This window comes from Anomaloglossus baeobatrachus, chromosome 1 (genome assembly GCF_048569485.1).
Source record: "Anomaloglossus baeobatrachus isolate aAnoBae1 chromosome 1, aAnoBae1.hap1, whole genome shotgun sequence".
In the NCBI taxonomy this organism is placed as follows: Eukaryota; Metazoa; Chordata; class Amphibia; order Anura; family Aromobatidae; genus Anomaloglossus; species Anomaloglossus baeobatrachus.
This window is the reverse complement of record NC_134353.1, coordinates 829,180,305-829,252,393: the sequence shown is the minus strand read 5'-3', so window position 1 is coordinate 829,252,393 and position 72,089 is coordinate 829,180,305.

Sequence of the window (72,089 nt, the reverse complement as noted above, 5' to 3'; positions counted from 1 at the left end):
TTGGGCTTCCATAACACCTCAGCAGTGCCACAGGCTGATCGCCTCCATGCCACGCCGCATTGATGCAGTAATTCATGCAAAAGAAGCCCCGACCAAGTACTGAGGGCATTTACTGTACAGACTTTTCAGTAGGCACCAACACTTTTGAGTTTGAAATGATTTTTTCAGTTGGTCTTATATAATATTCTAATTTTCTGGGATAATGACTTTTGGGTTTTCATTGGCTGTAAGCCATAATCATCAACATTAACAGAAATAAACACTTGAAATAGATCCCTCTGTGTGTAATGACTCTATAATATATGCGTTTCCCTTTTTGTATTGAATTACTGAAATAAATTAACTTTTTTCATATTCCAATTTATTGACTTGCACCTGTAGGTTAAGGTTACTTGAATATAAAAATGGCTATGCTGAATTAAAGAACTCCAAGGGGAAATAAGAGTGCTATTCAAAAATTTTCCAAACATATACAGTAGTTATATTATTTGCAGATAATTTATTTGAAGCAAATTAAAGTTTCTGAGAAAAACAATCTGCTCATATTTACCATACACTATTGACTATTGTCAAGTTTGTTGTGAAATTATACTAATTTAATGCTAAGTTATCCCAGTCTTGTGTTATCTAAAGGGTACTTTACCCACAACGATATCGCTAACGATATATCGTCGGGGTCACGGTGCTCGTGACGTACATCCGGCGCCGTTAGCGATATCGTTGTGTGTGACTAAAAGGAGCGACGATCAACGATCGCAAAAACGTCAAAAATCGTTGATTGTTGACACGTCGCTCCTTTTCATAATTTCGTTGGTGGTGCATGCCGCTTGTTGTTCGTCGTTCCTGCGGCACCACACATCGCTGTGTGTGACACCGCAGGAACGACGAACATCATCCTGCCTGCGTCCACTGGAAAAGAGGAAGGAAGGCTGTTGGGCGGCTGTTTTGTGACACTGCTGTGACGTTGCTGTGATGCCGAACGCACCTCCCCCTTGAAGGAGGGATTGTTCGGCAGCAACATAGACGTCGCTGATGTGCGTGTTACGCTGCAGTAGCGATATTGTTCGGCATGGCAGCGATCACCACATATCGCACGAATGACGGGGATGGGTGCTATCGCTCACGACATCGCTAGCAATCGCTAGCGATGTCGCAGCATGTAAAGCACCTTTAAGTCAAGGTAATCTTTGGCATCACGTCAATGATGGGAATCCTCTTTTTATAATATTATTATTAACATGATGCTTTGGAAAAATAGAAACCATCAATTAGTAGCTATATGACTTATTATAAGTACTGATTATTATTATTTTTTTGTCTGTATTGTCTGTATTAGCAAATAAAGAATGCCAATATCTAATTTCTATAATGGTTGGATTGAGCTCATAGTTATTTCTTAGTTTTATATATAACGAAAGGAACAAAACTTTGTAGCGAACCAGTAAAAGATGTAAACAAAATATGTTTTACTTGTTGAGATCCAGGTTTCTTTTAATGCCTTTGGCACCAATTTCTAGATAAACAAGACAAGTCACTGCTCCTGTCTTAACCCTGGTTCAATGCAAACAGAATTTGCTGCAAGCTTTTGAAAGCTCTAAAAGTATTAAGCACCACTGGGAGAAATGGTAGATAACCCCAATGGTAATACTCTCATCTTTTACTTTAAACTTTGGAAACATCTCAGCGGATCAGTTAAATGGGTTGAACTAAATGTAGAGTTGCAAAGCAAAATATATTTTTGAGCTATTTTATTGGATAAATTATTATAATGTAGTAATCGTTTAACAAATGCTGCAAAAATTGATGAAATTATACTTTACTGTTGAGATAGAAAATGACCAAAAATGCTATGAAACCAACCCAATAGATTCACAAGGAAATAAATGAAATATTCTTTGCATCTATGTACTACAGATAATGCGTATATTTAAAATTTTTCTAAAGATATTTGAATAGTACAACACACTGCAATTTGCGTAGCAGAATGAACTTCTGCACTGACAGAATAGTAAAGGCTGCAGCCTATCAGTGGCCACCGATTAGCTACAGTGGTCAGATCACATTGCTTAACCCTAGAACTAAGTCATGTAACTGCCAGGAGATGCAGTATAGGAATTATTGGAACCGGGTCAGTCCGGGAGGTAAGTACACTTTTTATTTATTTTATGCTACGGAACCAAGCTAATAAAAAGAGGTTATCCAATAGTGGACAACCCCCTTTCAATGTGTAATAATGAATTTATGCCAAATTAAATAGAAAATGTTGTATTTAAAAAGTTGCAAACTTTCCTTATTTTACTTCAGTGCACATACAAAAATATGGCATTTTTCTAGAAGACAAAAAAAAAAGCATTCACAGTTCTAATTATCAAATTAAACAACAAAATATCTTTTGAAATAGGTGAATCAAAGCTTATTTATCAGTATATCAGACCATTACAAATGAGCGGATTTCTTCATGCAACAATGGGTCAGTGTTCTCTGTCCGTAGAGGCAATCCCTTACCCTCTGTGATAGCAAGCTTGGCTTCTAATTTGCTGATGAGATGTCATTAGTGCATTGCACGGCGCATAGCTGACGTTTTTCCAGGTTGGAGTGTCGATGATCGTGGCCAGGGGTTTTGCACACAACATTGGGCATGTTTGACTTATAATCCTTTTTATTCATTATGGTTTTCCAATTTAATGGTAAAAAATGTTGACTGTCACGGATTTTTGGAAAGGTTGTAAAAAGAACATAAAAAATTGATAATTCTGTGCTTGCCACTTTAATTTTTTATTTATTACACAGACACATATAGTATATATTGGCACCCTTTTCTTCATCAATGTAATGCTATTATTAAATAATTGTTGCTATTTTATAAACTTTTTTCTTTTATTGGAGTCTTTATTGAATTAGCTTTACACAAACGTTAATCTATAAAACCCTTAATAAGGTTTTGGAGATTCTGTCTCTCTCATTTTGCCAACTTACATTTTAGAATTTTCTCACACAGGTATTTTCTACATCTTTTTCTCAGTCTCTATTCATCTCTTCAAAAGGTTGGCCATACGTCTTCTTATCTTTTATTTGTACTGATTGTTATATATTAAATAACAATGTGTGATTTCGGGCCTGCCACATATTTTTCAATTTAATTAACCTTCTGTTCTCACTTACAAGGAATCTGCCAGGTCGGATAAGGCTATTATCAGTTAATCTACAGGTTACCAGCGTTGTATAAGTGCCTTACCACTGTAATGAAAGTGGGGAACCCGGGAAAAAATGAATTTTATTCCCACCGGGAGCCACCAGCTTTCAGTCATGTGAGTCATACAGGCGTGCCACTGTGGCATCAATCATTTCTCACTATACTGGGAAATGCGACTGTTAACATGCCCCGGTACTTTGACTAACCTCTCACTCAGCAGTGCCTCAGTGCAGAGGCGGATGATAGTAAAAACCTCTAAATATGCAGGTTAATAGTGTTATTGTCACGTGTACAGGGTTCAGGTTCAGTAAAAGGTCTCACTTTACCATCTGGACCACGCACTTTAAACAGATTTTTTTCTTTTGGCACTGGTTAGGTTAATGCACTTTCTTTTGCAGCAGACTGGTTTAGCTGGTGGCAGTTAAGCAATTGCCGACCGGGATATAAGTCCCCTGCTTCCTGGACTTGTAGCTGGTTATTCAATCAGTTGGAGCTAGCCAGGGAGCAGAGTGGATGTGTCTTACTGCTGCTGCGATTATTGTAGTGGTTTTTTCTACCTCCTTTTTAATTGTACTCTTACTCCTTAGTCATCTCCTGGTGCAGGTTATTGGTGTGTATAGGTTTTTGTTTACACCCATCTGTTTCTGTGTTGGAGGATTGTTGAGCCTTATCTAGGCCAATCTCCTGGGTGGTGGGGACTTAGATGTTAGGGTCTGGACAGGAGACGGCTCTGTTGGAGGCTCGTACCTAACTACGTCTAAGTCTACCATTGGGATAAGGGACAGTGCAGGGTCCCCAGTCTTAGAGTCAGTCCAGAAGCCCCAGTTCCATCTACTGTATACTATCCCATTAGAGTTATCTGACTCACAGGTTCCCTTGAAGGAAAATGTATCATCATAAAATTAGCTATTGATTAAATTTTTTTGTTTTCATTATTTTTTTTTTGCATGCAATATTTTTTATTACATGTCACAATCTTTATTTAAAATAAAAAATAGATATCCTGCAATTTTCACATTGCCCACTAGGGCATTTTAGAATCTAACTTCCTCTAACTTTCGGGAAATTCACATGTACATTAGCAGCAGTGAACAAGTATTGTAGTTTCTAATATATGTGTGCAAACTCATTGTGAAGAGAGGGGTAGAAAGGAGTAGCTGTCACATCACCTGTTGTGATGGGTAGATCCTTGGTTATATCAGCTGTGCATAAAGTTGTTACCTGTCATTTTATTCCTGCCAATGTTGATAACAAACCTTCTGAAAACTCTTCCTGAAAAGACAGGAAGGAGAAAAAAAACTCCGCTGGCCAGTGTGAAAATTGCAAGATTATTAATTTAGCTCTTAATAATAGAGTCATGTGAAAAAATAAACAGAACCAAAAAATGTGGGGAAAAAATTATATGAAAGACAAAAACCTGATTGAAACAGTTGGTCCTTTTCTGATAACTCATTCTCTTAAGTTGATTGACTGTAAATGGAAGCAATGATGTTTTTGTGAACTGAGGCATAAGTAAATTAAATAACATATTGCTTTTAAATATATTTAAATAATTTGAATTAAACATATTTAGATTAGACTCTAAAAAATATACAGTACCTAAGTGTAATAGAAGATAAAATAATAGAAAAAAAGGTAAAAATATCTGTTATAGGTAAAATCTATTTTCATTAATTGAGACACTTTTCCAAAGCCCGCTTTACACGCTTCAATATATTTCACAATCCGTCGTCGGGGTCAAGTTGTAAGTGACGCACATCCAGCATCGTTCGTGACGTATTTGCGTGTGACACCTATGTGCGATCAAGATTGAACGCAAATACGGTGATCGCATACACGTCGTTTATTCCTCATACATTGGACGTTTTGTTGTACGAACATAGTCAATTGAAACGTGTGACATCCCTCATACGATTTTGATGTCTGAGGCTATGTGCGCAGGTGTGCGCTCTGCACCGCAGCTTAAAAAAGGTCCGCTTCAGAGCGCAGCTGAAAAGCTGCGTTCTGAAGCGCCTCAGAATGTCTGTCATTCACTAATCTCTGTCAGTTGGTCACTATCTCTGTCCCTCTCTCTCTGTCCATGTCAGTCTATCCCTCTTACCCCCTCTCTCATACTCACCGATCCCCGGTCTCCGGCGCGGCGCTTCACGGCGTTCACACTGCTCCGGCGGCTTTTACTATTTTGAAAAAGCCGGCCGCTCATTAAACAATCTCGTATTCCCTGCTCTCCCCGCCCACCGGCGCCTATGATTGGTTGCAGTGAGACACGCCCCCACGCTGAGTGACAGGTGTCTCATTGCACCCAATCACAGCAGCCGGTGGCGTGTCTATACTGTGCAGTGAAAAAAATAATTAAATAATTAAAAAAAACAGCATACGGTCCCCCCAATTTGAAAATCAGCCAGATAAAGCCATACGGCTGAAGGCTGGTATTTTCAGGATGGGGAGCCTAACAATATCAGCCAGCAGCCGCCCAGAATTGCCGCATACATTAGATGCGACAGTTCTGGGACTGTACCCGGCTCTTCCCGATTTGCCCTGGTACGTTGGCAATTGGGGTAATAAGGAGTTATTGGCAGCCCATAGCTGCAAATAACTCCTAGATTAATCATGTCAGGCGTCTCCCCGAGATACCTTCCATGATTAATCTGTAAGTGACAGTAAATAAACACACACCCCCGAAAAAATCCTTTATTAGAAATAAAAAACACTAACAAATACCCTCATTCACCACTTTAATAAGCCCGAAAAAGCCCTCCATGTCCGGCGTAATCCAGGATGGTCCAGCGTCGCTTCCAGCTCTGCTGCATGGAGGTGACCGGAGCTGCAGAATACACCGCCGCTCCTGTCAGCTCCACGCAGCTAATGAAGGGAATAGCGCGATCAGCTGAGCTGTCACTGAGGTTACCCGCTGTCACTGGATACAGCGGTGGCCGCGGGTAACCTCATTGACAGCTCAGCTGATCGCGCGGCTGTCTTCAGTTGCTGCGTGGAGTTGACAGGAGCGGCGGTGTCTTCTGCAGCTCTGGTCACCTCCATACAGAAGAGCTGGAAGCAAAGATATGGCTTTATCTGGCTGGTTTTAAAATTGGGGGGGACCGCACTCCGTTTTTTTTAATTATTTAATTATTTATTTCACTGCACTGTATAGACACGCCCACCGGCTGCTGTGATTGGGTGCAGTGAGACACCTGTCACTCAGCGTGGGGGCGTGTCTCACTGCAACCATGCATAGGCGCCGGTGGGTGGGGAAAGCAGGGAATACGAGATTGTTTAATGAGCGGCCGGCTTTTTCAAAATAGTAAAAGCTGCCGGAGCAGTGTGAATGCCGTGCAGCGCCGCGCCGGAGATCGGGGATCGGTGAGTATATGAGAGAGGGTTGCTCAATTCAGTTACTCAGGAGTTTAGCGGTCACCGGTGAGTCCTTCACTGGTGACCGCTAATCAGGACACGACACAGACAGAGCCGCAGGATGACAATGAAGTCGGGTGAAGTTAACCCGAGTTCATTCTGATCGTGCGGCTCTTTCTGTGTCTGCTGTCATCTGCCATTCAGCTCTGCTACATGGCTGTCTGTGTCTGCTGTTAGCGGCCATGTAGCAGAGCTGAATGTCAGATGACATAGTAAAAATGCATCCCTATACATTACACACGCTTGGCAAGTCAATAAATAATAAAAAAAGGGTGCCCAATGCATACACCACAGAACACATGATCTAAAGGATCGCACACAAAATTGATCAATTTAACATAGACTACTAACGCACGTGTGACAGCAAATGAACGACCTACGTGCGATCTCATTAGATCACATATGCTATCTGGGCGTGTCACATCGCAAACGTGATTGCACAACAAATTGCAACGTGTAAAGCAGGCTTTAATGCCACAGAATACATAAATTATTTTTAAAAAATAATTAACTTTTTTTAGCATTTTATTTGTATAATATTGTTTGAATTTTGAAATGAAACTGGAATGCAATAAATAATAGTCTTTAATAAAGCCTTTTAATACATCAGATGCCCTGACTACTGCTGAGGTTATCTCAAAATCACCTTTATGGTTGGCTAATCAGGCACAAATGTTAATGTTTCTATAATAATATCTGTTGTGCCGTGGTCAAAAGACTTGTTCTGTTAGCAGATAAGAAATAGCAGGGGATTTCCTTTGCAATGTACATCTTGTTTTAGCCTTTGTGACGGAAATATTGCAATAAAGTGATGGATTGAGATATTCAGACATTTTATACCTATTCTGTCCTTTGAATTAAAAGGAAATTTAGAATACAGTAGAAATTCTTTAAATAGTGATCACAGAAGCAGATGATCTAATGCACTAGTGTCTATCAAAGTTAGTCCAAAACTGAATTCTAATTTAGGTTTTTTAATACAGTATTTTCATGCAAAAGACTTCCAAAGTAGGAAGTAAGAGTGGTTCCTTGGGCTCCTCTGGGAATGCTGGAGATATCCAACAATTTTATACATTTTGAAGACATGAGAGTTAAAACCATCCCACCTTCATAACACAAGTACTGAACAGACAAGTAGACACTGTATCAATGAAGAATCACAGTAACTCTTTGGAGGGTAGAAAAGATGGACTTGTACTATATGCCACTGTATTAAAATTGTGCCCTTTTCTACATTTCAGTCTGTTGTTTTATATGAAAGCAGCAAATAAAGACATTTTCTGGTAACAGTCCTACCTTCAGATTAGTGCATGAGCACTGGTAAGCCTACCTGACCCATGTTGACTTACACCAGAATCAGAGAAATTACAAAATGAGGAGCGTGTTACTTAGAGTGCACTCACACGAGCGTTGAAAGCGGACGAGTGCAATGCAAGAAAATCTCGTATTGCACTCTGACCAATGCTTGTCAGTTAGGGCGAGCAGTTGGTCAGGTTTTCTCGCATACAGTTTCTGGATGTGAGAAAAGTAGCAGCATGCTGCGATTTTCTGCGAGAGCCGTATCTCTCGCACCCATTCAAGTGAATGGGTGCGAGAGATACATCGGACTGCCCTCGGAGGTTATCCCAGTGCAGTGTACAGGCTGATACTGGAGGAGATGGGGGGGATTAACCCCTCTCTCTCCTCCGCAGTGCTCACCCTCAGCTTCACAGCTGTGACCCGATCGCAAGACACTCGGCTCACGCTCGCAGAAGAGCCACAGCCGGGAATCATTAGCATATCACATCCGATGCTCTCGCATTGGATGCCGTACACTCGTATGAGTCCAGCCTTATACTGTTCTCCTTCAACCCATATGCGTCAAATTTATTCTTATAATATCTATTCAATTTGTATAGCTTCATAGTTTTAAGGTTGAAACAATTCCATTGAGTTCAATCCATAACCTGATTTTGTTAAACCATAAGGCGGATGGAAATTCCCAAATATTTGTTGGAAAAGTTTAAATTCAGCAGACTAGTTCTCTGGATCAATGTCCCATCATAGAAATATAACCTTTAATATTATATTTTTAAGGAACAACATTCTGGAATTTATTTTATGACAAGACCACTACAGCTAAGGATGAGTGAACCTGAGGAAGATCAGATTCACCAGGTTAGGCCGACTTAAGTTAATAGTTCTGTTCAGCCCTAAAACTTGCCCCTGAATGCCATAGAATTCAAAGAGGACCCAAACTTTGGTGCTGTGAAATGGCTGGAAAGTGGTTGTAGTAAGGGTTCCAAAGGGGGCTCCAAAAAGAAGGAAAATGGGGATAAGAGAAGGATAATTTCCAATTGACAATAGATAGAGAATAAATAAATTAAAAGAAGTCTTGGGATCCCCCCTCTTTTTTATAACTACTGCAGGTAAGACAGCTGCGGGCTGGTTTTATTGGTCTATGAAGCCAATGTTTATTTGGTCCTTTCCAGCGAAAAAATAGCAGCCCACTGTCTCCCCAGAAGTGGCACATCCATTAGAATGTTCTCAGAACAAATCTCCATAGGAATTGATTGGCATTGTGGGACATTACACCATTGGATTACATTGGAACTTCAAAGATTTATTTTTAATTAATAAATTGGTATATGAGGGAGTGTTCAAGATTCTTTTTTCAAATAAACTTTTTTTTTTACTGTGTGTTTTTTTAATTATACACTTACTGAGTTAATAATAGGGATGTCTTGTAGATGCCTCTCCATTACAAACCATTGGGCTTGATGCCAGCTTTTCAATGGCTCCTGTGGGCTGCTATTTTTAGGTTGGGAAGGGCTAAATAAACATGGTCCAGAATACTTCTCCCGGCTTAGACTGAAAAAGAAATTCTCACATACAATATTATGACATTTGTTATTAATTTGTCAGGTGGCATTGCCATGCCCCATCCCTTGTTGGCTGTCCTTTAGATCCTACCGTTTTGGGAAAGGTGGTTCAAATGCCAAAACTTGCTAATGTTTTGTATTGCGCAAAAAATTTGATAAATTGGCCACTATATTTTTAAAGGATATTTTAGAATGCTAAATGGGATAAATTATGCAATAGTGGCTGTAGAGCTGAATAAAAAGTTTATTTTTTATTGTTCAGTGTTTCACCTCTGTTGCTGAAAGATATTATCAAAAAGTATAATCTAAACTTTACAAGCTAAAGGCCACGTCACACTAAGCAACATCGCTAGCAACATCGCTGCTGAGGCACGACTTTTGTGACGTAGCAACGATGTTGCTAGTGATGTCGCTGTGTGTGACATCCAGCAACAACCTTGCACCTGCTGTGAGGTCGTTGGTTGTTGCTGAATGTACTGGACTATTTTTTAGTTGTTGCTCTCCCACTGTGAAGCACACATCGCTGTGTGTGACAGCGAGAGAGCAACAACTGAATGTGCAGGCAGCAGGAGCCGGTTTCTGCGGACGCTGGTAACCACAGTAAACATCGGGTAACCAAGAAGCCCTTACCTTGGTTACCCGATATTTACCTTCGCTACCAGCGTCTGCCGCTCTCACGCTGTCAGTGCCGACTCCCTGCTCTCTGCACACGTAGCCGAAGTACACATCGAGTAATTAACCCGATGTGTACTGTGGCTAGGAGTGCAGGGAACAGGGAGCCGGCATTGGCAGCGTGAGAGCGGCGGACGCTGGTAACAAAGGTAAATATCGGGTAACCAAGGTAAGGGCTTCTTGGTTACCCGATGTTTACAGTGGTTATCAGCATCCGCAAAGCTGGCTTCCTGCTGCTTGCACACATAGCAGAGTATACATCGGGTAATTAACCCGATGTGTACTGTGGCTAGGTGTGCAGGAAGCCAGCGCTAAGCGGTGTGTGCTGGTAACCAAGGTAAATATCGAGTTGGTTACCCGATATTTACCTTAGTTACCAAGCGCAGCATGCTTCCACGCGTTGCTGCTGGCTGGGGGCTGGTCACTGGTTGCCTGTGTGATAGCTCACCAGCGACCCGTGTAGCGACGCTCCAGCAATCCCTGCCAGGTCAGCTTGCCGGTGGATTCGCTGGAGCATCTCTTAGTGTGACGGTACCTTTAGTCTAAAGGGGAGCAGAGATTGGGGACTGGGGGCATTGACCTTGACACACTGCCTTTCACTTCTCACTAATCTCACTGCCACTACTGTAGCACGGCACCCTAAGGCATGCACCACAGAGGAGATGTGACAAATTCATTAAGTGATGTGTACAGCTTCATGAATTCAGCGCTTAATACCATGAGTCTTAAAGTAAAGTTGTAACTTTTTTATATTTTTGTATTAATAATAGTGATTGTGGAATCAATTATTTTTAATACAAAATTATATTTTTAATACAGAATTAAATTAATTCTTTATTAAGTTTTTATTTGATTCTATTTTTACTGAAACACTAGAGGCTGCCATATTGGAGTAACGACTGTTACTCACCTCAAATACCGCAACTTTCTGTGCATTGGTTCTGATAGTCGGTGTCCGACCCTATACTTAAAACTGAGAGCTCCCTGCTGTGAGCTGAACACGCCCTCTGGGCTATCCAGATCACAGCAAAGGGAGAATATAGCCGCCATCATTGTGGAGATCACAGTGTATGTTGTGTGCTGCACTTTCCCCCTGTCACCCACTCGGGATGGGCTGAGTACCGGAGCACAGCAGCAGTGATTGCACCCTCACTGTTGCTGGTGTGCTGCTCCCCTTCCCCCCACCAATGCTACCCCACCCCTCCTCGCAGCATGTCACTTTGGACCTCCGATCTTGGCCGGCAGCTACTCTTGCCAAACTGGTGTCTCAACAGTTCCTCCTCTCAGCGTACAAAGCACAGTATATCAGGGCAGAGTATATGGGCACACAGGAATATGGGGGCAGAACATATGAGGCACAGTATACAGTGGAGCACAGGAATATGGGGGCATTGAAATATCGGGGTACAGTATATGAGGGCACAGGAATATGGGGGCAGAGTATAAGGGGAACGTTATACAGTGGGGCATAGGAATATGGGGGCAGAGTACATCGGGACGGTAAACAGTGGGTCACAATATACAGTGGCGCACTATGCCAGCGATCCTCGGTGATACTTTAGACATTAGGAACACTTTGCGGTCACTAATAATATGGCTCCACACTGTGATCCTAAACTTCATCTTCCCTTATCCTTTTGGAAACACCCAAAACAGGAGGGAGAGTTGTGACATCACACACAGGAGAGCAGATTCCACCCACTTTTACTGCAGTTGTAATGTGAGCGAGTTGTACAGTAGGATTTCAGCAGCTGCTCCCTCTAGTGTTTAAAGGCCCTGTTACACACAACGACGTATCTAACGATATATCGCCAGGGTCATGGATTCCACGATGCACATCCGGCATCGTTAGCGACGTCGTTGCGTGTGACACGCACGAACGACCGTTAACGATGGAAAATACTGACCAAATCGTCCATCGTTGATACGTCATTCATCTTCATAAAATCGTTGATTCTTGAGGACGCAGGTTGTTTGTCGTTCCCGAGTAGAGTTGAGCGCGGTTCGTGGTTCGTGGTTCTCCAGTTCGCGGCTCGAGTGATTTTGGGGCATGTTCTAGATCGAACTAGAACTCGAGCTTTTTGCAAAAGCTCGGTAGTTCTAGAAACGTTCGAGAACGGTTCTAGCAGCCAAAAAACAGCTAAATCATAGCTTGGTTTCTGCTGTAATAGTGTAAGTCACTCTGTGAATCAAACTATTATCACATTTCAGTGTATAGTGTGCGTGAACAGCGCCTTCAGATCACTGCTGTTTCTATAATGGCGATCGCCATTTTTTTTTTTTTTTTTTCTTGTCTTCCTTCCCTAAGCGCGCGCGTCTTGTGGGGCGGGCCAGCATGTCAGCCAATCCCAGACACACACACAGCTAAGTGGACTTTGAGCCAGAGAAGCAACGGCATGTGTGATAGGATCTGCATGTCACATGTCCCTGCATTATAAAACCGGACATTTTCTTCACGGACGCCATTATCTGCCTTCTGCGTCTTTGGTGTCAGACATCACTGTCGCAGCTCCGTCTTCCTGAGTCCTATAGCCGATACAGCTGTATGCGCTGCATACACAGCGTTAGACAGCTTAGGGAGAGCACTTTATAGCAGTCCTTTTAAGGGCTCCAACCGGCAGGGTCAGAGAGCCATAGGTGACAGGTCCTGCAAACAGCAACAGCGTCTGTGTAGCCCAGGTCAGGGATTTCCTACCTGCATTTCACCATTAGGAGGGAATAGAAAGGCAGTCTTCCATTCCTCTACCCAGAGCACCACAATCCTGCCACTGTACCCTCTTGTCCTCTGCACACTCCAACTGATAACTAAGCCATTATACTAGCAAACACTCAGTGTACCTAGTGGCATCCTATACGTGGCTATTGGACTTTGCTATAGTCCCACTAGTGCAAAGACATTTGCAGAGCGCGTCTGCCTGCGTTGCACACTACAACTCATTCTAACCAAGCCATTATACTAGCAAACACTCAGTGTACCTAGTGGCATCCTATACGTGGCTATTGGACTTTGCTATAGTCCCACTAGTGCAAAGACATTTGCAGAGCGCGTCTGCCTGCGTTGCACACTACAACTCATTCTAACCAAGCCATTATACTAGCAAACACTCAGTGTACCTAGTGGCATCCTATACGTGGCTATTGGACTTTGCTATAGTCCCACTAGTGCAAAGACATTTGCAGAGCGCGTCTGCCTGCGTTGCACACTACAACTCATTCTAACCAAGCCATTATACTAGCAAACACTCAGTGTACCTAGTGGCATCCTATACGTGGCTATTGGACTTTGCTATAGTCCCACTAGTGCAAAGACATTTGCAGAGCGCGTCTGCCTGCGTTGCACACTACAACTCATTCTAACCAAGCCATTATACTAGCAAACACTCAGTGTACCTAGTGGCATCCTATACGTGGCTATTGGACTTTGCTATAGTCCCACTAGTGCAAAGACATTTGCAGAGCGCGTCTGCCTGCGTTGCACACTACAACTCATTCTAACCAAGCCATTATACTAGCAAACACTCAGTGTACCTAGTGGCATCCTATACGTGGCTATTGGACTTTGCTATAGTCCCACTAGTGCAAAGACATTTGCAGAGCGCGTCTGCCTGCGTTGCACACTACAACTCATTCTAACCAAGCCATTATACTAGCAAACACTCAGTGTACCTAGTGGCATCCTATACGTGGCTATTGGACTTTGCTATAGTCCCACTAGTGCAAAGACATTTGCAGAGCGCGTCTGCCTGCGTTGCACACTACAACTCATTCTAACCAAGCCATTATACTAGCAAACACTCAGTGTACCTAGTGGCATCCTATACGTGGCTATTGGACTTTGCTATAGTCCCACTAGTGCAAAGACATTTGCAGAGCGCGTCTGCCTGCGTTGCACACTACAACTCATTCTAACCAAGCCATTATACTAGCAAACACTCAGTGTACCTAGTGGCATCCTATACGTGGCTATTGGACTTTGCTATAGTCCCACTAGTGCAAAGACATTTGCAGAGCGCGTCTGCCTGCGTTGCACACTACAACTCATTCTAACCAAGCCATTATACTAGCAAACACTCAGTGTACCTAGTGGCATCCTATACGTGGCTATTGGACTTTGCTATAGTCCCACTAGTGCAAAGACATTTGCAGAGCGCGTCTGCCTGCGTTGCACACTACAACTCATTCTAACCAAGCCATTATACTAGCAAACACTCAGTGTACCTAGTGGCATCCTATACGTGGCTATTGGACTTTGCTATAGTCCCACTAGTGCAAAGACATTTGCAGAGCGCGTCTGCCTGCGTTGCACACTACAACTCATTCTAACCAAGCCATTATACTAGCAAACACTCAGTGTACCTAGTGGCATCCTATACGTGGCTATTGGACTTTGCTATAGTCCCACTAGTGCAAAGACATTTGCAGAGCGCGTCTGCCTGCGTTGCACACTACAACTCATTCTAACCAAGCCATTATACTAGCAAACACTCAGTGTACCTAGTGGCATCCTATACGTGGCTATTGGACTTTGCTATAGTCCCACTAGTGCAAAGACATTTGCAGAGCGCGTCTGCCTGCGTTGCACACTACAACTCATTCTAACCAAGCCATTATACTAGCAAACACTCAGTGTACCTAGTGGCATCCTATACGTGGCTATTGGACTTTGCTATAGTCCCACTAGTGCAAAGACATTTGCAGAGCGCGTCTGCCTGCGTTGCACACTACAACTCATTCTAACCAAGCCATTATACTAGCAAACACTCAGTGTACCTAGTGGCATCCTATACGTGGCTATTGGACTTTGCTATAGTCCCACTAGTGCAAAGACATTTGCAGAGCGCGTCTGCCTGCGTTGCACACTACAACTCATTCTAACCAAGCCATTATACTAGCAAACACTCAGTGTACCTAGTGGCATCCTATACGTGGCTATTGGACTTTGCTATAGTCCCACTAGTGCAAAGACATTTGCAGAGCGCGTCTGCCTGCGTTGCACACTACAACTCATTCTAACCAAGCCATTATACTAGCAAACACTCAGTGTACCTAGTGGCATCCTATACGTGGCTATTGGACTTTGCTATAGTCCCACTAGTGCAAAGACATTTGCAGAGCGCGTCTGCCTGCGTTGCACACTACAACTCATTCTAACCAAGCCATTATACTAGCAAACACTCAGTGTACCTAGTGGCATCCTATACGTGGCTATTGGACTTTGCTATAGTCCCACTAGTGCAAAGACATTTGCAGAGCGCGTCTGCCTGCGTTGCACACTACAACTCATTCTAACCAAGCCATTATACTAGCAAACACTCAGTGTACCTAGTGGCATCCTATACGTGGCTATTGGACTTTGCTATAGTCCCACTAGTGCAAAGACATTTGCAGAGCGCGTCTGCCTGCGTTGCACACTACAACTCATTCTAACCAAGCCATTATACTAGCAAACACTCAGTGTACCTAGTGGCATCCTATACGTGGCTATTGGACTTTGCTATAGTCCCACTAGTGCAAAGACATTTGCAGAGCGCGTCTGCCTGCGTTGCACACTACAACTCATTCTAACCAAGCCATTATACTAGCAAACACTCAGTGTACCTAGTGGCATCCTATACGTGGCTATTGGACTTTGCTATAGTCCCACTAGTGCAAAGACATTTGCAGCACGTCTGCCTGCGTTGCACACTCCAACTAATTATAACTAAGTTGCATTGTCAGGGATATTTATTCTTTATTATTCTGCTGTTAATAAAGCTAGACCACCACTGCAATCTTCACCACCTCTCAATTTTTACTACCACATTTTCAGTCCACAATCTTGTCGCAATCAACATGAGTGGCAAAATGACAGATGCTGGTGGAAAGGGGAAGAGGCGTGGTGGAAAAGGCAAAAAAGGTTTTGTCCGTGGGGAAGGTGGCAAAGCTCCATTATCATCTGCTGAAGATAGACCATCTACCAGCAAAAGTAAGATGTCTACTACTTACCGTGGACAATCCGATGTGCTCCCTTTTTTACGGACACGAACAACAGGAAGAAAGGTAGATGATGGGCAAAAAAGGAAAATGCTTGAATGGATCTCAAGTGGTCCAACAAGTGCCCTCTCAGCCACTTCAAGTACCGCATCCAAAAAACACCAGTCCTCTGAGTTGTCATCCCAATCACACTTGATTTCTCCCAGCTCTGAAGTCTCCATCAGCCCTGCACAGTATGGTGGAACTGAGATGGCTGAGTCTGCAGAGCTGTTCAGTCACACTATAGCCTGGGAATCAGAGGTCTGCTCCCAAGCTACAGTGAGTACAGAACAGGAAATGGTCTGCAGTGATGCCCAGAACCTTTGTGACTCAGATTCAGGCCGTGAGGACCAAGTTTCTGAGCATAATGTTGACCCTTTGTCACAAACTGTAACACCTGTGGTTATAGACAATGAGGAACATACTGATGAAGATGAGACGCAGATACCCGATTGGGATGACAACTTAAATATTCCGTCAGGGCAAGAAGAGGCTCGGTCTGAGGGGGAGGGGAGTGCAAACACAACAATTGATGATGACGTTCTAGATCCCACCTACTGTCAACCCCCAGTCAGGCACTCGAGGAGGTCAACAGAGGCGGTGGAGGAGGATGCAACCGACGACGAAGTTACCTTGCGCCTTCCTGGACAGAGTCGGAGCACTGGTAGCACGTCTACAACTGCATCCTCAGCCACCACTCTGCCTATGAGCATTATTCGGGGTGGATCCACAGGTCGCATGGCCTCTAAGCCTTGCCTAGCCTGGTCCTTTTTTCACATCGAAAAAGATCGCCCAACTCATGTGATATGTAACATTTGTCATGATTCTCTTAGTAGAGGTCAAAAGCTCAGCAGTTTGACAACTTCTTCCATGAATCGTCACATGAATAAATATCATAAGTCCCGGTGGGAAGCTCACCGTGCTGCAATGCGGCCTAGCGGAGCGAACCATCCACCGCCCGCCCCTTCCACTGCATCCGCGCGCTCTTCATCTTCTAGGACTGTGGGGACAGCTGCCACACCTGTTTTTCCACGCAAAACTTCCACCACTGTAACCGCAACAGGCAGTTTGCTTGTAAGGTCGTCAGTTGGTTTGGAAGGGGAAACAAGTGAGTGTGTACAGCTCTCTCAGACATCGATAGCACCAACGTTGGATGAAGGCAACATCATGTCTCCGCCTGCACTTTCCTCACAAACCTGCATTTTTCCAGGGACACCCTACTCAACACCGTCTACACACAGCAGCCAGATCTCTGTCCCTCAGATGTGGTCAAATAAAAGGCCACTTCCTCCGACCCATGACAAAGCTAAGAGGTTGACTCTATCCCTCTGTAAGCTGTTGGCTACCGAAATGCTGCCTTTCCGCCTAGTGGACACACAGGATTTTAGAGACCTTATGTCTGTCGCTGTGCCCCAGTACCAGATGCCTAGTCGCCACTACTTCTCTAAGAAAGGTGTGCCCGCGCTACACCAGCATGTCGCACACAACATCACCGCTTCCTTGAGAAACTCTGTGTGTGAACGGGTGCATTTCACCACCGATACTTGGACCAGTAAGCATGGACAGGGACGTTACATGTCGCTGACTGGGCACTGGGTAACTATGGTGATAGATGGTGAAGGGTCTGCTGCACAAGTCTTGCCGTCCCCACGACTTGTGTGTCAATCCTCTGTCTGTCCAAGTTCCGCCACTGCTTCTGCATCCTCCACCTCATCTGGGTCCTCCACCTCCGCCCCAAGCCTGCCTGGTCAGGCCACCAGCGTTCTCACTGCGCAGAAGGAATCACGCACCCCTCATTACTATGCTGGCAGCAGAGCGCAACGGCATCAGGCGGTCTTTAGCTTGACATGTCTTGGTAATAAGAGTCACACAGCTGAGGAGTTGTGGTCAGCTTTGCGGTCCGAGTTTAATAAATGGTTGTCTCCACTCAAACTGCAGCCTGGTAAGGCCGTGTGCGACAATGCTGCAAACCTGGGTGCGGCACTTCGCCTGGGCAAGGTGACACACGTACCTTGTATGGCTCACGTGTTGAACCTTGTCGTGCAGCAATTTTTAACACACTATCCCGGCCTAGATGGCCTTCTGAACAGGGCACGAAAACTGTCAGCTCACTTCCGCCGTTCAAGCGCCGCAGCAGAGCGACTTGCATCGCTCCAGAAGTCTTTCGGCCTGCCGGTTCATCGCCTGAAATGCGATGTGGCGACACGCTGGAATTCAACTCTCCACATGTTACAGCGACTGTGGCAGCACCGCAGAGCCCTGGTGCAATACGTCATGACGTATAGCCTGGGCCAACGAGATGCAGAGGTGGGGCAGATCACCCTGATGGAGTGGTCTCAGATCAAGGACCTATGCTATGCACCCTTCTGCACAGTTTCGACATGGCGACGAATATGTTTAGCTCTGACAATGCCATTATCAGCATGACGATTCCAGTCATTTACATGCTGGAGCACACGCTAAACACTATTCGGAGTCAGGGGGTGGGACAACATGAAGGGGAGGAACTACAGGAGGATTCATATGCGCAAGGGACAACAACATCACGAAGGTCCAGACGTTCATCATCACCAACGCAGCAGGCATGGGACCATGGGGGACAGGGATCGACAAGGGCGCATAGTAGCAGGCGAAATGTTGAGCAAGGTGCAGGAGAACATGAAGAAATGGAGGACGAACTGTCCATGGACATGGAAGACTCAGCGGATGAGGGAGACCTTGGTCAAATTTCAGTTGAAAGAGGTTGGGGTCAGATGTCAGAGGAAGAAAGAACGGGTAGCACCTCTATGCCACAAACACAGCATGGACTTGGTCCGCATGGCTGCGCAAGACACATGAGTGCCTTTTTGTTGCACTACCTCCAACATGACAGTCGTATTGTCAAAATTAGAAGTGATGATGACTACTGGATTGCCACACTATTAGATCCCCGGTACAAGTCCAAATTTTGTGACATAATTCCAGCCATAGAAAGGGACGCACGTATGCAGGAGTATCAGCAGAAGCTGTTACTAGATCTTAGCTCGGCTTTTCCACCAAACAACCGTGCAGGTGCAGGGAGTGAATCTCCCAGTTGTAACTTGACAAACATGGGACGGTCTCGTCATCTTCAACAGTCTACCCGTACCAGTAGGACCTTTTCTGGTGCCGGTAACAGCAATTTTATGGAATCTTTTCATAATTTTTTTAGACCCTCTTTTGCAAGGCCACCAGAGACAACAAGTCTGACACATAGTCAACGGCTGGAGAGGATGATACAGGAGTATCTCCAAATGAACATCGATGCCATGACTGTGCAACTGGAGCCTTGCTCCTTTTGGGCTTCAAACCTACAAAAATGGCCAGAGCTCGCAACTTACGCCTTGGAGATTTTGTCGTGTCCAGCTGCCAGCGTTGTCTCTGAACGTGTATTCAGTGCTGCTGGGTGTGTGCTGACAGATAAGCGCACGCGTCTGTCCAGTGACAATGTGGACAGACTGACGTTCATCAAAATGAACAAGTCATGGATCCAGAAGGAATTTACTACCCCTGTGTCATCCTGGGGAGAGTAAATGCTTGTGGATTTGGAATGTGCTTGATGCAAATCAAAACATCCTGTTTGCAACTAGGGCCCAAGTGCTGCCACTGATGGGGTGGGTGTCTGTGTGGCCCAATTTTTGGAAAAAAGGGAGACTCCGCTTGGAGTAACCCTTGCTTGCTGTGTTTTTAAAAGAAGCCAAGATGAACAGAGCTGGGATCAGGAAAGACTTTGCTACCTACCCCGGTGTCATCCTGGGGACGGCTAAGAATAGCGTATTTTTGAATGTGCTTGATGCAAATCAAAACATCCTGTTTGCAACTAGGGCCCAAGTGCTGCCACTGATGTGGTGGGTGTCTGTGTGGCCCAATTTTTGGAAAAAAGGGAGACTCCGCTTGGAGTAACCCTTGCTTGCTGTGTTTTTAAAAGAAGCCAAGATGAACAGAGCTGGGATCAGGAAAGACTTTGCTACCTACCCCGGTGTCATCCTGTGGACGGCTAAGAATAGCGTATTTTTGAATGTGCTTGATGCAAATCAAAACATCCTGTTTGCAACTAGGGCCCAAGTGCTGCCACTGATGGGGTGGGTGTCTGTGTGGCCCAATTTTTGGAAAAAAGGGAGACTCCGCTTGGAGTAACCCTTGCTTGCTGTGTTTTTAAAAGAAGCCAAGATGAACAGAGCTGGGATCAGGAAAGACTTTGCTACCTACCCCGGTGTCATCCTGGGGACGGTTAAGAATAGCGTATTTTTGAATGTGCTTGATGCAAATCTAGCTGTGAAGTGTACAACTGGGGCACAACTGCTGCCACTGAAGGGGTGGGTGTGTGTGGGGCCCAATTTTTGGAAAAAAGGGAGACTCCGCTTGGAGTAACCCTTGCTTGCTGTGTTTTTAAAAGAAGCCAAGATGAACAGAGCTGGGATCAGGAAAGACTTTGCTACCTACCCCGGTGTCATCCTGGGGACGGATAAGAATGGCGTATTTTTGAATGTGCTTGATGCAAATCTAGCTGTGAAGTGTACAACTGGGGCACAACTGCTGCCACTGAAGGGGTGGGTGTGTGGGGCCCAATTTTTGGAAAAAAGGGAGACTCCGCTTGGAGTCACCTTGCGGTGTTTTACATGACTTTAGAAGGGCGTGCCATGCCTATATCTGTGTGTCCTCCTCTTTTTCCTTGTCCAGCTGTTTTGTTTTCGCATGAGTACATGTCCTTGTCACTTTCCCATGTGTTTGTGTTGTGTTGTGAGTTGTTTGTCACCTTTTGGACACCTTTGAGGGTGTTTTCTAGGTGTTTTACTGTGTTTGTGATTGCCTGCCATTGTTTCCTATGGGCTCGAGTTCGGTTCGTCGAACGTTCGACGAGCCGAACTCGAGCCAGACCCCCCGTTCGGCGAACCGCCTCGAGCCGAACCGGGACCGGTTCGCTCATCTCTATTCCCGAGGCAGCACACATCGCTGTGTGTGACACCTCGGGAATGATGAACTACAGCTTACCTGCAGCTACTGGCAACGAGGAAGGAAGGAGGTGGGTGGGGTGTTATATCTGCTCATCTCCTCCCCTCCGCTCTATTGGGCGGCCGCTTAGTGACGCCGCTGTGATGCCGCACAAACCCCCCTTAGAAAGGAGGCGGGTCGCTGGACACAGCTACGTCGCTAGGCAAGTAAGTACATGTGACGACTCTTAACAATGTTGTGCGCCACGGGCAGTGATTTGCCCGTGACGGACAAATGACGGGGGCGGGTACACTCGCTAGCGATATCGCAAGCGATATCTCTGCGTGTAACACCCCCTTAAGAGTGGAAAATATCAAATTTTTTTAATTTTTTTTTATATTTTGCTCACTTAAAAACAAATAATAATATTTAAACAAAACATTAAAACATTGATAATATTAATAGTTTACATTTTTTCAGTTATTTAATTGTTTTGTTTTTTTATGACACCTTCCTATAATGAATCAGCTCCATATTTTTGTTTGAAAGCTTCAAGCAAGATGCCTGAATTGTGTAACCATGAAGCACTTGTGCCTGTATTGTAAACATCAAACATTGAAACCCTTGCATCAGTATAAAGGCTGAGTTTGCATTTCATTTTTGTCTCCTGCCTTCTTTTTACCGCACTATTCCTTTGCATGTGGGTCATCACCAAAAGATAGAAAGATATGAAAGAGATGAAGAGAGACAGAGACAGAGAGGGAGAAAGAACGAGAGATTTCATATGTGGTTTTATTAGTTCATTGTTTCCATACTAACCTTGAAGAATCGCTAGAAAGGACAGCAACGTGTGCTGGTCTATGTTATAATGAACATTTGGTGCTATAACAGGTGTGCAAAGCTATTGGGATATGGGTATATTAGAAAATGATAGGAACGCTAGCAGATGTTAAAACAGGATGATGTATTACTACTCACTATGGGATTCAGAATATAAAGGCATAATATAAAATATAAAAATGCATGCCTCTCTATGAGCTATAAAACTGTGTGGGATGCTGCCTATTTTTTTGGTTTCTCATTTGTAAAAAATTTCAATGTGTCAGTCAAATCATATAAATTAGTATTTTTAGTCCTGAAGTTATTGTTTTATTATGTATTGGGCAGTCAAAGCTTGCATGTAATGTATAAACTAATGGAGCATTCAGAGCGCTCAAGTCACCCTAACCTTTAAACTCCGGTTAATAACTGTAATCTGGAGAGAGTGGGTTAATAAGTATAAAAGATTTTGTGGACAAAGAAGAAAATATCTAAAATATTGCACATGAAGATATTTTTAAGAAATGTTTTTAATATTGAGTCGTATGGAATCTTTTTTATGAACAGTCATACCAGTCGTACTTAGACAAGTTGATTCACGGCACACTCAATGAGATTTGGTTGAATGCAAAAAAAAAAGAGAATATGTTGACAGTATTACACTTGTGCATATGGAATGGAGATTAATGTGAATAAATTAATATAGAACAAAAACTAAAACTCTTATTTAGTCTAAAGCTAAATATCAAGTATGTATAAACAAAACAGTTAAAACTTTACTCTTTGTATTTGTGAATTTGTAAAGAGACAATAAAGAAATAAATTTTGTTGGGTCAAGTTTCAGGCAGAGGGGCATAACAATCGCCGTCACAGAGTGTCCAACCGGGCCTGTGCATGAGGGTGGCTTGCTGGTGACAGTGCTATTTTCGGATGCACCTTCAGTGTGTAGGTGTGTAGGAGAGGAACATTTGCTCCATATTCTGTGCTTGGACGTAAAGACACACGGCAAGTAAAATGGAGCGACTGGAATGCGATAAAAAAAAATCACATTCCACTCGGACCAGTGTTACTCTATGGGGTCACTTCCATGTACGATATTTTTCTCAGGTTTAATCTGACTGAGAAAACAATCGCAGTAGGCTTTGGGTGGAATCCAATTAGTTTTCTCTTGCACCCATACAAATCTATGGGTGCAAGAGAAACATGGCATTGCACTTGCATTACAGCGGTGTACATTGCAATATACACATCAGCTGAGAATGGAGGAGATGGGGAGATTAGTCCGTCCTTCTCCTCTGTAGCGCCCGCCCTCTCCGCGACTGTGCTGCGATCACCATGTCTCATCACAGTGGCGTGACACTCTAGAGCGGGAGCTGAGTGTAATGTGATGCACTCACAGTAATGCTCGTGTGGTCCCAGCCTTAGTCTACAGCTACAGCCATATTTGAGGGTCACAGTTGCAAAGCACTGTGACATAACGTCAACCTCGCAGGTGGGGGTTGCAATCTGATGCTGGCGTGATGTCATTACATTGCCTGCGATAAGATAACAGCTATATGACTAATAAAACTTCCTTAAGTAATGGGTAATTGTAGGGATTAGGGGTGCTCTCAGTAGGTTCAAAGGCCACAACTTTCAATATAGAGACAAGACACTCCCAGATTTGCTGCGATGTGTTTTTAATTCATCAATTCATGTGCATAAGAAACATTTTCGGTCCCACCGGACCTTCTTCAGTTGCACATTCAGGGATTGTGGCAGTGTACACCGTCACATGTGGCAGTGGATACCACGCTTTGCATACCACTTAAAGGCCGGTTGGACCAAAAACGTTTTTTTATGCACATGAATTGGTAAATTAAAAACATATCGCAGCAAATCTGGGAGTGCCTTGTCTCTATATTGAAAGTTGTGACATGACGATGACAAACATTGTAGCTGTGAACTTCTCATAGGCTTGTAACCGTCGAGTAAGTATGGGGCAGGAAGTCAGCTGGGAGAAGGAAGAAGACCTAGCTGCTAGAGCTAGAATTGGAAGATGTTATTAAGTTATGGGGGTCTGAAATGCACAATATTATTAATTTATGGGGACCAGAATTGGAGTACAATATTACCACATGGTGACCAAAATCGGAGGACATTATTAATTTAAAAGGGCCAGAATTAGGGAACATTATTTATTTATGGAGGCCAGAACTGAATGAATTGTTAAGTCATGGAGGTCATAATTAAAAGACATTATATATTATTTCCTGCCAGAATTGAACAACATTATTAGTTTATGGAGGCCATAATTGGATGACATTATTAATTTATAGGGACCAGAATTGGAGGACTTTATTAGTTCATGGTTGTAAAAATTGGTGGACATTATTACTAATGTAGGCCAGAATTGAAGGACATTATTACTACAAGGAGGCAAGAATTGAAGGGTATTATTTAATTTTCAGGGTAACATAGATGGACTTCATTATTATATGGTGGCAATAAAGGTGACATTATCATAATATTGAAGAGACATAGTGGTAAATTATAAAAATATTTATATTTATTTTTCAGTTAGTCTTATAGAATATTCTAATTTTCTGAGATAATGACTTTTGGGTTTTCATTGGCTGTAAGCCATAATCATCAACATTAACAGAAATAAACACTTGAAATAGATCCCCCTGTGTGTAATGACGTTATATAATATGTGTTTCCCTTTTTGTATTGAATTACTAAAATAAATTAACTTTTTGATGATATTCTAATTTATTGAGATGCACTTGTATATGAATATATTTGTTTACTTTATAATAGGAGCATTTCTGATCTGTATAGTGAAAATAAGTACATAAATAAGCATACTAGACTGCTGGAGATGTTAAAATGCTCTTTGGGGCTGTGGATAAGTATTCTATTTACATCCTTAAATTTAATTTACAACAGAAGAGGACAGTATTAGGATTTCCAATTTTTGGAGGGCTATTGATCCACTTGGATAACATATTGGCAATACATACAACACTTGTATATACAATAGACATTCATGCTGCTAATATTTGTGATTTATACTGTCAAGATGTAAACAGACTGATATACATTTGCAATATATGAAATTTTATCAGTTGATGGTGTTTTAGGGTTTATGTGGTTGATGATTTATGGCATGAATTTATGATGCTTCCATGGCGTGTTTGGGCTGTCATGTGATTGAGACTATAAAAAGAGCATAAGTTTTGGAGTTACATACTATAAGTGATATTCACATACATACAGAAGCAAAATTGTTTCAAGATAAAACATTATATAAAACACTCAACAAAAAATTAAATACAACACTTGTTTTTGCTCCCATTTTTCATGAGCTGAACTCAAGATCAAAGACTTCTATGAACACAAAAAACCTTTTTCTCTCAAATACTATTCTCAAATTTGTCTAAATCTCTGTTAATGAGTACTTCTCCTTTGCAGAGATAATCCATCCACATCACATGTGTGTCATATCAGGATGTAGTGACCAGAAAAGCCACTACTAATGTATGTTCTGTATTATCTATGTGATTACATTTGTGACACCTATTCCCCACCTTGGGAGGAGGTAAATTATTTAGCATTGCGCTGCCCTCTACTGCCTTGCTTTGGTATTGCAATTGATTTGAAAGCAAGGAAGTGGCTGTTGGGGGCGGAGCTTGAGGAGGCAGTTTAAAAAGAAAAACCGGTTAGATGCGGTTGAGTTGCTGTGATGCAGAAGAAAAAAAAAAGACATCCATTGAGATATGCGGGGAGTGTAATTATCACACTATTCGGAGCGCCCCATTTCTGCAACAACTGGGTACTGAAAAATGCAGTTAATCCAATTGATAGTGACATCCATCCTCCCAAGGCCGGGATAGGAAAAACGCTTGAACTAGTCCACTGTGTAAGAGATCTCTTTATTTATTGCTATGAAATGACTGTCTATTGGAAATGGAAAAACAACTTTGATTGACTAAAGGTTGGCTACAAGATTTCAGTAAAGTTCCTCATTTACGTTTTCACAGAATCCTCGGTGTCTGTGTTCCTTCAACGGCCTTATACCTGGCAGATATCACCACAATGCATAGTCTCCTATCTCTGTTATTCTTCTCTTTATAATTTGCCACCTAACCTAAGGATTTGCTGGAGCCATCGGAGCCACTGTGACCTGAACATCCTCTGAGGTAGTAGGCCCGGTTTCTCACAAGACGGTGCAGCAAATTACAAGGTTAGGTGGCAAATTATAAAGAGAAAAATAACAGAGATAGGAGACTATGAATTGTGGTGATATCTGCCAGGTATAAGGCCACTGAAGGAAGACAGACACCGAGGATTCTGTGAAAACGTAAATGAGGAACTTTACTGAAATGTAATTTGCCGCACCACCTCGTGAGAAGCCGGGCCTACTAGCTCAGAGGATGTTCAGGTCACGGTGGCTCCGATGGCTCCAGCAAATCCATAGGTTAGGTGGCAAATTATAAAGAGAAAAATAACAGAGATAGGAGACTATGCATTGTGGTGATATCTGCCAGGTATAAGGCCACTGAAGGAAGACAGACACTGAGGATTCTGTGAAAACGTAAATGAGGAACTTTACTGAAATCTTGTAGCCAACCTTTAGTCAATGAAAGTTGTTTTTCCATTTCCAATAGACAGTCATTTCATAGCAATAAATAAAGAGATCTCTTACACAGTGGACTAGTTCAAGAGTTTTTCCTATCCCGGCCTTGGGAGGATGGATGTCACTATCAATTGGATTAACTGCGTTTTTCAGTACTCTGTTGTTGCAGAAACAGGGCACTCCGAATAGTGTGATAATTACACTCCCCGCATATCTCAATGGATGTCTTTTTTTTTTCTGCTGTATCACAGCAACTCAATCGCATCTAACCGTTTTTTCTTTTTAAACTGCCTCCTCAAGCTCCGCCCCAACAGCCACTTCCTTGCTTTCAAATCAATTGCAATACCAAAGCAAGGCAGTAGAGGGCAGCGCAAAGCTAAATAATTTACCTCCTCCCAAGGTGGGGAATAGGTGTCACAAATGTAATCACATAGATAATACAGAACACACATTAGTAGTGGCTTTTCTGGTCACTACAAGGATGCTGATTAGACAACATGATTATTGCACAGGTGTGCCTTAAGCTGGTCACCATAAAAGGCCACTCTAAAATGTGAAGTTTTATTACATCACACAATACCACCGATGTTGCAAGTTTTGATGAAGTATGCACTTGGCATGTAGACTGTAGGAATGTCCACCTGAGCTGTGAATTGAATGTTCATTTCTCAACCATAAGCAGTCTTCAAAGGCATTTTAGAGAATTTGGCAATACATACAATCGATCTCACAACTGCAGACCATGTGTAATGATGCAAGCCCAGGACCTCAACATCCAGCATCTTCACCTCCAATATCATCTGAGACCAACCACCCGGACAGCTGCTGTTACAATCGGTTTGCAAAAAAACAAAGAATTTCTGCACAAACTGTCAGAAACCGTCTCAGTAAAGCTAATCTGCATGCCCCAATCCTCATCAGGTTAATTGCTTGCCTGGAGTTCATCATCATAACCGACTTATGTGGGCAAATGATCACATTCGATGGCATCTGGCCTATTGGAGATGTGTTCTCTTCACGGATAAATCCTGGTTTTCACTGCAGATGTCAGACTTCATGTATGGTGTCTTGTGGGTGAGCAGTTTGCTGATGTCAATATTGTGAATTGAGTGGCCCATGTTGGCAGTGGGGTTATGTTATGCCATTTTTAGTAAACACAGATACTATGATGAGATCCTTTGGTCCACTATTGTGCCATTCATCTGTGGACCATCACCTTATGTTGCAGCATGAAAATGCAGGGTCCAATGTTGCAAGGATCTCTACACACTTCCTGGAAGCTGAAAACATCCCAGTTCTTGTGTGACACCCTGGCAAAACCAGGTAGTCACAAATAGGCCCCTGCATAACACCTTTCCTCACAAGGAAACACACAGCCAACCATTAAACCCTAGTCACCCCCCCTTAGGGACAGACAGACACACCAGTGAGCATGACCAGGTGGTTGGAACATGCCCACCCAGGGCTCTAGACGGCCCAGGGTGAGAAAAAGAGTAGTTAAGCTTAGAGATTAGCTTTAGGGAGGAGTGTGAGTGGAGGTCAGGCCTGTGTGTAAGGCCTGAAGCAAACTGACAGGTACCAGGGTAGGAGCCCTGGTGCCACTGGCTAGGAGGCAGACCATGGTCTCCGTCAGCAGGAGACGGGAAGACGGCTCAGCAGAACCGAAGTGGACCGGGACAGGGTTGTAGCCCGCCGGTACCTACACTTGGGACCCGACCGGAAACCGTGCACAAAGGGGGTTACTCGGGCCCTGAAGCCAGGAACCAGAACCTACTTGAACTGGTTAATTAACCGATTGAGGCCAGGACTAGAAGTCCTGTCCCACTCAAAGTCCCTCATAGAAGACAACAGCCCACCGAATAGGGATAAGAGGTCACCGCCAAGGCCCAAAGATCCCACGGGCCAGCGTCTGCGGGCACGGCTCCATACGCCACATCCAGCCGGGAGTGGACTCCCGAGTTTCATACCGGGGAAGTCCATTGAACACAAAAAGGTGTAGGAAAAAGATAGAGACCACCAGCCGGGTGGGGGATCCCGAACGCAACTGGCAACAGCACCGGCCACCACAATCTTGGTTTACCAGAGACTTGTGTGTTTCCTTCAGAGTGAGTACACCAACATCCCCCTGCGACCGCCACTCCCTGCACCAGATTTTCCGGGTCCTGGGGCCAACATTCCTGCCCACGGAGGGGTTAACAACTTGCTGCACAACATCTCCCCCGGGTGCTCCGTAACAGCAGCGGTGGTGTCCCACCTCACCACACACCGTGGGAGGTGTCACGAACTTATTACGGCCTAGCCCGTACATCTATGCCCCCCCCCCCATTTTATTCGGCATGTCTGTGAGACCCCCCAGGTCCGGAGACCCTTGAGCCACCACCCCTGAAGGTCCGGACCCGAGCAGCGATCGGCTGCTGGCACGGGGGCGGCACACTTGCATAGCCAGCGTACTCACCAGACACGCATTGAGCATGTTTGGGATGCTCTGAATCGCTGTATACAACAGCATGTTAAAGTTGCTACAAATATCCAGCAACTTTGCAAAGCCATTGAAGAGTAGTGGGCCAACATTTCATAGGCTGCAATCCACAACTTTATCAATTCTATGCAGAGATGTGTTGCACTGTGTGAGGCAAATACTGACTCCCCGGATTCCTGAATATTGTAAAACTGCACATTTTAGAGTGGCCTGTTATTGGGCCAGGCTAAAGCACACCTCTGTGCTAATCATTCTGTCTAATCAGCATCTTGATACCATACCTGTGAGATGGATGGATTATCTTGGCAAAGGAGAAGTGCTCACAGATTTTGACAAATTTGTGAAAATTATTTGAGAGTTAAATGTCTTTTGTGTACATAGCAAAAGTGTTAGATCTTTAAGTTCAGCTCCTGAAAAATGTGAAAAAAAACAAAAGTGCTGCGTTTATAATTTTAGCCAGTGTACATTTATATGGAGTACATACTTCCCAGGAAACTCCGGGTCATTATCGAGATCCAGACATTTAGATAATTGAAAAATAAAATAAATGAAAAAGAAAGAAAACAGGATGATAGGAGGCGCGTTTTACTTACTAGTCTCCCGCGTGTAGCCATATGCTTTATCTGGGCTGGGTATCATAATATGGGGGAACCCTACTCCAATTTTTTTATTTATTTATTGTTACACCACTATAGACACACATACAACATCTGTTATTCCAAGCAGTCAGACACGTTGTCACATAGTGTGGGCACGCGGTCTGACTGCATCCAATCACAGCCACCAGGACTGTCGGTGAGAGGGGCATATGCATGACAGATAATGAGCAGTCAAAAAGTAGAGTTACAGATGAGCGGAGACAAGTAAGTATAACGCGCCTGCTCTAATCCCACTAACCCTTTCTACCATGTTTTTAAAGCGCACGATTCAGATCCCCATAGACTTATGGGAATCAGCATCCAGGCAGATATTCGGGATTAATCCCATGCCCAAACCGTTGTTTTTTAAAAAATCCGTTTGGACTCACCAATCCCGGATATCTGCGGTTTCGCCCATCACTAATTAGGATAAATGGCACGGGGTCACATTATTAGTAGAAAACTTCTTTAACTATAACTATCAACCTCTTCCCCACACCCCATTAATTTTCTATCTTTGCAAAGAGCTTCATTTGACTTCCCAACAAAAGCACCAAAAAAGCTAAATTCTTCCTTGCCCCAAACATCTTTACTACTGTGGAGAAACAGTGCTGGTCTTACCCAATAAAAGAAAAGTGAAAGTGAGAGTAGGTCGCTCACCACCATGCGTGCTTGCGTGACACACAACCAGTGTAGAAGCTAAACTAGCTGCCACAATGTTCGCGAGCCCTAAGGCTGGGGATAGCAGATAGAAGCTTGGAGAAGCATGGAACGATTTGTGCTGCTGTAGAATAAACTGAAGGTCCACTGCATGCAGTCAATGAAAAGATGTTTTATTTCCGCAATTCGGAATGAAACCTCACTCCTTCTTCAAAACAGGCATCAATTTAATTCGCTGCTTAACTGTTAAATAAAAAAGATGAAACAAAGTTAAAAAAATGCATAACTTTTTAATAAGAAGTAGAAATAATTAAGAAACAGTATAAACATGGAAGAAAAACACTTTCATAATTATTAAAATCTATGGATTTTTTTTCATCTTTTTATTATGTTATTATTATTGCATTAAAGGTATTATGTGGAAAAAATATATTTCAGTAATTGGTTTTGAAAATATTTTTTAACTGTTTTACTTCTGAAACTTTCCTGTATTACAGTATATTAGACACAACTTTAGATTTAGTGCCAATCCTTTTCATCCATGCTCCATGTCTTCTAGTCCCGCATGACTTAGCCTGAATGTGAATTTAAGCGCAATTCTGTTTTGGTCTAATATGATCACGATTGAGCTAAGAGGAGATGACAGGAGGAGCTGGAAACATTGCACTCCAGCTGTTGGGAATGACACTGAACTGCTTCAAGCCGTTTGCAATATATATGTATTGTAATATAAGTAAGCTGCAGAAGCAAAAAGATGCAGAGGTGTGCAGTCATTAAACATTTATTTGGGTTAAACTGTTTTTATGCATTTAGGCAAGACCATAACATTTAAACCATTGCTTTGAAGGACTTCAAGACAGTCCATCATGGTTAGAGTGGTGCAATCCTATAGAGTAGACCAGGGGATTTTTTGGCAATTGCACAAGACTTTTAAACCCATAAAACTCTTATGGGGTTGTCTGATTGTGTGAAAAACGTATGCAGTCACCCTATTTGACTGCAGACATCTGCATCCTTACAGAAAGGTCACCACACACTGTTGGGATTCTCTCGTGTTGAGGCCAAGATTGGACAGTCATGAGATTGCATGCATGTGATTTGCATTTTTCCAAGCCACATGCAGACTAGATGTGCATGACCTCGCTCAATTCCCTTTTATTAAGAAAGATCAAGCACGTTGTTCAGAAAAGGACACGTATAGGGAGATTTTATTTTACCAGTGACTACAATCAATTTGTACAGAAAGGTATTTAGTAGTTTCCCTAACATCAGTAATACTGTATTAGGGTTCTTTCAGAAACACTGGCTTTGGAAAAAAAAACTGTTTTTTTTGCTGTGTTCTTTTAGGGTTTGTTTTTTTTTGTTTGTTTTTTTTTTAAATTTGATGAAGTTTTGCACTATTATCTAACTTTAGATCACCTTTTGGTTAGGTTACTTTACACCAAGATTTTGAGCTATATTTTTTGCACCAAAAAGGTCGTTCAGACTCAGTTATAGAGATGAGCGAACCTTTCAAAGTTCAGTTCGCCAAGCCTTTCCGAACAAAACCAATGTTTGCAGAACTGTTCGCCAAATTGTATATCAAACCTTTTCGAACCCCATTGGATTCAATGGGAGGCCAAACCCAAGGCAGAGAAAACACCTTTAGGGGGGGTCAAAAAGCTTAAAAAGCAGCAAACATACATTTTACAGACATAGCCATTAGCTTCCTAGATTATTGACATAAGAAATATTGAGGTGAATGAGAGACAGATATAGGGCTGGTGCTCCCACATCCCTGCTAATACAACCTGGAGACCCATTTTGGAGTCTTGATATTTAAAAATATTTCAGACAGACAGCAGGACAGTGGAGTCAATTGCCCCCCATTTCCCTATAATGTATTTGCACAGCAGTGAGGTATGGTCTATGCAGCACACAGGATGTGGCTTGGCATTTCCATTTTAAAAATCAAAAGGTGGGTGAGTGACAGGTTTCGGACTCTTGCTCGCACACCTTTGCCAGTACAGACAAGACAACTTGGAGACCCATCTTGGACTTTTGTTATTAAAAACATTTCAGGCAGACAGAAGGACAATGGAATCATTTGCCCCCACCTCTCATTTCCTCATAGTGTTATACAGCAGTGAGGTATGGTCCATGCAACACACAGGATGTAGCCTAATTATGAAAAAGCCCAAACATTTTTTTTCCTTTTCCTCTTTATGTTCCTTTTGGTAGCAAACTTGTTCCATTCTTCCCAATTATCCCTCCTTCCCTCCCATCCTCCTATCCCTTGAACTTATTTTATGTGATGATTTATGTTTTGAACATCGTTATCCTTTATAAAATGCCATACTTGATTCTATCTATATTCAAACAATGAATTTGATTCTACTGTAATATTGGACTATTCATATTGCTACTTAACAATTGTATTTTTGTCTCTATATTCTTCTCAGTTCTACTGATGAAGGTCTCTGTGCTGACCGAAACGTCTGGCAAAATTTGAACTGCTCTACATTTTGAATAAAGTATTCTTTTTTGCATCTATTTTGGCGTGCCTGATCTATTTCATGTTGTATTGGTGGCGGAGTAACACTCAAGCTTGCCCCCTACATCCCCTCCCACCAACCACAGACAACAGAGACTGAATCAATATCTTCTTCATCTTCTGAGTTTTCTGCACCCATCACCTCTTCCTCTGCCATTTGTTCCTTGGCTCCTGCGCCTTCACTACCAGTTTATCTATTACCATGAGCCCATCTCGATCGATGGACTCCAGCCTGTGCGATTACTGTCCGGACCTTACAGGAATTGGTATCCCTTTCTCATCCTCCTCTGCTTCCTCCTCTACTTTTGGTTCCACCACCACCTAGCCTCACACGATTCAAAGTTTGCTCCAAGATGTAGATGAGCGGAATAGTGATGCTGATGACAGCATTATCAGCGCAAACCATCTTTGTAGCCATTTCAAAACTGTGCAGTAGGATACAGAGGTCTTTCATTTGTGTCCACTCCACAATCAAGTTTAACCCACATCTGGACTGCGGTGTCCCAAGCTATGCTTCATGCATAGTGCACCAGGGCTTGCTGCTACTGCCACAGTCCCTGGAACATGTGCAAAGTGGAATTCCATCATTTCAGCTTAATGTCAATCAACCGGTAAACTGGTAGAATGAAAGATCTTTGTAGCTTTGCCGGCCTGGACAGTGGGCTACAAATTGCTGTACAACCAGGTTCAGGACATAAGCCATGCAAGGCACATGTGGGGTATTGCCCAGGTGTAGAGTCGCCCCCAGGTTTACACAATTATTGCACATGGCCTTCCCTGACTCCAGGTTCAGTGGAGACAGCCATTGATTAAACTGTACCTGGATAGCGGTCAACAACTCTGCAGCTGTGTGACTGAATTCTCCAATGCATATTAATTTCAGCACTGCCTGATTGTGTTAAATCCTGGCTGAGCTTTACAGAGGCAGGGGATTCCCTCTGCATTCTTGAAACACATGTTACATTAAGGGAAAGATTGAGGGCACAGGTGGAAGCACTAGAAGAGATGGAAAAAACAAAAGCAGTAGAGGAAGCGGTAGATCCAGAGGTTTGCCCCACAAGCCTTGGAAATTTCAAGACTTGGGAAGCAGCTCCTTTCCTGCCTGCCCCCGCAGCCAACAGAATAACCCAGTGTCCAGTCAGTGAGATGTAACACCGCTGGCCATGCTTGCTCGTCCAGGTGACAGTGATGAAATGTACCCTGGGAGACACAGAGATTTTCAATTAAAAGGTAATGTTCTCTGTGACATGATGATGTAGCGCAGGCACAGCTTTATTAGAGAAGTAACGGTGAATAGGCAACTGGTACTGGGGGACTGCAACTGCCTTTAGGTTTTGGAAACCACCTCTGTACACTAGGCAGAGAGGCAGGATTTCCTTGAGAACAGTTTAGATATGGTGAAGTTCAAGCTTCTCACTTTATTGGATGTATGAGCTTTTATATGACCAAAACTGAGAAACCAGGGGTTGGCTGCTGTGCTGTGAGAGGTGGAGTGGGGTGTGCACAATGGACCGGTGGACTGTAAGGGAGGTCTAGGTGGAGATGTAATGGTGGATTGAGAAACATGTGGTTTGCTTGATGCATCACATAGGTCAAAAACATCAGGCATGGTCAATTCCATAACAACTGACAGGCTCTCACTCACCCTGACTGTAGTGTTCTAGATCGAACTAGAACTCGAGCTTTTTGCTAAAGTTCGATAGTTCTAGTTACGTTCGAGAACGGTTCTAGCAGCAAAAAGCAGGGCTTTTTACAGCTACAGTGTGCAGGAGCCATCGCTGGCAGCCTGCCAGAAGCTGGTAACCAAGATAAACATCGGGTATCCAAGCAAAGCGCTTTGGTTAGTAACCCAATATTTATCTTAATTACGTGTGCAGGAAGCCCACACTTCCCCGCTCAGCTCACTCCGTCCCCTCCTGCACGCGGCATGTACACATACATACACACACACATACACACTCACCTGTCCCCAGCCATGCAGTCCACGACACTGACGTCCTCAGCGGCACATGACCCCGCTAGGCTCCACCCACTTTGCACTCCGCCGCCAGCACACATGGCTCCGCCCACCTGGCACTCTGCACACATGGTCCCGCTAGGCTCCGCCCACCTGACACTCTGCACACATGGTCCCGCTAGGCTCCGCCCACCTGGCACTCTGCACACATGGTCCCGCTAGGCTCCACCCACCTGACACTCTGCACACATGGCCCCACTAGGCTCCGCCCACCTGGTACTCTGCACACATGGTCCTGCTAGGCTCCGCGCACCTGACACTCTGCACACATGGTCCCGCTAGGCTCTGCCCACCTGGAACTCTGTACACATTACCATGATAGGCTCCGCCCACCTGGCACTCTGCACACATTACCCCGCTAGGCTCCGCCCACCTGACACTCTGCACACATGGTCCCGCTAGGTTCCGCCCACCTGACACTCTGCACACATATTCCTGCTAGGCTCCACCCACCTGACACTCTGCACATATTACCCCGCTAGGCTCCGCCCACCTGGTACTCTGCACACATTACCCCGTTAGGCTCCGCCCACCTGCCACTCTGCACACATTACTCCGCTAGGCTCCGCCCACCTGGCACTCTGCACACATGGTTCTGCTCGGCTTACCTGCGGTGATGAAGTCCCGACCTCAGCGCTGTCACTGTCCTCCATGGCCGCCGCTTGTCACATCACCTTCTCTCGCTTCCGACCCGAGACTAACTAGCGGTGACGTCACGGGCCGCTCGCGATACTTGGCTGTGAAGATGATTGAAGTCAGTGTGCAGGAGATCAGCGCAGGTAATGTACCTCGCTGACAGCAGCACTTGTCATCCCCTGCAGTGACCTGGGCTGACCCATTGATGTTAGCTCAGGTCACTTCATTGCTCTCCCAGCCAATGGGGAACATCCTGCTCTTCATTGACTGGGACAGTGTGGATCGTCATGGAACCCCCTTGGATTACACCAGACCTGGATTTGTTTTTCTTTCTAATAAATTGGTTAAAGAGGGAATGTATTGGGGAGTGTTTTTTCAAATAAAAATGTGTTTGTCGTCTATTTTTTTTTATTACTGACTGGGTTGGTGATGTCGGGAATCTGAGCTGGGGCGAAGCACCAGGATTGGCGCATCTAATGTCCAATAACCATGGACCTCCCTAGTCTGAGAATATCAGACCCCAGCTGCCTGCTTTACCTTGGCTGGTGATCCAATTTTGGGGGGACCCCTACGTGTTTTTTTTTAAATTATTTATTTAATTTAAAATAACAGCGTGGGGTGCCTCAGTTTTGGATTACCAGCCAAGGTGAAGCTGCCAGCTGTGGTCTGCAGGCTGCAGCCGTCTGCTTTACCCTAGCTGGCTACAAAAATAGGGGGAACCCTACGTCATTTTTTTTTTCATTTTTTTGGCTAAATACAAAGCTAAGCACCACTTAGTGCCACATGAAAGGCACCAAAGGGTGCAAAATTACAAAATGCAGGAGAGTGGGACATTATGTGTCTTTCTGCCATTATAATGACAGAAAAGACTGATATGAAGTGTATAAGCACTGTAAAATCACCAGAGCGCTCTACGCTGTGAAAAGCAGTAGAAAATGGCACTGGAGTGAACATGTGACCGCCTCATGTAGGTTGAAGCTATGGATCCTGGGTAAATTTATGTATTTTCCCTCCTTCAGTTTTTTTGCAGTACGCAAAAAAAACAGAAGGCACACGGATGACAAACAGATGACATACGGACCATCTACGGAATGGAAACGGATGCCACACGGATGCACCTGTGAAAAAAAACGGACTGTTTTTTGCAGACCGCAAAAACGGATCGGTCGTGTGAATGTAGCCTTATTCTGATCTGCCGTTTATAAACAGCAGGCAGAAATAAGTGAATAGCACCCCCCAGCGTCAGAAAATCTCCGGGGTTTCAGGCATAGCTGAGACCCTGGAGATCCTGATTCAGGACGGTTTTTCCGGTCCCCGCTCACGTCATCACAGGTATACACCGTACACCGATGATCACGTTACAGTAAATGACAGTGTCGGTAAAAAATTATTTATCTCCCATCTGGCATGAACAAACATGATAAATCTCCTACCCGGTCCCCTCCGGTCCCCCGGTGTCGCCAAAGTGCCCCCCCTGATGCCCTCTCAGAAATCCAAGATGGCCGCGCGCACAGCAGCGCGCCGGCCGCATTCACCCTACTCCTCTGATTTCTGTCGCATGTGCCATGACACATGCGACAGAAAACTCCTCCCCAGGCCCTGCCAGGTCACCCCCTATAACCCCACCGGTGTTCCCCGGTGTCCCACGGTACCTGTGTAGCGTTGATCCCCCCATTGCCCTCTCCTTCACAATAGACGCTGCCGCATGCACAGAGCGGCTGTCAGTTCAGCTTCCTGTGTTCAGACACAGTGAGTGGTGGTTATGCATCTGTAAGCTAAATGGGCGGCACGGTGGCTCAGTGGTTAGCACTGCAGTCTTGCAGCGCTGAGGTCCTGGGTTCAATTCCCACCCAGGACACCATCTGCAAGGAGTTTGTATGTTCTCCCCGTGTTTGTATGGGTTTCCTCTGGGTACTCTGGTTTCCTCCCACACTCCAAAGACATACAGAAAGGGAATTTAGATTGTGAGCCCCAATGGGGACAGTGTTTCCAATGTATGCAAAGCGCTATGGAATTAATAGCGCTAAATAAATGAATAAATTATTATTACTGCAATGCCCTGCTCATGAGGTAAGGAACATAGTTGATCAGGAGAGCTATACTACATTTCCAAATGGAGGCATTTGATTTTATAGTTGCCCTGCTGAACGACTACCAAACATGAGAGTCCGTTATACGCCACAAGAAAACACATCTAAATAGCGAGCTCTGTTGTTTAGTATTCATTCAGCTGGATAACTGGACTTAAAGGGGTATTCCATCTCCAAGATCCTATCCCCAATATATAGTAGGTGGAATAGCAATAATATCAGCAAATACCAATATTTGGAAATGTAGAATAGTTCTCCAGATTAGGCATGCCCTTACCTCATGAGCAGGGCATTGCAGCTTTGGTAGAAACCGTTACGACATGGACTCTGCTGCTGTGGACCCGGGGAGAGTGGGTGCAGATTCATTGCACCCACACTCCTCACATGGAGGGTCTGCACTCCTAGAAAATGGGGGATACGTTCCCGTTTTTTCCTTACAATAAATTTGTGAAAGAGGGAATGTTTTGGGGAGTTTCCTTTCAAATAAGTTTTTTTTGTCGATTATTTTTGTTAGTACTGACAGTTTGTGATGTTGGGTATCTGATAGACACCATGACATCACAAACTGCTGGGCTTGATGTCAGGTGACTTTACAACTAGTATCAACCCCATTTATTACCCCGTTTGCCACTGCACAAGGGCACGGGATGAGCTGTGGTGAAGCGCCAGGATTGGCGCATCTAGTGGGTGCGCCACGTCTGGGGTGCCTGTGGCCTGATATTTTTCGGCTGTGAAGGCCCAATAACTATGGACCTTCCCACCCTGAGAATACCAGACCACAGCTGTCCGCTTTACCTTGGCTGGTGATCCAATTTGGGGGGGACCCTACTTTTTTTTTGTAATTATTATTATTTATAAAATAATTATAAAAAAAGAACCCGGGGTGACCTCCACATTGGATCCCCAACCACAGTAAAGCTGCCAGCTGTGGTTTTCAGGCTGCAGCCGTCTGCTTTACCCTAGCTGGCTATCAAAAATGGGGGGACTCAACATCATTTTTTTTTAACTATTTTTTAAATAAAAAAAATTAATGGGCTTCCCTGTATTTTGATTGCCAGCCAAGGTAACGCCAGGCAGATGGGGGTGGCAACCCATAGCTTCTGCTTTATCTGCACGGAGAATCAAAAATACCGCGGAGCGCTACGTCATTTTTTTTAAAGATTTATTTTTACAGCACTGTCATGTCAGGCAATCAAAATACAGGGAAGCCCATTTTGTTTTTAGTTATTTAAATAAATAATTAAAAAAAATATATATGCGCTCCTGCTGCATTTTTTGTATTTTAGCTAAGGGTAATCCATTTTTGTATTTTTTGTATTGCTAGCTAAGGGTAATCCAAGCAGCTACTGGCTGCTAACCCCCACTGCTTGGTGTTACCTTCACTGGCAATGGAAAATCCAGGGAAGCATTTTTTTTTTTTTGCCAAAAAATGACGTGCGCTTCGCCATATTTTTGTATGCTAGCCAGGTACAGCAGGCAGGTATGGGCTGCCCGTAACCCCCAGCTGCCTATTTGTACCTGGCTGGGAACTAAAAATATAGGAAAGCCCTTTTTTTAATTAATTCATGAATTTTATGAAATAATTAAAAAAAAAAAAAACAACGACATAGGCTTCGCCCCATTTTTGTGTCCAGCCGGGTACAACTAGGCAGCTGGGGATTGGAATCCACAGCACAGGTTAGCCCGAGGTTTCTGGGCCCCTCTGCTGCGAATTGCAGTCCCCAGCCGCCCCAGAAAATGGCGCTCTCATAGAAGCGCCATCATCTGGCGCTGTATCCAACTCTTCCAACAGCCATGAAGCCGGGTGGCTTGTTGGGTAATCATGAGTTAATACTGGCTTCGTTTTACTAGCCAGTATTAGGCCAGAGATTCTTAATGTCAGGCACGTTTGACCCGGCCATTAAGAATCTCCAATAAAGGGTTAAAAAAAAACACCACACAGAGAAAAAATACTTTAATAGAAATAAATACACAGACACATTAGAGACTCCATCTTTATTACCCCTTGTCAGCCCTCCACGATCCTGTTCTTCTGTCTTCTTTCCCCTTCAACACATGCAGCTCTGTCTGCTCCCTCAGACAACACAGCTGCATGGAGGAAGACGCTCTGTGCAGAAATCACTCTGTGAGAGTGACCACAGGCTCCCAGCTGTAAGCGGTGGCATGGGTTGCCATAGCAACGCTGCTCCGATCACATGATTCCGGTGCCGCTGCGTGCTGGTAGCGGGACATCCCCGTCACCGCTACCAAGCGCGTTGCTATGGCAACGGGGATCTCCGTGATTGACCGGCTGTGTCAGCCGGTCAGGAGCCAGCTTCTGCGGATGGTGGTAACTACAGTAAACATCGGGTAACCCAGAAGCCCTTTCCTTAGTTACCCGATGTTTAGCGTAGTTACCAGCCTCCGCCGCTCTCACGCTGCCAGTGCCAGCCCCCTGCACACATAGCCAGACTACACATCGGGTTAAATTAACCCGATGTGTACTCTGGCTAGGAGAGCAGGGAGCCAGCGCTAAGCGGTGTGCGCTGGTAACCAAGGTAAATATCGGGTTGGTTACCCGATATTTACCTTAGTTACCAAGCGCAGCATGGCTTCCACGCGTCGCTGCTGGCTGGTGGCTGTGGTCACTGGTTGCTGGTGAGATCTGCCTGTGTGACAGTTCACCAGCAACCCGTGTAGCGACGCTCCAGCGATCCCTGCCAGGTCAGGTTGCTGGTGGGATCGCTGGAGCGTCGCTTAGTGTGACGGTACCTTAAGGGAACGGGAAAGCAGAGCGGGGAGTCGAGCTAGAGAATGTCACCGGTACACAGCGATACGCAAATGCGCACCGTGTAACAGAGAGATGCAATGACAGGTCCTACATGACGTGTCATAGTCATGTGACCAGTCTGTAGCCAATGAGATAACAGGCACGTGACTGGTCACATGGCTATTTTTCACGTCACGATAGGTCCTGCATCACTGCTGGCAGTGCTGGTTACCGGGAGGATTCAGCGATCATCGTATGGAATAGCGGCAGGAGACAGTGTGCAGGAGGGATCCTGGGGACCGGTAAGTGTTATGGCAATGTTTATTAACTGTATGTGTACATTTGTAATGTGTTTTTATGTGTTTGTGATTGCCTCCTATTGTTTCCTATGCGGTTCGAGTGGTTCGCCGAACCGAACTCGAACCAGACCTCGGTTAGGCGAACCGAACTTGCGGATGTGCCGGTTCATACATGTGGTAGTCAAGTTATTTGAACTTTTGCCCTTAGTGAGTTTACAACATTGACAGATAACGAAAGTTGGGCGGTCTCACAAAAAATATTCAGATAACAGGACACTGCCATCAATTGCCACCCCATCATTTCCTCCTAGTGTGTTTGCACAGCAGGAAGGTTTGGTCCATGCAACACACAGGATGTGGCCTCGGTGTCTCACATTGGTCACAAACACAAGGCATGGTCACTTCTTTAACAGCTGACGAGTTCTCAATCACCCTGACTGTAGCGGGTAAGCAAGTGGAGGTTCTGGGCTTGGAGAAAGGTGTGAAAATAGTTTCTGCAGTGACACAGGAGGGGGAAGAAGCAGCAGATGCAGTTGATTTGACATCCAGTGATTGGGTAGGCCTAGTAGGCCATATTTTTGCGTAGTAAGATTCCCACAGTAAAGCATGTTGCTTGCGCATGTGCCGGTTCATGCATTTAGTAGTAAAATTATTAGAATTTTTGCCTCTACTGAGTCATTGTTCACAATGTTGGTAGATAATGAAAGTTGGGTCATCCTTTGTGGTCTCAAAAAAGGCCCAAGTTAGGCAACCCTACCTGTGAACTTCAGACCCACAACCACTGCTTGCTGCTGCCTACAGCCAGAATTGTGGCTGAGGATGCAGTGCTTCTCATGGTTACATTATTACTTGCTTCTGCAGGAATTGCTAATGTAACATCCTCATTAGAGTTGAGTGCGGTTCGCGGTTCTCCAGTTCGCGGCTCGAGTGATTTTGGGGGCTGTTCTAGATCGAACTAGAACTCGAGCTTTTTGCTAAAGCTCGATAGTTCTAGATACGTTCGAGAACGGTTCTAGCAGCAAAAAGACAAGCTAATTACTAGCTGGCTTTCCGCTGTAATAGTGTAAGTCACTCTGTGACTCACACTATTATGAAATTTCAGTGTATAGTGTGTGGGAACAGCACATTCAGATCACTGCTGTTTGGATAATGGCCATTTTTTCTTTTTCCCTGTCTTCCTTCCCTAAGCGCGCGCGTGTAGTGGGACGGGCCAGCATGTCAGCCAATCCCAGACACACACACAGCTAAGTGGACTTTTAGCCAGAGAAGCAACGGCATGTGTGATAGGATGTTCATGTTACATGTCCCTGCATTATAAAAACGAGTATCTGCCCGTCCGGACGCCATTATCTCTTCTGCGTCTGGGTGTCAGTCACCGCTGGCGTAGCTCCTGTCTCCGATACTGCTGTGTACCCTCTATACACAGTGCTATACAGAATAGGGATAGAAGTTTCTTTCAGCCCTTGTAAGGGCTAATACCGGCAGGGTCAGAGCCATAGGTGACAGTTAGGGCCGTGAAAACAGATTTTAACAGCTACACAAGATGACAGCGTCTGTGTAGCTAAAGTCAGGGATTTCCTCGCTGCATTTCCCCATTAGGAGGGATAGAAAGGGAGGCTTCCTTTCCTCTACCCAGACCCACAACCCTGCCACTGTACCCTCCTGCCCTTTGCACACTCAAACTCATTGTTACTAAGCCATTATACTAGCAAACACTGAGGAAACTTAGTGGCATCCTAAAAGTGGCTGTTGGACATCTGTATTGTCCCACTAGTGCAAAGATATTTGCAGCACGTCTGCTTGCATTGCACACTCAAACTCATTGTTACTAAGCCATTATACTAGCAAACACTGAGGAAACTTAGTGGCATCCTAAAAGTGGCTGTTCAACTTCCATTAGTGCCCCACTGGTGCCAAGCTATTTCTAGCACCTCTGCATGACACCCTCCTGCTCTGTTTTTAATAAGCTATAATGATAGCAAAAAATGCTGCCATTTAGTGGCATACAAGAACTGGCTGTTGTACTCTATTATTGTCCCACTGGTGCCAAGCTATTTCTAGCACCTCTGCATGACACCCTCCTGCTGTTTTTAATAAGCTATAATAATAGCAAAAACCGCTGCCATTTAGTGGCATACAAGAACTGGCTGTTGTATTCCATTATTGTCCCACTGGTGCCAAGCTATTTCTAGCACCTCTGCATGACACCCTCCTGCTCTGTTTTTAATAAGCTATAATAATAGCAAAAAATGCTGCCATTTAGTTGCATACAAGAAGTTGCTGTTGTACTCCATTAGTGCCCCACTGGTGCAAATCTATGTGCAGCACCTCTGCATGACACCCTCCTGCTCTGTTTATAATAAGCTATAATGATAGCAAAAAATGCTGCCATTTAGTAGCATAGAAGAACTGGCTGTTGTACTCCATTATTGTCCCACTGGTGCCAAGCTATTTCTAGCACCTGTGCAGGACACCCTCCTGCTCTGTTTTAATAAGCTATAATAATAGCAAAAAATGCTGCCATTTAGTGGCATACAAGAAGTGACTGTTGGACTTCCATTAGTGTCCCACTGGTGCAAATCTATTTGCAGCACCTCTGCATGACACCCTCATGCACATTTTGCTACACTAATTTTATAGCAAACTCAGGGAATTGCATGCTGCATTTGATCATTCGGAGGGATAGAAAGTGAGGCTTCCTTTACTGTCCTGGTACCCACAGAACACGGCCACTGTACCCACCTGTCCACTTTTGCCACGCTATTTAATTTGCCCAAAGAGCTGACTCTTTTTCTGCTTTCCTATAATTGTCTGTAATACTAAGTTAGTGTTCCTTTGCTGCCAAGCAAGGTACAACACATGTGCATTCTACACTTCTTTCCATTTCTGGAATGCAATTATTAAATGCAGGTAGTCCAGCCAATCTGTGACGAAGGTGCAGGTGTGGATATAATGTAGCCTGCATCCAATGTTGGTTTTCTCGATGTCTGACAGCTCAACAATACCATCTGTTTCCACTTCCAAAACAAGTGATGACCTGCCAATCACACTCCCTGTTGCGTGTAAAGGGGTGGAAGTTCAGTGTGAAAAACCATGTGAGACTGCTGTCTCCACAGTCACAGAGGATGAAGAGCACGCAGATGCACTTGATGGGGCAGGCGGTGGTTGCACAGGCACGCTAGGCCGCATTGTAGCACAGTGAAATTCACATTGCGACTTATGCCTCATTTTAAGTCATGTACAGGGTGGGCTCCCCAGTATGCAGCAAAACCAGGCAACAGGAAAAGGACTCTAGGCAGTTGGGTTGATAAATGATTGTTTAACTTTACCCAAACAAACAATAAGAACCATGCATACAATTTAAATTTAAATAATTGAACAATCTATTCTGTTGCCTACTACCTGCTAATCCCTCTGCAGCAGTAATTGTGTGTTTGTGCATGTGTGTGTGTGTGTGCGAGCACGACTTACCAGTGGCGCATCACAAGAGCTTCCCAGTTATCTACGTAAACATAGACAAAACACATTACCCCCCCTGAATACCTTTGTTAGCTGAAGCCTCACAGATAAGGCAGATGATAGCAGTGTGAATGCAAACCACACAGCTCTGCAACACAGTCATGGAAATCTTGAAAATCAACAGTCAATGCAAACATGTGTCGCTGTCCCTCTATGATTTAAACTGTACGTGACAATTTGACAGTGCAGAGGCAGCAAGTCTTAAGGTCCAGTCACACTAAGCAACTTACCAGCGATCCCAACAACGATAGGGATCGCTGGTAAGTTGCTAGGAGGTTGCTGGTGAGATGTCACACTGCAACGCTCCAGCGATCCCACCAGCAACCTGACATGGCAGGGATCGCTGGAGCGTGGCTACACGAGTTGCTGGTGAGCTCACCAGCAACCAGTGACCAGCCCCCAGCACCGCGTGGAAGATGCTGCGCTTGGTAACTAAGGTAAATATCGGGTAACCAACCCGATATTTACCTTGGTTACCACTGCACGGAGCTACACGTGCAGAGAGCAGGGAGCAGCGAACACTGAGCGCTGGCTCCCTGCTCTCCTAGTTACAGCACACATCAGGTTAATTACAGGATGTGTGCTGCAGCTACATGTGCACAGAGCAGGGAGCAGCGCACACTGCTTAGCGCTGGCTCCCTGCTCTCCTAGCTACAGCACACATGGGGTTAATTAACCCGATGTGTGCTGCAGCTAAATGTGCACAGAGCAGGGAGCAGCGCACACTGAGCGCTGGCTCCTTGCTCTCCTAGTTACAGCACACATCGGGTTAATTTCCCGATGTGTGCTGTAGCTACATGTGCACACAGCAGGAGCCGGCACTGACAGTGAGAGCGGCAGAGGCTGGTATCAAAGGTAAATATCGGGTAACCAAGGACAGGGCTTCTTGGTTACCCGATGTTTACATTGGTTACCAGCGTCCGCAGAAGCCGGCTCCTGCTGCCTGCACATTTAGTTGTTGCTGTCTCGCTGTCACACACAGCAATCTGCGCTTCACAGCGGGACAGCAACAACTAAAAAATGGCCCAGGACATTCAGCAACAACCAACGACCTCACAGCAGGGGCCAGGTTGTTGCTGGATGTCACACACAGCAACATCGCTAGCAACGTCACAAAAGTTGTTCGTTAGCAGCGATGTTGCTAGCGATGTTGCTTAGTGTGACGGGGCCTTTATTGTCTATAAATAGTCGGCCTACCCAGAACAGATATGTGTTTTGCTAATAAAACAAAGTGTTGCGTGCCCGCATTATTGTCTGGGCACAGCCTACCATACCCGGGTACTGTGATGTCCAGTTGCCAGAAATACAGACTTTACGCTCCTCTCACGGTAAGCAGTATAGACAGCACCGTAAGAATGTTGGTCTGTGGCACAGGATGCTGCTCACTGGCGTTACGGTTCTCATCACCAAACTCCAAAATGACTCCCCTCACAATTGAACAAAGTGTTTCCGTGGTGGCTCCTTGCTGTAACACACACCTTTAGCTTTTCCTTCTGTTCATAGACAGCATCTCCAAGTTCACACCCGAAGAGCAATTTCTCCTCCACGTCTAAGTGTGGAGAGGCAGCTAGTGCGCATGCGTGTGCCGATTTACCCCAGCCGCAGCCTAACTACAGTGTTTCGCCTAGTGAGTATGCTCAGCCTGACTGTGCCATTCCTGAGGCTAAGTCTTCATTTCGGGATACAGCGCATGCTCCCACACTAAGTGCGAAAAGCCTCTTTGCACAGGTACTTGCATTCCGTGCCGGGTCTAAGTCCTGTTTTGTGCCTAGACACCATGCTAAAGCTGATAGTCTTTTTTCAGAGACTGTATTTCATGCTACTGAGCATGCTCAGGCACTTACTGCATCAGAGACTAGGTTCGGTAATGAACTCTTTGGCCCTGCCCCTGATGTGGGGGCCCATATAGACCACAGGGCATCAGGTGTCCTGACGATGTGGCCAGGCCACTCTCGAATGGCTTGCAGAGGCCCGCCCCTATGATTTGTCACCTCATTATTGATGGTCAGATGATGACTGGTGAGGTGTTTGTGTCGTGGCAGCCATGATGTCATTATTGAAGTTGCGGTTCCAAATAGGACGCTAGTTATGCCACTCATGACGTGTCACTCTGCTTTTGTCTCCAGGAGGTGCATTGTTGTCCACCCTGGTTTGGGGCGGACCCAGGTTATAAAATGGGCTGGAGCCAACAAGGAGGTGTGCAGTCTTCTATTATGCTCCGAAAGAGCACACCTCCATGTGTTGAACCCATTGCGGCTTTAGGCCAGAGGTAGGCAGGGATAGGGCGTCGATGCAGGCCGCCACCAGAGTTTGTAACGCAGAATGGTTAAGACCAGCTCCTGTCCTACAAGTCCTGCTTGTGCAGCCCAGTGGCATTAACAGGCCTGCTGCTGCTGATGTGCCTGCTGTCCACAGGTGTGGCCCCAATGCACACTGTCAGCGTACTCAATGGCCCCTGTGATGTTAACAGGGAGTTCCTGGGCTGGGTGGGCGTGTGGACCCTGTGACGCTAACAGGGCTCCCAGTCTCAAGATCCGAGTGGCGACTAACTCGGTTCAGGCTACTATTAGTTTCATAGCCACACAGCTCTGTATCCTCCACCTAACCTTCCAGTTGCCAACCTCTCCTTTTCCATCTGGGAGCACAGTGGACATTGACTGCTGATGGGGATATATACCTTTCTCTTTCTTATTAATTTTCATTATATAGCGGTAACATAGTATATTCCACCTTATCCAAATCTGCCAGTCCCACCCTAACAGATGGTGTTTCTTCAGCAAATGTTACTTTTGCTTAACCCCCAAACCCACGGACAAAAACTTTTTTCCCCTTTCCAACACACCTGTTCCCCTTTCCACCAGCATCTGTCCTTTTTCAACTCATTTTGTATATGACCAAAAGTGCAACTCTGCAGGGACACCGTACTCAATGCCATCTCAGCACAGCAGCCAGCCCTCGGTCCCTCAGATGTGGACAAGTAAAAGACCATTTCCTCCTATCCATGACAAAGCGTTAAGATTCACTCTGTGCAGCACTGGTGTTTACTGGAAAAGAAGATCTAAGATTGCGTACCACCTTCTGCAGATACTCCTGTATACGTGCGTCCCTTTCTATGGCAGGAATTATTTCGCCAAATTTTGTCTTGTACCGGGGATCTAACAGTGTGGCAACCCAGTAGTTAGCATTACTTTGAATTCGTACAATCCGAGGGTCATGTTGTAGGTAGTGCAGCAAGAAGGCGCTCATGTGTCTTGTGCATCCAGGAGGACCAAGTCCTTGGTGTGTTGGTGGCAGAGAGGTGAGAATCGTGCCTCCTTCCTCTGCCCTCTCCCCCCAACCTCGCACAACCGAAATGTGAGCAAGCTCTCACTCATCTGCTGAGTCTTCCATGCCCATCGCCAGTTCATCCTCCTTTTTTATTCATGGGCTCCTGCACCTTCCTCATCACTTTTTGCTGATACTATGTGCCCTTGTTAATCCCTCTCCCCCACCATGACTGCCGCCTAGGTGTCGCTGACCATCTGGACCTCGTAGATCTTGTTATCCCTTCCGCATATGACTCCTCCTGTACTTCCTCCCCTTCCTCTTGTCCCAACACCTGACTCCAAATAATGCTTACAGTGTGTTCCATCATGTAGATGACCAGAATTGTCACGCTGAGAATGGCATTGCCAGTGCTAAACATCTTCGTCGACATTTGTAAACTGTGTAGAAGGGTGCATAGGTCCTTGATCTGACACCACTCCAGCAGCGTGATCTGCACCACCTCTGGATCAAGTTAGGCCATGCTATATGTCATAACGTATTGCAGCAGGGTTCGGCGGTGCTGCCACAAACGCTGCAACATGTACAGATTCAAATTCCTGCATGTCGGCACATCGCATTTCAGGCGTTTAACCACCAGACCTAAAGACTTCTGGAGCAACGAAAGTTGTTGAGCTGCTGTGTGCGAACGATGGAAGTGAGCACATAGCGAGCGTACCCGCTGCACAAGGCCATGTAGGCCGGGATGGTGTTTTAAAAATTGCTGGAGAATTAGATTCAACACGTATGCCACACAAGGCACGTGTGTCACATTGTCACGACGAAGGGCCGCACCCATGTTTGCATCATTGTCACACTCGGCCTTCCCTGGCTGCTGGTTGAGTAGAGACAACCATTGATGAAACTTGGTCTATAGAGCTAACCGTCCACAACTTCTCAGCGGTGTGACTCACATTTCCCATACATTTCAAAGTAAACATTCGACCGCATGATGGCATTGAGCTCTGCTGCCAGCATAGTAAGGAGGAGGTGTGTGGTTTTCCTTGTGCGCAGTTACAAGGAAGGGTGCCCTGACCACACAGGGTTTGGGACGAGGTGAAGAACCCACACGAGGTTGAAGAGGCAGAAGCAGTGTATTAACTTCTACATACAGAGGAAGGATTGATACAACTCGTGGGGACAGCAAGACTTGTACAGCAGACCCTTCTCCATCTCTCCCCATAGTAACCCATTGCCCAGTCAGCAACATGTAACGCCCCTGTCCATGCTTACTGGGCCAAGTATCTGTGGTGAACTGCACCCTGTCACACAGTTTCTCAAAGAAGCGGTGATGTTTGGTGCGACATGCTGGTGTAGCGCGTGCACGCCTTTGTTGGAGAAGGAGTGGCGCCTGGGCATCGGCTCTTGGGGCACTGCGATGGGCATAAGGTCTCGAAAATCCTCGGTTAAAAAGGTTGGAAAGGAAGCATTTTGGTAGCCAACAGTTTGCAGATGCTGAAAGTCAAGCTCTAAGCCATGTCATGCCCTTCTAAAAGCATGTAAAACACAGCAAGGGGACTCCAACCACAGTCTCCCTCGTTTCCACTAATTGGGCTACACACACCCCACTTGACTGGCATCAGTTGACCACCATTTTCAAGATGAAAAAGATGCTTTGCATGAAGCACTCTCAAAAATACGTGTGCCTTTCACCTCCCCTGGATGACCCAGGGGAATAAAAGTCCTCTGAGAGCCATGACTTGTTCATCTTGGTTCTTTTTTCAAAAGCAAGGGGACTCCAACCACAGTCTCCCTCGTTTCCACTAATTGGGCCACACACACCCCACTTGACTGGCATCAGTTGACCCCCATTTTCAAGATGAAAAAGATGCTTTGCATGAAGCACTCTCAAAAATACACGTGCCTTTCGCCTCCCCTGGCTGAGCCAGGGGAAGAAAAGTCCTCCTAGAGCCATGACTTGTTCATCTTGGTGAACGTTAGTCTGTCCACATTGTCAGTGGACAGATGTGTGTGTGTTTAGCTGTCAGCACACCCCCAGCAGCACTGAGGACACGTTTCGAGAAAACGCTGGCTGCGGGGCACAACAAGATCCCCAAGGCGTACGTCGTGAGCTCAGGCAATTTATCCAGATTGGAAGCCTAAAATGAGCAGGGCTCAAGTTGCACACTAATGGCATGGACGTTCCCTTGCATATACCCATATCTGTGTCTCCTCCTCTTTTTCCTTGTCTAGCTCCTTTGTTTTCGTATGAGTATATGTCCTTGTCACTTTCCCATGTGTTTGTGTTGTGTTGTGAGTTGTTTGTCACCTTTTGGACACCTTCGCCGAACTGAACTCGAACGAGACCTCTGTTCGACGAACCGAACTCGAGCCGAACCACGGCCGGTTCGCTCATCTCTAATCCTCATGTTCCTCCTGCTCATCATCATCTGCTGAGCTACTCAGCTGTGTGCCTCTGGGTTCACATCTAGTGGGGTATACATTTTCATTGTCATGCGCTATATTATCCAATGTCTCATCTTCCTGACCAGACATCACAGAACAGTATGCATGCGGCTCAGGTTTCTGAGTCTCCTCATCATCACCTCCACCCCCTGGAGTTAACGTCAGTTGTAGAGGGTCGGGATCCTGCTCGGACCTTAGTTTGTCTGGGCCAGGATCCAACTGACAAAGATTTTGGGCATCAGTGCAGATGCTTTCCTCCTCTTGAGTCTGAGACTCTTTGGAGCAGATCTCTGATGCTCCTGCGATAGAATGTGTGAACAAACTCCCCCATGTGTGGTTCCCCACAGTCACTTTGCCGGTTGGAGATTTGTGCTGCAGGGGGGAAACAAGTGTAATTGGGGTGGCACCTCTTAGGAATGAACTGTGTGTGATGTTGAGGTGCAAGAAAAGGACGAGAGGCTACTTGATGGAGCACTTACCATCTTCTCCAGCACATGCTGTTTATCACCCTCATTTAGAAGTTGAAGCAATGTGCAGCTGCTAAAGAAATTTAGTGGAGTAGGCTGTCCAGTAACTGAAGTAGGTCTCTTTTCTCTTGAGATAGGATGAGCCGGTGTTTGCTCAGTAGAACTTTAACTAACATTATAACATCCCATACGTACATCTTGAACACCCTGCCTATTCACCCTTCTACCACAACCTAGCCGGGATTTACCAGTCATGGTTAATGTATCCTTCCCTTTTCAAACAGATGCTTTGCAACCCTAAGCTCAAACCTGTCAGACACCTGACACAAAAGATAATTTTTTTATTTCTTTCCTGAAATGGCAATATTATGAAGGCACTAAAATGATTCAATAGCTAGAAATGTAGTTCACTGCATAATTTGGAGCAAGCACTGAAAAGTGTCAAGACCTATTTATCTAGTTCACTAGCAAATTTAGAGCAAGCACTGCTAAGTAATAATGCCTCTTATGGGGTTCACTGGCTAATTTGGAGCAGATGGTGATAAGTAGCAATACCTAGAAATGTGGTTCACTGTGTAATTTGAAACAGGCACTGAAAAGTGCCAAGACCATTTTAGCTAGTTCACTAGCATGTATAAAGCAGGCACTATTAAATACCAATACCTAGAAATGTGGTTCAATGCGCAATTTAGAGCAGGGACTGGAAAGTGCCAAGATCTATTTAGCTCATTCACTAGCAAATTTAGAGCAGGCACTACTTTGTAACAATACCTAGAAATGTGGGTCACTGGGTAATGTCAAGCAGACACTAATAAGTAGCAATACCTAGAAATGTGGTTCACTGCGTAATTTGGAGCAACCACTGAAAAGTGTCAACACCTATTTAATTAGTTCACTAGCAAATTTAGAGTAAGCATTACTATTTAACAATACTTAGAAATGTGGTTCATTGCGTAATTTGGAGCAGGCACTGAAAAGTGCCAAGACCTATTTAGCTAATTCACTAACAAATTTAGAGCAGGCACTACCAAGTAATAATACCTAGAAATGTGGTTCACTGGCTAATTTGGACCAGGCAGTAATAAGTAGCAATTCCTATTTAGATCATTCACTGTCAACTCTTTAGCAGGCACTCACAAGTAGCAATCCATATTTCTATCATGAAATGCCAATTTGTGGCACACACCTTTCCCTACACTGCACTTCCCTTTTCTACACTGTCGTTCTTCTATCTATCTTTACTACCTATCATTAAAGCCCTAGATAAACTACCTGTCCAGCAGTACCAGTGGCAGCAGCGGCCGAACCTTCCTTAATCTATAACTTTCACAAATTTGCGCCGACACCGCATGTCCTCATTTAATATGCAGAGGGACATGTGACCTATGCAGCCAATGACACAAGCCAGTCTTTCAGAACCTTGTGGATGTTTGCTGCACTGTGATTGGCTGCAGGCACATCCGCAAATAAAGTTCAGAAAAAATATAATTATACAGCATCACAATCCTATAGAAAAGCATTTTTGAAAAACGTGATCAGTTATCAAACAAAGGCGTACATTGCCAACTTTTGAGGAAAGTGCTCATGTTACCCGGCCCAAGCCGAACAGGCCAAGGCTCGTACTGAATTTAAAATTGGCAAACCTTTATTGAACAGGTTTGCTCATCTCTACTTCCAGCAGTCATCACAGGGCCACTCCACTCATATGCGATTTTCATACCTTACCATGTGACAGCTTTTCTTCGTACTTCTCTGGTTTTCATTGAACATTGAGAAAATTAGGAAGAGCAGCTTGTCTGCATGTTACTATGTGTGCAAATCACATACAGTCATATGAAAAAGTTTGGGCACCCCAATTAATGTTAACTTTTTTTCTATATAACAATTTGGGTTTTTGCAACAACTTTCAGTTTCATATATCTAATAACTGATGGACTGAGTAATATTTCTGGATTGAAATGAGGTTTATTGTACTAACAGAAAATGCGCAATCCGCATTTAAACAAAATTTGACCGGTGCAAAAGTATGGGCACCTCAACATAAAAGTGACATTAATATTTTGTAGATCCTCCTTTTGCAAAAATAACAGCCTCTAGTCATTTCCTGTAGCTTTTAATGAGTTCCTGGATCCTGGATGAAGGTATATTTGACCATTCCTGTTTACAAAACAATTCCAGTTCAGTTAAGTTTGATGGTCGCCGAGCATGGACAGCACGCTTCAAATCATCCCACAGATTTTCAATGATATTCAGGTCTGGGGACTGGGATGACCATTCCAGAAGATTGTAATTGTTCCTCTGCATGAATGCCTGAGTAGATTTGGAGCGGTGCTTTGGATCATTGTCTTGCTGAAATATCATCCCCTGCCTAACTTTAACTTCGTCACTGATTCTTGCACATTATTGTCAAGAATCTGCTGATACTGAGTTGAATCCATGCGACCCTCAACTTTAACAAGATCCCCGGTGCCGGCATTGGCCACACAGCCCCAAAGCATGATGGAACCTCCACCAAATTTTACTGTGGGTAGCAAGTGCTTTTCTTGGAGTGCTGTGTTTTTTTGCCTCCATGCATAACGTCTTTTTGTATGACCAAACAACTCAATCTTTGTTTCATCAGTCCACAGGACCTTCTTCCAAAATGTAACTGGCTTGATCAAATGTGCTTTTGCATACCTCAGGTGACTCTGTTTGAGGCATGCTTGCAGAAACGGCTTCTTTCGCATCACTCTCCCATACAGCTTCTCCTTGTGCAACATGCGCTGTATTGTTGACCGATGCACATTGACACCATCTGCAGCAAGATGATGCTGCAGGTCTTTGGAGGTGGTCTGTGGATTGTCCTTGACTGTTCTCACCATTCTTCTTCTCTGCCTTTCTGATATTTTTCTTGGCCTGCCACTTCTGGGCTTAACAAGAACTGTACCTGTGTTCTTCCATTTCCTTACTATGTTCCTCACAGTGGAAACTGACAGTTTAAATCTCTGAGACAACTTTTTGCATCCTTCCCCTGAACAACTATGTTGAATAATCTTTGTTTTCAGATCATTTGAGAGTTGTTTTGAGGAGCCCATGATGCCACTCTTCATAGGAGATTCAAATAGGAGAACAAATTGCAAGTGGCCAACTTAAATACCTTTTCTCATGATTGGATACACCTGCCTATGAAGTTCAAAGCTCAATGAGGTTACAAAACCAATTTAGTGCTTTAGTAAGTCAGTAAAAAGTAGTTAGGAGTGTTCAAATCAAGAAATTGATAAGGGTGCCAATACTTTTGCACCGGTCAAATTTTGTTTAAATGCGGATTGCACATTTTCTGTTAGTACAATAAACCTCATTTCAATCCAGAAATATTACTCAGTCCATCAGTTATTAGATATATGAAACTGAAATAGCTGTTGCAAAAACCCAAATTGTTATAAAGAAAAAAGGTTAACATTAATAGGGGTGCCCAAACTTTTTCATATGACTGTACGAATGAGAGGCCACATGACAGCTACCCAAACCGCTTGCCTCAGATCCCAGAAAGCTTAGATACACCTCTGTAATATATTTTCTCTTTGAAGAAGTTGGAAAGGTGAAGTCTTGGGTCCAGGTGATTACTGAGTTTGCAGCAAAGGAAATTTTTCCCTTTTTTTACATTTGTTTGTGAGAATAATTGCTGATCTTTGCTCAATAAATTGGATGATTTACAAAATTATACCATGTAGAGCTGTTTTATTTTATAGACAGCATTGCTGAAAAAGAGAGTTGGGAATTAAAGGTGGGCTGTTGAAACAAGCTCCTAAATGAAAACATTGATTACAGCATCTATTTTGGACTCCTTGGAGAATCTGTCTTGGATACCACTGGATCTCTGGTGTTTGTGAGTTGAAACCCATTCTAACTGGTGTTACATGCTGGAAAAGTGTGTGAAGAAAGCAATCAGTCATTTATAATTCTAAAAATCTGACTAGCATATGGAAGTAATATAAAGTATCTCACCCATCTTTTCCAGAAAGAGCTTAACATAAGAGGAAATGGAAAGAATCTAAAAGTCAGGAAAAGTAATGAAGGATTAACATTCAATAGTGAATATAATATGATTCAATAGTAAAATCTTCATGTACACATGTGTACAAAATCATGGCACTCTTCTGTTAAGGCCCCGCTATACGTAACGACGGATCTAACGATATATCGCCGGGGTCACGGTTTCCGTGACCCACATCCGGAATCGTTAGCGACGTTGTTGCGTGTGACAGCAAGGAACGAGCGTTAACGATGGAAAATACTCACCTTATCGCCCATCGTTGACACGTTCCTTTTTTAAAAAAATCGTTGATTGTTGAGCACACAGGTTGTTCATCGCTCCCGAGGCAGCACACATCGCTACGTGTGAAACCTCGGGAATGACGAACTGCAGCTTACCTGCGGCCGCCGGCAATGCGGAAGGAAGAAGGTGGGCGGGATGTTACGTCTCGCTCATCTCCGCCCCTGCGCTTCTATTGGGCTGCAGCTTAGTAATACCGCTGTGACACCGCACCACCCGCCCCCTTAGAAAGGAGGAGGTTCGCCAGCAACAGCGACGTCGCTAGGCAGGTAAGTCCGTATGACGACTCCTAACAATTTTGTGCGCGATGGGCAGCGATTTGCCCGTGATGCACAAACGACGGGGGCGGGTGCTTTCACCAGCGATATAGCTAGCGATATCACTGCATGTAACATCCCCTGTAAAGTAAAAAAAACATACAATGGTTACAAAAATAGCTAGAAACTGACAAAAGTAACCAGCCAAGGTCAAGCAAAAAGCTGAGGACTTCAGCCCCCAGCTGTCTGCTTTAAATGCTTTTGCTATCAAAATAGGGGGGACCCCATGTAATCCTTTTTTTTAATTTATTCTCTATGCACCAGGCTGTTAGGGAACTGTGCCCTGGGCTTTTAAAGCACTCTGCACCATGCTATATTAGGACACTCTGCAGAAGGCTGAGAATGAAATGGCAACTCAACCCATAATTCGGCTTTTTTACAGGCGGGGTCATGCAGGGTGTTGGTTGTTCACAGCCATGCCAATACTTGGCATAACTGTGATGGATATTGAAGTGCCTACAGCCCAAAAACTTGTTGATTGGCTGCTTTGCAAGTTTTATTTCAGCGGTGAACCCTGTATGAACCCTGAACTTTACCAGTTGGGTTTGCTTATCTCTGTTAGGGCTCATGTGCACGTAACTGCTGAATATTCTGTAATGATTTGAGAGCACATGTGCGCTTCAAATGACTGCAGAAACACTGCATAATGGATGCAATTTTTTTAGAAAAAAGCCAATTTCATGCGCTCGGGATGCTGCCCCCACCATAGACAGAGTGGGAGCTGCATCGATAGCACACGGAATAATTGACATGCTCATTTTATGAACGAAATATAGAAATTTTAGCACCCAAATCGCTGCGTTCATAAAAGCATCGTGCGCATGTATCATGCACAATCTACATAGATTGTGCAGGGGATGCAGGATGCATACATTTACGCTGCAGTGCAATACGCAGAGTAAATGCATACAAGTACGCAACGTGCTCACGAGCCCTTAGTGAGGCAGTTTTAACATTGCTAGGGCTGTGTTTTGAGTTAATGAGGTTGAAAGGTGTTGACTACAGTCCTAGGAGACCTCAGAAACACATCTTTTCAGGGCAAATGGATTCTTTGCTGTATTGCAACATGAAGAGAATCAAATTTTTCTGAAACATTTAATGAACCTGGTGAATGCAAAAGAGTCGATCATTTCTACTTAGAAGGTCTTAAAATTAGATAAATGCAACTTCAGAATAACAACAAATGACACAGTACCCTATTACATTATTTACTTTATAATTTTTAGGCTAAAATGCAAAAACAGTGCATGAAAAAATAGGTCCACCCTTACTGCTTCCACAAGATTTAAAAGAGTAAAGCCTGCTTTACACGTTGCAATTTTGCATACAATATCATATGCGATTTGCAACGCCCCCATCGTATGTGTGGCATGTTCAATTTGTTGAATGTGCCGCACAAACGATTAACCCCCGTCACATGTACTTACCCGTCCATACGACCTCGATATGGGTGGCGAACGTCCACTTCCTGGAATGGGAGGGACGTTCGGCGTCACATCGACGTCACGCGGCAGCCGGCCAATAGAAGCGGAGGGGCGGAGATGAGCGGGACGTAAACATCCCGCCCACCTCCTTCCTTCTGCATTGTCGGCGGGAGCCGCGGACAGAGGTAAGCTGTCATTCAATGTTTCCGGGGTGTCACACACTGCGATGTGTGCTGCCTCGGGAACATTGCACAACCACACGTTCAATCTTTGAGGAATGAACAACGTGCATGCGATGAATGGATTTTCGTTCAATCGCAATTGCACGGAAGTTTTACACGCTACAATCATACTTACGATGCCAGATGTGCGTCACTTGCGACGTGACCCCGCCGACACATCGTAAGATTTATTGTAGCGTGTAAAGTGGCCTTAAGTGGCAGCTAGGGGCTGCAATTAAAATGTTCTTGATTAATTATGAGCAAGCATGATGACCGCTAAAATTTTTTTAGAACTTTGGTTGTTTGAAGCTTTCAGGCGTGTCATACAATGTCAAAGAGGTAACGTGCACTTATACAGTTCATCTGCATTTATAATACAAAGCAACCACTTTCCATGTATGATAGATGTATGAGTGGTTCTTCATCAGCATTTTGCCCATGTGCAGCCTCCACCCTTTTATCATGTCAGTCTGCTGCATTCTGCAGTACATTAGTATGGCTTTTCTGTGATGTTTTCAAGGAGGAAAGACATTAGCAATAATCTTATAGAAGCTATTATTGTTGCTTATCAATATGGGAAAATTTATATGGCCATTTCCGTTCAATTTGGAAGCTATTATTTTGCAATGAGAAATGTTATTCAAGAGTGGATTTCCCAGTAAATTTACCCCAAGGTCAGACCATACAATGCTCAATGAAATTGTAAAAAAAAACTAGAGCTACAATTCAGTCTCTAAAGTCTTCATCATTATAAATGGAAAGTTCATAATAGTATAATTGAACAATTGTTTGGAAGAGTCTCTAAAAAAAACAGCAGAGCTAAAGTTTGAAAAGTTGCATCTGAACAAGACTTATGAAAAAATATCTTTTGGACAAATGGTACCAAGATGTATGCCAATAATGTATTGGTCTACATTAATCAAAATCTAAACACTTGCTATAGTAGAACATTAAAAGAGCTGTGCATAAGCACATGCCCACAAACCTCAATAAAGTTAAGCAGTGATGTAAAGAAGAGTAGGCAGAAATTCCTCCAGAAAAATGTGAGAGACTGATAAAGTCTTCAAGAAGACGATTAGTTCACGTTATTGCTGCTACAAGCTATTGATTTTAAGAGTGCTTACATTTTCACACTGCTTCTCAATTTTGGGCTATGTTTTGTTAAATAAATGACATTGTGTAATTTGTTATATGTTGTTCAACTGAGGTTGTTTTTACCTAATTTAGAGAACTTATATGAACTAGATATATATTACTGTGTTTTTCCAAAAATAAGACACTGTCTTATACTTTTTTACCCCTAAAATAAGCACTAGGGCTTATTTTTGAAGGAGGTCTTATTTTTGGATAAACATGGTTGGAGGTAAGTTTACCCCCCCAAAAAACAGACACCCCACTTCCAAGGGAGGACCTGTGATCTCCGGTGGGTGCTGCACAACGTCCTCCCCTGCTTCTGTGTGGCTTACTGACACACACACACACATTACATCCAGCATTACAGAATACTTCTGGCCACAGGAAATGATGGGAGGAAGTCACGTGTCTGTCCACAGGTCCTGTAAGCTAGTATTGCGGCAGGTCCTTGTGCTCCTCTGCATAGCCTCTTGGGATTCTGCCAGCCAGAAGAAATCGGTGTCGCTGGAAGTGGTGAGTATGTGTGTGATGCGATGTGTGTGTGATCTGATGTTTGTGCGTGCCGCTCAGTGTCGGGTGAGTGTGATTGCGGGGTGTACGCTGTCTATAATGAAGTGTCCTGCAGTATCTTTAACTTTTTTTTACTGCACGGACATTTCATTATTGAACCGCGACTAGGTCTTATTTTCGATGGAAGGCTTATATTTAAGCCTTGCTCCGAAAATGCTGAAAATCCCTGCTAGGGCTTATTTTTGGGGGAGGTTTTATATTTGGAAAAACACGGTATTATGTCCTGATATGGAAATCCATAGAATTCAACCTAGGTTTTCTCATGACTAAGAAATCCTTATGTGAAAGAAAATTACTTAATTGAGGATAAGAGAAGCAAGGAATTAAACTTTCAAGAGTTTGCTGTCAGCAGAACAAAATTTAAGGACTTACACAAATCCATTGACAAAAACTAGAGCTTTTACAATTCAGCAAAACTTAAAAAATATATTTATATTGGAATTTTTTGTAAATAAAGTAATAAATTAGAAGTAAACTCTATATATACTTGGTATCAGTCTAGCGATCTGAATGATAGAAAGACCACACTATTCAACTCACCCACTGGATAACATTTAACATAAATGTCAGAATTGCTACTTTTATGCCATGCTGTCTCTCAATAGAATAAAAAGTGATTAAAGTATCACATAATGCAATTTTAGTTTGCAAACATAGTAAATATGGTATTTCACTAATCGTAATAACCCTTAGAATGAACTTACTAAGTCACTTATTCCACATAGTCAACAGTGAAAATCTTTTTCTGTGCAGCAGATTGTATGAAATAAAAAAAAAAAAATTGTACATCTGCTGTACATAAAATTATTGAAGACCCTTTTTGGGTAATATAGACATTGCATTCCTTGAGGGGTAAAGTTTCTAAAATGTGGTCACTTCTTTGATTCCTCTGTACTATTACCTTAGGAGCTCTGCAAATGCAATTTGGCAACCAAACAACATTGCAGCAATATTTGAGCTCCAAAAGCAACCTTTCCCTTCTAAACCTTGTGCACAAACAGTAGAAAATAACAATATTCTGGGTATTTTTGCACATGAGGGAAATTTTATGGGATATATTTTTTCATTATTACCTCTTGTACCATTTAAAAATAGTATGATAGAAAATGACGGCCTAATCCTGACCAAAGTACACAGCCCTACATTCTATATAGCCCTGAAAAGAAAAACTGCATTGGCCAGTGATTAAAGGTGGGGACGTTTGATCTCATGTATTCAAGGACAAAACTAGACTGTTTATGTTGGTGTAATAAGAGAAGAGGTGGCATGTGGTTGCAATCCTGACACTAGTGCACTATAGACCCACTGTGATAAATACATATGTTTACTGACTGTTACAGTGCAAAGCGTATAAAGTAGGCATGGGCGGACTTGCAGATACCAGCGATTGGCAGGTCCAACCGGGTTAAAAAAACAAACCCTGGTTCTGGCCCAGAATTAATCCTGGATATCTGACAGGATGCTGATCTCCACATAAGTCTATGGGGACCTGAATCAGTCACTTTAAAATGATGGTAGAACAGATAGGGGGATTGCAGCAGGCGCATTATACTTACAAGTGTCCACTCATTGTTCTTATGTATATGCACTGCTTCCCCAGCCCACTGGAAGTCCTGGCATCTATAATTGGTTTCAGTCAGACAGATACCCAACCCTGTGTGATAGGATGTCTGACTGCTTGCAATCACACATGTTGTGTATGTGCCTATTGTGGTGTAAAAATAAATAAATAAAAAAATTGGTGTGGGGTCTCCCAATAGTATGATACCCAGCACAGATAAAGCATATGACTGCAGTCTTCAGCCCCCAGCCATGTGCTTATCTTAGCTGTATAGCAAAATAAGTGGAACTCTATGCAACTTTTATTGAACAAATTTAAAATATGGTATGAAGTCCCCCCAAATTTTGATATCCAGTCATGATAAAGCCAACAGCCTAACAATAGCAACCTGCACCCACTCAGAATTGTCACATCCATTAGATGTGATAATCATGGCTCATCCTAACTGCCCTGCCATGGTGGTAAGTGAGGTAATAAGGGTATTAATGACAGCTCACAGCTGCCACTCAGCCCTACATTAGTAATGGGATGAGTCTATAAGACTCCCTCTATGGCTAATCTGTAAGTGAAATAAAAAAACACCAAAAAAATCCTTTGTCTGAAATAAATTACAAAAAAACACCCTCTTTTAACCCTTTATTAACCCCAAACACCCTGCTCTGATGTAATCCATATTAGGTCCCATGATGATTTTGGCTCTGCTACATACAGAGTGATGGCACCGCATGCAGACACAGAACATGAGTGTACACTGTGAGTTCAGGTGGAGACTGGGCTGCAGCATTGAGCGATGATGTCACTCAGTTTATTTGTGGGCATAGCTGGAGGTACCCTAGCTTTGACTGCAAGTAAACTGACCTCAGGTGACCTCATTAAACTCAGTGACCTCCCCTCAGGTGAGAACACTGAGTTCACAGACCTGAGCCTCCTGGCAGAAAACGGAGGGTTTTTTCCCCAGAGAGGCAGATTTGCTGTTGAAATTTATACACCATATTTGTTTACTTATATAATCTGCATATTCTGCCAAAAAAAACCACATCAAAATATAACTCGTTTTTTATTGTATACTCATGCGATTTTTTTTTTTAGTCAGTTTGCCTGCTGTGAATGCTGGGGTACCATGGGAACTTCCAGCTATGCCCACAAATAAACTGAGTAACATCATTTCTCATCATTGTGGCTCAGTCTGAAACCCTAGTGAGCAGATATGTTCTGTGCGTGAGGGCTGTGCCTTCATCATGTATGCAGCAGAGCCAGAAACATTGTAGGACCTCATGTGGATTATGTTGGAACTCGATGTTTAGGGTTAATAAAGGGGTGAATCAGGATGTATTTTTGTTTTTTATTTTACTTAAAGGATTTCTTCAATATTTGTGTTTCTTACTTTTCACTTACAGATTACTGGGGGGAGTCTCATAAACACCTTCCATTACTAATCTAGGGCTTAGTGGCAGTTGTAAGTTGTCATTAACCCCTTATTATTCTAATTGCCACCGCACTAGATCAATCGGGATGAGCCAGGTAAAGTACAGTGTTACAGCCGCACAGGAGACTTGCAAGAATAACGCACCTGCTCTATCCCTATTTTCTTTCGTTTTCCTTTTATTTTTTTTAATTACCTGGGTGGCCAGATCTGGATATTTAGCTAGAGTTCCCATAGAACTTTGGACCCAGGATCAGTGCATGGGTACTAGGAAACTCACACAGATCCAAACTTTTACAATCCTGGTTCGTCCATCACTGATAATGATCCTCTTAAACACATCAAAATCCGCAATAGACTACCTCAAAAGGCAAAAGCTGAAAGTTTTATAATGGCCCTCACTGTCCTTAATTTGAACATCATTGAAAATCTGTGGCTACAACACAAAAGAACAGTGCATGCAAGACAACCTAGGAATCTCACAGAACTAGAAGACTTTTCCAAGGAAGAAAGGATGAAAAACCTTCAAACTCAATTTAAAAAGGAAAATAATATGTTTTTTCCTAAAATACAAAGGAGATGTGTCATCTTAAACTTTATGCCTTTGAGAGAACATTTCATATTCAACTTGCTTAACTGTTCACATTAAGAATAATTTTGACCAGGGGTGCCAAAACCTTTGCATGATACTGTAACTCCAGTGATAAAGAACAAAACCATGAAAAAAATAGGATTACTTGCTAGTTTTTGCATTATATACATATATATATATGTAGTTGGTCATGATACAAATTTAAAAACATTAGTAAAGTAAATCTTCATTTATTCACCTTTTCCATATACTTTTTGCATGGCACACCTTGTAAAATACTCTATATGATAGATTAAAGAATAAACCCCCCACATTTTTCCTCTTATTCCCTCAAGTGTTTATCTATTTTATATCCGGAAAACTCCCCCCTCCATATTTTTCTAGGTTAACTATGCGAGTTCATAGGTATTATGAGGCAGTATAAGCCCTCTCTGTCCTTCCTGACAACAGCAGAAATAAATCATAGTACACTGGAGACTCTAGTTTCAGGTATCATGCTGAGAACTTCATTACTTGAGCTGTGTCACATATTACTATGCATATTGCTACTGATTGGACACAGTCTCATAAATGCAGCCTATTTCTGTCATAGTCTTTTGGAGAAGAGATCTGTTTTCTGCTTAGACAGATGCTCTATCAGAGGGAGGGGTGTTAGGAACGGATAATGACAAAGCCACGGAGCAGCTGTGTGTCCTTGCCCCCCTAGAACAGATCCCTTTGCTTAATGATATGTCTAATTTATTGTAACATTTCTTTAAACCCTTGTTGTAATCATTTTCCCTTATAATTTACGAGTTATATTTTGTCAGATCGGGTAGTCTCCAATTCTTATATTTTTGTTGTTTCAACATTCCTTATGCCCTGTATAGATTTATAGATATTAGATACAGAATAATGATATAATATAATCCTATCAAATTCTATCTACCGGCAAAGAAAATCACACAAGTGTTTTTACATTTTTTGTCAACAACATAAAATTAATGAACCAAATGTAGCAAATTAATGAATATATCCATTAGCAAGCTTTTGATAGACTAAGCAAGCAATTATTGCGTGCCATGCATTTCCATAAATTATAATTTACTTGTTCAGAGATTACTTCATGAATGACATATTACTTTATACGTGGTAAAATGAGAAGGTAGATAATATTACTGGATCACTGGTTCTTCCCACTTATTTTCTCTATTTAGTTGATTAATCAAGCTGTAGCTTGCAATAGACATAATTATTTTACCAGCATAATATTTGTTTTTTAACTAAAGTAGCTGTAATAAATGTATTCATTTTCTTATTTCAGTATTAGCAAAACTGCTCAGAGCCACATTGAATACCTTCCACCCTGGACGGCTTATTTTGCAATGATATGACTTAGCGTTGAAGGAGATGGAAGAATCCGCGCTGCCAGAAGAAGATCACTGAAGATCAATGGGGATTAGGATATTTGATTTTATTGTTTGACACATTTCGGAGTAGTATGAATCGTTGTTCAGGAACAAAAATCAATAATGTACATTATTGATTTTTGCTTTTTGGAGAAGGAGTCATATGGCTTTCCTCATATGGATTCTCCACAGCCCGCAGCCGCCCGTGGAAATGGCGCATTGTTTCTTAGTGCCATTTCCAGGTTTTTTACCTGGCTCATCTAGTGGCCCTGGTGGCGCTGGCATGCTGGGTAATAAAGGGGTTAATACCAGCTTTGCATTCTCAGATGCTACTAAACCCGAAATTTAGGGTATCACACCAAATTAGACATGGCCACCATGAATTTCTAGAAAACAGTAAAAAAAAAAAACACAACACAAAGAGTTTTTTTTTATTAGAAATAAAACCAAAAAATATTTAGAGAGTGAGACTCCATTTTTGCTATAAAAAAAATTCTTAGTCCGACGTAATCGACAGGACAGCAATGTCAACTCTACTTCATCACTCTGTACAGACACAGTTTATTCACAGTGAGAAGCAGAGAGCATTGTCAGTTCTGCTACATCATTCTATACAGAGCGATGTAGCAGAGCTGACAGTGAGGGTATGATTGCACTTGCGTCTCGCAATGCATCACCCCTATAAGACTGACAGGACAGGAGCGCCTCAGCTGCATGGAAATATATGCAGCTAACCGCTGCTGTTGGGAGATCGTGTGCCGCGATGCGACACTCGCACAGTGACAATCAAAGTTCAGTTAACAGGACAGGACCTTTGATGACGTCATAGTCATGTGACCAATCTGTAACCAACGTGGTAATACAACATTCACACCTGACTGGTCACATGGCCATGACATCACAGAAAATCCTTTAACCCGGGGGCATAGCAATGATCAAGCAGAAGCGGCCGGGAGACAGAGTCTGCAGGATGCATTACGGGACCTGTAAGTATTATCACAATGTTTATTATTAACTATATTCTTTATTTTACAGCCCCATCCAAAACTGTAAGGCCTGAGATTGGTGATCAGAGGCAGGATCATGTTATCTCGATTTCGATCCCGATCTTTAGAAAATGATCGGGTGATGCTCCCGTTCCCGAGCATCGGGGGGATCGCACATCCTTTCCAATGGCCAGAGGAGGACTTGGATGGTTTGGCTGAGCAGAGAGCAGTTCAGACCTTAGAGGAATTACTTGACAAACAAATACATCAGCCTCAATGTGGGTTTCCCAAATCGATTTTGCCTAGATCGACGACATTTTCACTCTTGTCAATGGCCCTGTGGGGGTGATCTTCACCCGATTGGTGGTTGAAGAACTTAATAGGATCTCCACTCACTGCTCACATGACAATTTGTCCTCCAAAAATTGGAAGGCACTTGAGGATTTGAAGCAAATAGATGATGTAGTGATAAGCGGCAGACAAGGGGGGAAATGTTGTGGTCTGGTCTATCAACAAATATTGGAGGGAGGCTCACAGACAATTGAGGGCTAAAGATACCTATGAGAGATTACAGTTGTTCCCAGCTTACATCCTTCTCTGCTCAGCTTTACTTGATACTTAGTGATGCCCCTGACAAGGGCATTATTGTTAAATAAATCCTGGAAGGCATGTACACTAAATTTCCGAAAGTGCACACATTTTACCTTTTACCGAAAGTCCATAAGAATCCCGATGATTCTCCTGGAAGTCCTATAGTCTTGAGGATCGACGGAGTATGTAATCCAGTCTGTAATTTTATAGACTATAGCCTTAAGCCCCTTATTGAAATTCTCCCTTCTTATGCCAGGTATACCACTGAGGTATTAAATAGGATCAACAGGATCCATATGGAGACGGGTACACATTTTTGGTGGTGGCTGATATTGAGTTCCTCTATACATACATCAGGCGTAAAGATGGTCTGAGGGCAGTCTGGCACTTCCTGGGGAGAGCAACTGGGATGGCAAGATGTGTGAGTTGGTCCTTGAGCTTACTGAATATGTCCTGGCTTACAATTTTTTTGTATTTAGGGATAAATACTACTTAAAAAGACAAGGGACTGCAATGGGTGTGGCCTGTGTGCCCTCATATGCAAATCTTTGTCAATTACTAGGTGAGGGATTTGTTTGGTGATGGGGCGTTCAGGCTGTGTCCCAGGTGCAGTTGTGAGTCAGGTACATTGATGACCTCTGGATGATTTGGAAGAGCAAGCCTTCTGTCTGCGGGATCTCTAAACCAGAACCATTACAACATTAAATTTACCTTTGTGTACAGTGACAATGAAGTTGATTTTTTGGATATTAAGATTGATTTGGATAAAACATGCATGCTACAAACAGAATAAGATTTGTCAATTCTTTATTGCATTCTAGCACACAAAAAGAGAAGAAAATCGGGCACTGCAGCACAATTGCTGTGGAGCGGAGCCGTACTTACAGACCTTGTGGATAGCCGTCAATGGACTAGCGTTGCAGCCCCAGGTGGTGCTCAGCCCGCACCGTGGTTAATGTTCTGATGAATCCATACAGAGAGAAGAAAAGCAGCATCTCACCTTGAGGTTTTTCCAGCTTTAATTCAAAGTAAATGAGTTACAACATATGGAGGAGAGGAGTGCCCCATACTCCCCTCTCCCCCATATATTGTAACTCATTTGCTTTGAATTAAAGCTGAAAAAACTTCAAGGTGAGCTGCCGCCTTTCTTTCTCCATATGACTTTATTGCATGCTACTTCCGCACAAGTGGGCTCCACTATCGGTGCAGTACCAGTTGGTCAGTACCTCAGGCTGTGTCAGATCTGCTCCTTATATCTAAAATTTAAACAACAAAAAGATGACTTGAGAGATATGTTCAAAGAGAGGGGCTATAGTGTTCTGTTAAACAAGCCTATAGGAGGGCTATCTTGACACCCCGTGACCAACTGTTATAGACCCGACCTAAAATTATTGAATTAGAAGGTGAAAAAATCTAGCAACAGCAAAAAAATGTAAACATTTTATTGTAGCATAATTAAAAAGCCCATAAAAAATTGTTAGGGCGGGTAAAGAGTAGAGATAAGCGAACCTCTGAAGACTCGAGTTCGGTTCCTCGAAAACAATGGGAGGCAAACACAAACACATAAAAACACATTATACATGCACATATACAGTTAATAAACATTGCCATAACACTTACAGGTCCCGCGATGCGTCCTGCACTCTGTCTCCCGCCGCTTTTCCTTCCGATAATAGCTGTGTCCTCCCAGTAACCAGCACTGATGATAGGACCTTCCGTGACGTCAAAAAAAGCATGTGACCAGTCATGTGTCTATTATCTCATTGGCTACAGACTGGTCACATGGCTATGACATCATGCTAGGTTCTGTCAGTGCATCTCTCCAGTACGCGGTGCTCATTTGTGTATCTCTGTGTACCGGCGAGATGCTCTGGCACATGGTTGGTTTCCCCGTTCTTGCATGTGAGCGCTCTTTACAGAGTCAGCCACATGCAAGGACTGGCTGCCACAGCTGGTGAATTGTGGCACTGGGAATCACGTGATCGGAGCACCGTTGCTATGGTAACCCGCCTGTCAGCAGGGACGTCACCGCTTACAGCCTGCAGCCTCTGCTCACGTTCACTGACTGAATAGACTGCACGGGGAGCAGCAGTGTCTTCCTCCCATGCAGTGCTGTCTGATGTAGCAGAGCTGCATGGGTTGAAGGAGAAAGATGACAGAAGACCATGGATCGTGGAGGGATGACAGGGAGTGATAAACATGGAGTCTTTAAGTGTGTCTGTGTATTTATTTCTATTAAAGTATTTTCTCTCTTTGTAGTGTCTTTTTTTTAACCCTTTATTGGAGATTCTTAATGGCCGGGTTAAACTTGCCTGACATTAAGAATCTCTGGCTTAATACTAGCTAGTCAAACAAAGCTAGTATTAACTCATTATTACCCAGCAAGCCACCCGGCTTCAGGGCAGCTGGAAGAGTTGGGTACAGTGCCAGATGATGGCGCTTCTATGAAAGCACCATTTTTTGGGGCAGCTGTGGACTGCAATTGGCAACAGAGGGGCCCAGAAAGCTTGGGCTAACCTGTGCTGCGGATTCCAATCCCCAGCTGCCTAGTTGTACCTGGCTGGACACAAAAATGGGGCGAAGCCCAAGCCGTTTTTCTTTTAATTATTTCATAAAATTCATGAAATAATTAAAAAAGGGTTTCCCTATATTTTTAAATCCCAGCTGAGTACAAATAGGCAGCTGAGGGTTGGGGGCAGCCCGTACCTGCCTGCTGTACCTGGCTAGCATACAAAAATATGGCGAGGCTCACGTCATTTTTTTTAGTTTTTTGGCAAAAAAAATGCTTCCCTGGATTTTCTATTGCCAGTGAAGGTAACACCAAGCAGTGGGGGTTAGCAGCCAGTAGCTGCTTGGATTACCCTTAGCTAGCAATACAAAAAATGCAGCGTGAGCCCAAATAGTTTTTTTAATTATTTATTTCAATAACTAAAAAAAAAAAATGGTCTTTCCTGTATTTTGATTGCCTGACATCACAGTACTGTAAAAATAAATCATTCAAAAAAATGACGTAGCGCTCTGCGGTATTTTTGATTCTCAGCACAGATAAAGCAGACTGCTAAGGGTTGCCACCCCCATCTGCCTGCCGTTACCTTGGCTGGCAATCAAAATACAGGGAAGCCCATTAAATTTTTTATTTAAAATAATAGTTTTAAAAAAAAAATTACATGGGATCCCCCCATTTTTGATAGCCAGCTAGGGTAAAGCAGACGGCTGTAGCCTGAAAACCACAGCTGGCAGCTTTACCATGTTTGGTGATCCAATGTGGAGGTCACCCTAGGCTCTTTTTTTATAATTATTTTATACATATTAATCATTACAAAAACATAGTAGGGTACCCCCCAAATTGGATCACCAGCCAAGGTAAAGCGGACAGCTGTGGTCTGGTATTCTCAGGGTGGGAAGGTCCATAGTTATTGGCCCTTCACAGTCTAAAAATAGCAGTCTGCAGGTGCCCCAGAAGTGGCGCATCCACTAGATGCGCCAATCCTGGCGCTTTACCCCAGCTCATCCCGTGCCCTGGTGCAGTGGCAAACGGGGTAATAAGTGGGGTTGATACTAGCTGTAAGGTCACCTGGCATCAAGCCCAGCAGTTTGTGATGTCATGGCATCTATCAGATACCCGACATCACAAACTGTACAAAAAACTAACAAAAAACTAACAAAAAAATGTATTTGAAAAAACACTCCCCAAAACATTCCCTCTTTCACCAATTTATAGTAAGGAAAAAAAAAACAAGGGGCTCCCATGACGACTCTGGACCATCTAGAATTTGGGGGAACACGCTCAGGGAACGTATCTCCCATTTTCTAGGAGTGCAGACCCTCCATGTGAGGAGTGTGGGTGCAATAAATCTGCACCCACTCTCCCCGGGTCCACAACAGCAGAGTTCATGTCGTAACTGTTGCTACCAAAGCTGCAATGCCCTACTCATGAGGTAAGGGCATGCCTAATCAGGAGAACTATTCTACATTTCCAAATATTGGTATTTGCTGATATTATTGCTATTCCACCTACTATATATAGGATAGGATCCTGGAGATGAAATACCCCTTTAAGTTCAGTTATCCAGCTGAATGAATACTAAGCAACAAAGCTCGCTATTTAGACGTGTTTTTTTGTGGCGTATAATGGACTCTCATGTTTGGTAGTCGTTCAGCAGGCCAACTATAAAAACAAATACCTCCATTTGATAATGTACTATAGCTCTTTTGATCAACTATGTTCCTTACCTCATGAGCAGAGCATTGCAGTAGCTTACAGATGCATGGTTACCACCACTCACTGTGTCTGAACACATGAGGCTGAGCTGACAGCCGCTCTGTGCATGCGGCAGCGTCTATTGTGAAGGAGGGGGCCATGGGGGATCAACGCTGCACAGATACCGTGGGACACCGGGGAACACCGGTGGTGTTATAGGGAGTTACCTGGCAGGGCCTGGGGAGGAGACAGAAATCAGAGGAGTAGGATGAATGCGGCCGGCACGCTGCTGTGCGTGCGGCCATCTTGGATTTCCGGGAGAGGGTCGGGGGGGGCACTTTGGTGACACCAGGGGACCGGAAGGGACCGGGGAGGAGATTTATCTCCCATCTGATATGTTTCTTCATGCCAGATGGGAGATAAATAATTTTTTACCGGCGCTGTCATTTACTGTAACGTAATCATCGGTATACGGTGTATACCGGTGATCACGTGAGCGGGGACCAGAAAAATTGGCTGAATCTTGATCTCTAGGGTCTCAGCTATCCCCTGAAACCCCGGAGGTTTTCTGACGCTGGGGGGTGTTATTTAATTATGTCTGCCTGCTGTTTATAAACGGCAGATCAGAATAAGGCTACATTCACATGACCGACCCATTTTTGCGGTCCGCAAAAAACGGTCCTTTTTTTCACGGGTGCATCCATGTGGCATCCGTTTCCATTCCGTATACGGTCTGTATGTCATCCGTTTGTCATCCGTGTGCCTTCCATTTTTTTGCGTACTGCAAAAAAACTGAATGAGGGAAAAAACATAAATTAACCCAGGATCCATAGCTTCAACCTACATGAGGTGGTCACATGTTCACTCCAGTGCCATTTTCTACTGCTTTTCACAGCGTAAAGTGCTCTGGTGATTTTCCTGTGCTTGTACACTTCATATCAGTCTTTTCTGTCATTATAATGGCAGAAAGACACATAATGTCCCACTCTCCTGCATTTTGTAATTTTGCACCCTTTAGTGTCTTTCATGTGGCATTAAAGGGTGCTTAGCCTTGTATTGAGCCAAAAAATTAAATACATTTAAAAAAAAAAATGATGTGGGGTTCCTGATATTTTTGATAGCCAGCTAGGGTAAAGCAGACGGCTGCAGCCTGCAGACCACAGCTGTCAACTTCACCTTGGCTGCTAATCCAAAACTGAGGGCACCCCACACTGTTATTTTAAATTAAATAAATAATTAAAAACACGTGGGGGTCCCCCCAAAATTTTATCACCAGTCAAGGTAAAGCGGACAGCTGGGGTCTGATATTCTCAGACTAGGGAGCTCCATGGCTATTGGACTCTCCCCAGCCTAAAAATAGGAGGCCGCAGCAACCCCAGAAGTGGCGCATCCATTAGATGCGCCAATCCTGGTGCTTCGCTCCAGCTCATCCCGTTGCCCTGGTGCGGTGGCAAACGGGGTAATATATGGGGTTAATAATTTTTTCATGAATATTTTTAGTGCATATACTGTCATAAATAAAATAAGTTTATTGTTTTGCCATAAAACTCATTTTATTTTTAAAAGTTATGCATATGTTGTACTGTCATTATACAGATATGTACCAACTATTACAAATGGTTAATATAGATAAATAAATGTGTGGATCTCACTCAGTCCAAGTAGCACAATTAAAAGGTCTGTGGAATTCCATGGGCACCAATCGATTAGAAAAGGAGAACTCCTCTTTGGAGGCCAGAGATGTTGCTCGAGGTAGCACTCATCTGAGTTAGCTTCTGCTCCATTGTTTGGACTAATACCTTCTCTGAAATGGATGTAAGATCTATTGGCAACAAAGTCAGCAAGACCTGTAGTTGTTCAGCTACCCACGGCCTCTGGACAAAGGTGGTATGTAGACCCAGACTTCCGGTTCGGACTTGGAGGATGGGGCAATCCTCTCAGCCAGGTCAACTGGCCATAACCCCTCCTCCATGAAAGTCTTTAGTCTCCACAATTCACTCTGTCCTGGGCCACCTCCGTTGGGCAAGCCATACTTGGACCCGATGCACTCCAGCCAGGATCTGAAATACAAAACCCCATAAATGCATGGTTACTTAAATAATAAGGTGTGCAATATTATGTGAAATAATTTAGCACATCACATATGGTAATGCAAAAACTTCAAGCTAATAATATTGACTGGAGAAGAAGGAGTATAAATGCTAAGGGCCCTTTCACACATCTGGTTTTTCGCCAGATTGCTGGATTCGGCGCACTCCAGTACAGTGTGATACAGTTCAATGGCAGCGCAACAACTTCTGGGTTATATGCTCTGGTCACATGACAGCATGTGACCGGAGCTTGTCGAGTTGCCATTGTACTGTATACACTGTACTGAAGTGCGCCGAATCCGGCAAACCGGAGAAAAGCCGGATGTGTGAAACGGCCTTAAGAGGAAAAATTAAAAAAAAATGTAAAATTCAATCTTTTTTAGTACATCATAATTAACAAACAGTAAAAAATAGATCCAAGAAAAAAACAAAAACAAAATGGCAATAAAAGAAAATCATCACTGCACAGATTATGAGCAGTAAATTTAAGAGTGGCTAACAAGGGCCACTAATACAGTCATTGTTCACCTAAGTAATAGAATCGCCACTACGGAATAAATATAGATATAATATAGTGATGACTGGTAATAGTAGGATAATGTATCAGGCTGGCACGGAGAAAATTGTTAAGCCCCAAAGTTATAATAAAACACAGCAGAGAAGGGGACCCAATATGTACATATGTACCAGTAAAGAAAAATTATATAAAGTGCAAAAGTGTAATAAATTACAATACTACACAGGAGTAAAACAGAAGTGTGCAAGCAGCATATATAGGACAATAAAGTGCAGAGTGTATGACCAGACGCTGAATGCATCAATCAGAAAGTAAATAAACTAACATCAGGCAGAGGTGATACAAGCAGGAGAGGGGAGCTTGGGCAAAACGGGGACTTAGGTAGGGCAAAATGGAGACTTAGGCTCAGGATGACCCAAGAATCTGG